Genomic DNA, 72,089 nt, shown 5'->3' with positions numbered 1-72,089 from the left:
TCAGTGAATAAATAATCGAAAACGGTCTGAGATGACTTACAATGAAATATTTACCTTAGGCTAGTAAGTGAATAGGGATTCAGGAAACAATTTTATGAATGACCGAGCTTCTGGGATGTTATGGGACTGGCGCTCAGCAAAGAACAGAGAATTTAAAATGAAGGCACAGATTATTCTGTGAGGCAAGGCAGGCAGAAAATGTAGCGATTTTAGTTTGAGGCAATGCAGAATGAAAAGATTGTTGAAGAAAGTGAAAAGGGCATAGTTACATGAATCCTTTTCAACAGAAGAAGAACACTGAAACATGAAATTTTCCCACAGGCAGAGCAATTAAAATTGAATTCTACCTAATCTCACTCAGAAAATTTCACTGGAAATGAGCATGAAATGAATTATGAAACATAACTAAATACATATGAACACATAAGAAATACATTTGCTACACTCACAACCACAAGAATCTCATGAAACAGAGCCGTTGCCTTTCATTAATTCTCTATCAAAAATACACAGTGAAGAAACAAAGTTTATTTCCCACAGTCTACCAGAAGTTACAAGCCAACCAACCCTTTGCAAATAACTTGCACACAATATATAGAATTTGTGAGGAAGAGATAGAACGCCCAGGGGTTGGGAAGTTACTCGAATCATTACAAAATGGAGATGGAGAGCCAACCATCAGCTACAGGTGCAGCACTGCAAACATGACATTTGGCATTGGGTGACCGTTTGCCTTCCTTCGCCACTTGGATAGAAGCCAATCTGGAGAAAAAACTCTTTAAATGTTGCCTTTGGTGCCAAAAAACCGAAGTGTAGATGACCGGGCCCACTTGGAGAAGTCACGAACCGAAATTTCGCGAAACGGAAGAAAATTGGCAATTTTTCCTCTGTGCGCCGCGCCATTTTCTCTGTGCATCGCGCTACTTTGGGGCCTGTTTTGGGGCACTTGCAGGTGTCCAAAATGTGCCCAAGTGGGCTTGTTGGAAATCATGTCCTGTCTACTTTCTAAACCCACCTGAATTTCCATATTTGGTGCTCATTTGCCCCTCCAAATTTTCATTCTCCAAAGACTTCTTTCTGTGTGTCAAAAAAGTGGCAGAGAGGCCATTTTTGGGTGTTTTTTGACCTTTAGGAGACCAAGATCATGTCAAAATTTCTTGCCCGGACACCAGTAGTCGTGATTTCCCATGCTGAATCCAAAAATTCAAACCATTCCTCGATTGGAGCCCTAGAATTTTAGCGTCGCACCAATGGCGCGGGGCACAGGTAGAAAATCCCTGTTTTTTGCCCAAAAAATTTCCCTGTGACCAAAAATTGCCCAAATTTTTTGAAATTTGGGGTGGAAGTTCTCTATGGGGTGCCATGCTAAGCCAAGGAAGCCTCAGCCAAGATTCTAAGCCTATCTTTCTCTTTTGCCCGTTTTGCCCTTCTTGTTGCTTTCCTTAATTTTGTTTTTAAACTCCTTATCTGGGCTTGTGCACTCATGTTTCACACCCTGTAATGGAAAGCCATATGTCTCAATAGAGAAAGGTCCTAGTCAGCTTTGTCCAGCAGCCTCTCCAACTGCATGTTCCTTATCTCGAGATAGGCCTCCCGATCTTCATTGATCGCCTGCTCCAGTGATGTGGGCTGAACTCTTCTCCTTTGAGCAGCTTGGCGATGCTCATGAATGTTTTGAAGCTCCATAATCATCTGCTGGTCCTCTAGCTGCTTGTTTCTCTGCTCCAGGTAGTTCATGTTCCATTTGGCCCTCTCCAAGTCAAGGGACAAGGAGTCAATCACTAACTGCTGCTCCTGGATGATCGCTGTGAGCTCCTCCTTTGTTTGTTCAGCATCTGTCTCATCATCCTGGAGGAGAACAAACTTGGTCTCTCGCTCACCTGATGGTCCTTCCTCCTGCACTGGCTCCCTACCCTTACCCTGCTCCTGTGGTGCTGATGTCGAAAGCGAGGCCCCTTCCACCCCGGGTGGAGATAACACTCGCTTTGCTGCTGCAAATAAGGGTATACTGCCTTTCTGATAGGTGATATATACTGGCATAGTGGTAGTCTCATGTCGCTCATACTGATGAGATGGGTCCCCTACCTTATGCTCTGCCTCTGAAACCACCTGTGGAGCGCTGAAGAAGTCACGGGAGATGAAGTCCTACCAAGCAATACCCTGCAATCCCAACTGATGGTCTACCAAAATCCGGATAAGGGCAAAGTGATACACACTGTTGAGCTGTTGTCGAGGGGTCTTGTGCTGCATGAAGTTCCTCATCCTCTCTATGTTCCCGCAAATGAAAAATGGGAGGTTCATCATTCGCACCCTGGTAAAGTGCATGAGCAACCTGATGTGATAGGCATAGAGGCAAGAAAACCTCCCTTCGCAACTGAAGTACTTCATGATCAATTTCATGAGCGGGGCATACTCATCTTTCAGAAATCTGAATGGAAAAACTCTCGTGAGTTGGCTCAAACAGCTATCTTTGATGTAAGGCTCATAATGATGCCTCTCTACCTTATTTTTCTTATGCCACTGCTCTCCAATGTTGGATATGCCTGTCGCCACTGACATGGTCTCGGGTGTCAATGTGAAAGTGACCCCAGCCAAGATGGATTGTCCTCCATGTAGGTGAAGTGAAAAAAGTCGGGCCAACCCATGATGAACTCTTACATTCGCCACCCTCTGACAAAATTCGAAACCTGCTAAGTGCTGGAAACATGACATAGCAAGAGGGCATGCCTGCAACTCGGTGAGTGTGTTTGGCTCGTCTCTAAGATGTCTGCCACTCCGGTGATGTCTCCTTTGGGCCCTCTCTCCTGAAGATGTGTCACTGTGGGTCCCCTCCTCATACTCTGATGAAACTTCTGATGCCATTACTGTTATTTGTACCCTGAGTTTTATGCTGCCCTCTGAATCCAATGGAACTGGTAGATGCTCTGAAAATCTGTCACCAAGGGGAAAATAAAACAGGGAGTATTAGGAGAGGAATGATGAAATGGGAATAGGGGCTAAAGGGAGAGATTTATCAGGGATTTGGGAGTGCTTTTGGGTATAGTATTGATGGGGTAGGGTTTGAATTTATTTTGGTAGGGTTTGGGTTTTTTGAGTCATAGGAGGAGGGGGAAAAAGGAATATGATTACAATGGTGTTAGGGTGATGATAAGGGGAAAATGATGCAGGGAAAATGGTGATAGGGGCAGGGTAGGAGAACACTTTGATAACACTGTTACTATAGCAAAAACCCTAGGAGCTTGATTTCTTTGTGTCTTCTTTTGTTTACTAAAAAAAATTTGGCATTAGATTTATACTCATCAAAATCATGGTATTCTTCTCAAGTTTAATGCCAAGAGTGAAGGTAGTTGGTCTACCTCTCAAGTTTGATAGGCATTCACAAAAATTTTAGGCAAATTGGTGGTTATCAGGGCTTATATCTCTTTGCGCCGCGCGCACTGCCCAGTGCGCCGCGTGCACTGCCCAGTGCGCCACGTGCTCTGAGTGCGCTGCGCGCTCTGAGTGCACCGCGCCAGTGGCATTTTTACACAGTGGACCAGCTCCTAGTGCGCCGCGCACAATGAGTGCGTCGCGCCTTCTCGTGTGTGTACCGTGCACTCAGAATTTCACCATGAATTTCTTGCAGGGATAGGGAAAGGGTTATGTAGTGGTTTTAGGGTGGGGTTCTTAGGAAAAATGGTCAAGGGGAGATGAGAAAGATGATGGGTGAGGGGACAAGGGGAGTGGAGTGAAACCTTGGTGCTATCATCACATTTTTGCAACCCCAGCCATCGTTTTCTTGGTGATTTTTTTTCATGGTTGACCTTATGCTTTTGGGTGACATTTAAACATCTCATAAACACCATATCAATGACAAAATTGATGGAGAAGAGGTGTCCACAGGGCCTACCTCTTGTTTTGCTAGCCTTCACCAAGACTTGAAGCGGTTTGGCAATTTTTTATGCCCCTGGCTGTGTGCGTCACGCGCCAAGCCCAGTGCGCTGCACGCTGGGTGTGCGTCGTGCCCTTGTAAATTTCCCACTGCGGGCTGGCTGCGTGTGCGCCGCACTCCTTGGTGTATGCGTCGTGCCCTCGAAATCCAACTCTCACTCACTCAAACGCTCACAATTTCGCTTTCTCACTTTTGCAATGTCTCTCCAAAGCTTGCAAGAGCACAATGCTTTTGGTTTGGGTCATACATGTATTTATATCCTTGGAGGAGATGGGTTTGATTTTTGTCTCTTTGAAAACCCCTTTTCTAATGTTAAGTTTTGCACTTTTTCATTGACCTTTAGACACACTGATTTTCACTTTCCCTTTGACATTTTGGCTCAAATGATGAAATTTTCGGCACCTCTTTGCAGGGACTATACGACAGAGCATTGGGCCATGTAAATCATAACTGCATCTGAAAAGTCAACTGGTGATTTTTTGAAAAAAATTTGTCATAATTGACCTTGTTTGAATTTTCTTCAAGACAGAGTTTTGAAGAAGAGTCGATGTCTCTTCAGGTGATGATGAAGCTTTTTGAACTATAGCTGTGTAAGGCCTCCCTCTGGCCTGCATGGCTTGTTCTGGACATGTTTTCAAAGATCAAATTGATGAATTCCTAGACCCAAACATAAAAAATGACTTTGTCCTGTAAAGAACCAGACCTAGACTATCATGAGCTGCGGTGATTATGGACAAAGACCTGAGCTAGCAGGGGCCAGACACGAGGAAAAATGACTTAGCCTGACTTTCTCCATCAGATCATGGCATGTCCCTAGCGAAATGCAGCTGAGTGAATGGAGCGGGACACCTAAAATTGAAATGCACAAAGAGTTTTGATCTCTAACGGAGAGCTGACCAAATCGACTCTAACATTGGCTCCAATGGGGGATGGTAGCTCCTTGGAGGTGCCAAGAACAGCAGATCTCTGGAGGAGCTAGATAGTGCCTTTTGTCCATTGGGCTATGGAGTCATCATTTCGATAAACAGCACAGGACTCTGACTTATTTATAAAACTGAAATGACCAAGAAATTGGTTCTACTTGACATTGAAATAACTCAAAAACTAACTTTACAAACTAAAACCAAACTGAAATAAAAATGGTATTTACAACGACAGTGGAAGCAGCGTTAATAGATCAGCAGTGATACCACTTGAGCAGCCGACCATTGATCTGCCCTCCAGGACAATCTTCCCCGTTCATTTCCTTCAGAAGGAAGGCATTCTAACCCCTATATGCTGCAATTTTGAAATGACCTTTCCACAGATTTTCGAACTTTCTGTGCTTGCCTTTCTCTTCATTCCTTGCATCCCACTTCAGCACCACATCATCCAACTAAAATTTCTCTGCTTTTGCTTTTCTATCATATATTTTCTTTATCTTCTCCTGCAACATGGATGTGTTCTTAAAAACTTCTTCTCTTGTTTGCTGCAAGTGGATCATTTGATTCAGCCTCCTCTGCATGGGATCTTCTTCACTGCCAGCCTCCTGAAGAAGTCTGACCACCGGGGCAGCAAGAGAGGCGGGGAATACTGTGTCAACTCCATAAACAAGCTCAAACAGTGACATACCAATAGACTTTTTCTTACTCATCCGATCTGCCCACAGCGCATGGACCAACCTCTTGTTCCAGCTCTTCTTATTTATTTCCAGCAGCTTCTTGATGATGTTGACCAAAGATTTATTCGAAGACTCTGCCAATCCATTGCCTTGCGGATGATAGGAAGTTGAATGACCCAAAATTATGTGATACTTATGACAAAATTCTACCATCCTTTTCGATTTGAAAGCTGCTACATTATTAGTGATTAATTTGTTTGGACAACCAAAGCGAGACAAGATGTTATTTTTGAGAAATGAAATGATTACCGCGTCTGTGGCTTGTCTAGTAGGGGCTGCCCAATCCATTTTCTGAAATAGTCTGTCGCTGTAAGGATCCATCTATGCTGTCCGGAAGAGGTGGGATGAATTTCCCTAATGAAATCCAACCCCACTACTGGAAGGGAGCACTCATTTCAATAGGCTTAAGTGGCAAAGGCTGTAATTTCTATTTTCCTTCGAAAATCTGACATTTATGACAACGCTTGACCATCTTATGCACATCAGCAAACAAAGTAGGCCAGTAGTACCCTGCTCTCAAAATTTTGTTTGCTGTTGACTTCCAAAAAAGATGACCACCACACTCTCCTCCGTGGAAATCCTCCATGACATTCTTTGCCTCCTCTTCCACCAGACAATTTAACAAAATGCCACCGGGATCTTTCCAATACAGTGCAGAATTCAAAATACAAAACTTGGCAGCCTTCAATTTGAGTGTCCTCGCTTTGTTTGTAGTCATGCCGGGTGGTGGTGATAGATTTTTCAGCACATAGATTATATGTGAATACCATGGGGACAAAGCAAACATTTCGGATACCTGAATTGACGTTCCTTCCTCATTCTCATCGGACATGGCAGTGATTAGATTTATGTCCAATGCATGCAAGTTTGATTCGGCCATTAGCTTCACCAACCCCTATCCTTTGACCAGCTTTGTAGGCTTTATCTCTACATCATATTCCAGTAAGGCTGCAATCCATTTGCCTCTTCTCCCTTCCGGATCAGTCTGCACTAAAACATCTTTTACAGCAGTATTAGGAACATAGGCCAGAATGTGAGAATGTATGATATATACCCGGAAATCCTTCAATGCCTTCACCAATGCCAGGGCTTGCTTCTCAATGATGTTGTACTTTAAAGCTGCATCCCTTATAGCCCTGCTGAATAATGCAATGGGTCTTTCATGATCATCTCTCTTCTGTAATAATACCGCTGCCATAGTGTGCTCAAAAGCAAATGAAAACAATATGAAATCCTGAGTGTAGTCCGGGCTTACTAGAACTGGAGCTGAAGAAAGGGCCAATTTGACCAAGTTGAAAGATTTTACAGCCTCCTCTATCCATTTCACCTGGCTGTCCTTCTTAAGCATGTTGGTCATTTCTCTTAAGTGTTCTAAAAGATTAGGCACAAAGCGACGCAGAAAATTCATCTTACCATTGAATGATTGTATCTCCTTTTTGTTCCTAGGCAGATCGACTTCCTAAATTGCTTGCACACGTGCTGGGTCTATATGAATGCCATCCTTTGAAATGATGTGCCCAAGTAATTTGCCTTCCTCCATGGCGAACAAGCTCTTCTTAGGATTCAGCGATAGACCATATTTCCTGCATTTTTGAAAGACAATTTTTAGGTGATGCATGTGCTCTTCATCAGATTTGGAAAATACCGTCAAATCATCCAAGTACAGCACCAAAAACACATCCTTCTCATTTGAAAATGCCAAGTCCATTGCCCGCTAAAATGTGGCACCTGCATTCTTTAAACCAAAGGGCATTTTGGCATAGTGAAAGGTTCCCCATGGAGTGGTGAATGCTGTCTTGTCTCTATCATCTTCATGGATAGAAATTTGGTTATACCCGGAATAACCATCAAGCAGTGACATACGAGATGCCCCCACTACTCGCTGAAGTATATGGTCCATCTTGGGCAGTGGATAGTTGTCCTTCAATGAGACCTTGTTTAGATTTCTGAAATCATTGCATAGGCGGATCTCACCAGTCTTCTTGCGTACAGGCACTAAGTTAGATATCCAATCTGAAAATCTGATAGGCACAATGATACCTGACTTGTACAACCTATTTACCTCCTTTTTGATAGATGGCAACAACTTTGGATTTATCCTTCGTAGCTTTTGTCTAAACGGTTTTTTATTGGGCTTGATAGGTATTGTGTGTTGAATAATATTTGTATCATAGGTCTTTAAATCAGAATAATCCCAAGCAAATACATCTGCAAATGAAGCCATCAAACTAATGTATTTGTCCTTGATCTTTGGCGGTAATGCTTTGGAAAATTTTACCAACTTTGGATTGGCAGCTATACCGATGTTGACTTCTTCTACACCCTTCTCTGTCGGCTGCAATGTTGTCTTGCGGGCTACATCATCCTGATCAAAAAGTTGCTCTAGAGGTATCAAGCCTTTAGGAATGATGTTATTCTTCAGCTGCAATACATCCATTTGATTGATCTACACTTCATTTGTACCATTCCCTTTTCCTTCATCGTTTTCTACATCAATTGAGGTTTCTTTGAATTTGCCTTTGTTGAGCAGAAAATCCTTAATCTCCTCATCATCTTGAAACGCTTGCCAATGTCGCTGATTGTCTGGAATGGTTGGACGATGCTTGACATGGATTTCAAATTTATTGCTGGAGTTCATGAGAATTTTCAAGCTGCTCATTGCCTTGGCAAGAGCATCAGCAATACTATTTTGTATATGAGGCACACATGTCAAGGTGTATTCTGAAAATAACTTCAAGATGTCTAAAACTGCATTACGATAGGCCCGCATCCTAGGATGTTTTGCTTGATACTCACCTCTGACATATTTTATTACCAACTCGGAGTCGCCATATACCGAAATCCTCTTTGCATTCAGCTTTCTAAGAATCTTCAGGCCAGCAATCAGAGCTTCATACTCAGCTTCATTATTTGAACATTCAAAGGCCAGCTTGTAAGAGCAAACTCTCACATTGCTAGGCACTTTGTTTGGGGTGGAGAAAGGACTGCGTACCCAAATTCCAATTCCAGCGCCATCATTCCCTACTGCTCCATCGAAATCCATGGTCCACAAGCCTTCTTCCTCCTCTTGTAAGTGCTGGAAATCTATTTGTCATGCCTTGTCTGCTTGCTGTCCAGTACTTTCAGCTGATTGCCCAACATTTTCCTGCTTTTCTTGTCTTTCTTTTTTCAAAATTTCTCTGAAATTTTCTGTTATTTCCGGTATGTCATCTGCTTCTACTATCTGACTATCTATCTCATTTAAACTATCTAAAAACAAAACAAAAGACTCTAAATCTGTATGTACATAATTAATGGGATGATTTATAGGTTTCTCCTTGCTTGTGATCATATATTTCATTTTTTGTTCCCGATATAACTTCCTCATTTGTCCAAACACCGGGATTGTTGCATAGGAGAAATCCAGCTGTAGTGTCCCTTTCAATTTCGCTACCCAAGACCTGGAAAGAAGCATGCAAAACCTTGGAGGAATATCTGCTACGACCACATCCATCAAAACATTTTTCATAGGAAGCTGATCCAAACTCACAACTAAGTCTTTGATGAGTCCTATACACCTTACTCTGCTGGAATCGAATGAATAGAGATCATGATATTGTCGGGTGTTGTCCAGACAAAGCTTATCCATGATAGCCTTGGGCATGAGATTGTGAGAAGCTCTGGAATCGAACATGGCATTGTGTAACACAAAATCATGCAACCGCAAACTGATATAGAAGGGTGGCACATCGCTATTAGGAGATTCACCATTCATTGCTGGTCCAAAAATCATTTCAGGCTGATCATCTTCTACATTTACCATGTCGGACATTGGGTCCAAATTCAACATTTTAGAAATCTGTCCTCTATAACTATTGTTCTTCATTATTTCAGTCAAGGGGATGGATACCTTTAACTTAGAAATCTCGTTCTCTAGGCTAAAAGCGGGGGTTTTTTCTACCTCTTTGACTGGGATCTCTTTCCTTTCCTTTTCTTTTGATGTGGCTGGTTGTTGTGATTGTTATGCTGATTTTGATTCGCTGTTCTTCGAACCAACTGCCTCCTTTCCTTTTCTTTGTGTAGCTGATGAATCATTTTTTGTTGTTTCACCCTCCTTCTTTTTCTGAATTGGTTTGGCCGGCACATCTCTATTTCTAAGAGAATATCATTGTTGTTGTGTGGACAGAGCATTCATATACCCCCTTTGATATTCTTCTGATTCTTCTTCCAACACGGTGTCGCTAGCTAGAATAAAATCAGTGTCTTGGTGTGCAGCTGAATTCACTGCACATTCTTCCTCTTCGGTAATGTAAGTAGGCAGCTCATCTGGAGTAAAGAGATGGTTTTCTTTGCCTATTACATTCCCATCCTCATCTGACTCCGGTCCATGTACAAAATTCTGCTGCAAAGGTGTTTGTACCGGCTGTTGTGCTGTCTGCTCTTGAGTTCGCTGATCTCTCTATCTTATTCTATATTGTGGCCGCTGCTGACCACGAAAGTTAGTATTCCTAACTTGTGGCTCTGTCTTGTCAATTTTTACCCTTTCAAGCATCTGCTCTACCTTTTTGAGAAGCTGATCCATTGAAGAAGATTCTTCTTTCACAGTGGTTTTCTTCTCTGCTTTCGCTCTAGCTCTTTTGGACAGCAGATTTGCCTCAACGCTAACTGCAATTTTCTGCATGTCTTCCATTGTAGTCGGTTCTCTCTCTCTTAATTGGTATGCCATGTCAGCATCAAAACCATCTGGAAATTTCATCATCGCTAGTCCCACAGGTGGCTTTAGATGGTCTGGTATTTCGTTGTAGACTGCATTAAATCTAACACAGTAATCTTGGACCGACTCACCGGCATTCCATTTGATTTGTTCATACTCGGCCAGAATTTGAAGGGGATTCTTTTTCACTTCCCACCGGTTCAAAAATTGTCTTTGTAGTTCAACCAAGGTAGTGATACTTGCAGCCGTCAAACCTCTGAACCACTTCCTCACATCACCTGCAAATGTTTGTACAAAGAGCCTCATTGCCACGTTCTCTGCATCAATCTCATGAAGTTCATAAAAGTCTGCCATTTTGTCTACATGTTGCTGAGCAGTAATGCTGTTAGGAGTGCCATCAAAAAACGGGATTTTTCTTTGATAATCCGTTGGCATGTCATCTAGAACTTGGGGCAGAACAAGGGGAGCAAAACGGGCAGCCATCATTCTTGGTGGATTTGGTCTTGGAGGTGTTGGAGGAGTGTGCACAGTTTGCAAGGGGCTTGCAATTGGAGTTTGGGGCTGTGTCGCAATGTAATTATCAATTAATCTATTAGCTCTTTATGTTTCAAGGTCTACAATGAATTGCGGATTGGGGATAGTATAATCAACAGCCCTTTTGGATTTAGACTCAAACAGTGATATTTCAAATCGTTCGTCAAACTCAAGCTCTTCAAGGTACTCAAAAATGTTGGGACATGAATGGGATTTGAAGACGGGAGTTATGGTGCTTTCTTGACGAAGGAGTCTTGGGATCAAATTGGGGTTTTCGTAGATATGAGGAGGATCCGGGTCTGGATTGGCTCTGGTGTATCGCCTCGAAGCCAGCGTGCTATTGAGAAAAATCACAGGACACGACCAACTTACTCAGCCTTTCCCATCCTAAGCTCATCATTCGGAAGCTCAGAATTACTATGAAATAAGGGGATTTGATTTCAACTTAGAATCCCCAGCGAAGTTGCCACTATGTTAGCACCTAAATCTGCCTCAGGCCGAAGGAAGGCAAAAATTAGGGTAACCACAAACCACGCTCAATCTGGTAGCTAGCCCTACCAGAGCAGGAGAGGGCTCTCTCCGAGTCACGCTCAGTGAATAAATAATCAAAAACGGTCTGAGATGACTTACAATGAAATATTTACCTTAGGCTAGTAAGTGAATAGGGATTCGGGAAACAATTTTATGAATGACCGAGCTTCTGGGATGTTATGGGACTGGCGCTCAGCAAAGAACAGAGAATTTAAAATGAAGGCACAGATTATTCTGTGAGGCAAGGCAGGCGGAAAATGTAGCGATTTTAGTTTGAGGTAACGCGGAATGAAAAGATTGCTGAAGAAAGTGAAAAGGGCATAGTTACATGAATCCTTTTCAACAGAAGAAGAACACTGAAACATGAAATTTTCCCACAGGCAGAGCAATTAAAATTGAATTCTACCTAATCTCACTCAGAAAATTTCACTGGAAATGAGCATGAAATGAATTATGAAACATAACTAAATACATATGAACACATAAGAAATACATTTGCTACACTCACAACCACAAGAATCTCATGAAACAGAGCCGTTGCCTTTCATTAATTCTCTATCAAAAATACACAGTGAAGAAACAAAGTTTATTTCCCACAGTCTCCCAGAAGTTACAAGCCAACCAACCCTCTGTAAATAACTTGCATACAATATATAGAATGTGTGAGGAAGAGATAGAACGCCCAGGGGTTGGGAAGTTACTCGAATCATTACAAAATGGAGATGGAGAACCAACCATCAGCTACAGGTGCAGCACTGCAAACATGACATTTGGCATTGGGTGACCGTTTGCCTTCCTTCGCCACTTGGATAGAAGCTAATCTGGAGAAAAAACTCTTTAAATGCCGCCTTTGGTGCCAAAAAACCGAAGTGTAGATGACCGGGCCCACTTGGAGAAGTCGTGAACCGAAATTTTGCGAAACGGAAGAAAATTGGCAATTTTTCCTCTGTGCGCCGCGTCATTTTCACTGTGCGTCGCGCTACTTTGGGGCCTATTTTGGGGAACTTGCATTTGTCCAAAATGTTCCTAAGTGGGCTTGTTGGAAAGCTTGTCCTGTCTACTTTCTAACCCCACTAGAATTTCCAAATTTGGTGCTAATTTTCACCTCCAAATCTTCATTCTCCCAAGACTGCTTTCTGTGTGTCAAAAAAGTGGCAGAGAGGCCATTTTGGGTGTTTTTTGACCTTTAGGAGACCCAGATCTTGTCAAAATTTCTTTCCCGGACACTAGTAGTCGTGATTTTCCATGCTGAATCCAAAAATGCAAACCATTCCTCGATTGGAGACCTAGAATTTTAGCTTCGCGCCAGTGGCGCGGCGCACAGGGAGAAAATCCTTGTTTTTTGCCCAAAAAAATTCCCTGTGACCAAAATTTGCCCAAATTTTTTGAAATTTGGGCTGGAAGTTCTCTATGGGGTGCCATGCTGAGCCAAGGAAGCCTCAGCCAAGATTCTAAGCCTATCTTGCTCTTTTTCTCGTTTTTCCCTTCTTGTTGCTTTCCTTAATTTTGCTTTTAAACTCCTTATCCAGGCCTGTGCACTCATGTTTCCCACCCTATAACGGAAAGTCATATGTCTCAATAGAGCAAGGTCCTAGTCAGCTTTGTCCAGCAGTCTTTCCAACTGCATGTTCCTGATCTCGAGATAGGCCTCCCGATCTTCATTGATCGCCTGCTCCAGTGATGTGGGCTGAACTCTTCTCCTTTGAGCAGCTTGGTGATGCTCATGAATGTTTTGAAGCTCCATAATCGTCTGCTGGTCCTCCAGCTACTTGTTTCTCTACTCCATGTAGTTCATGTTCCATTGGGCCCTCTCCAAGTCAAGGGACAAGGAGTCAATCACTGATTGTTGTTCTTGGATGATCGTTGTGAGCTCCTCCTTTGTTGGTTCAGCATCTGTCTCATCATCCTGGAGGAGAAAAAACTCGGTCTCTCACTCACCTGATGGTCCTTCCTCCTGCACTGGCTCCTTACCCTTACCCTGCTCCTGTGGTGTTGATGTCGGAAGCGAGGCCCCTTCCACCCCAGGTGGAGATAACACTCGCTTTGCTGCTGCAAATAAGGGTCTACTGTCTTTCTGATAGATGATATATACTGGCATAGTGGCAGTCTCATGTCGCTCATACTGATGAGATGGGCCCCCTACCTTATGCTCTACCTCTGAAACCACCTGTGGAGCGCTGAAGAAGTCACGGGAGATGAAGTCCTCCCAAGCAATACCCTACAATCCCAACTGATGGTCTACAAAAATCTGGATAAGGGCAAAGTGATACACACTGTTGAGATGTTGTCGAGGGGTCTTGTGCTGCATGAAGTTCCTCATCCTCTCTATGTTCCCGCAGATGAAAAATGGTAGGTTCATCATCCGCACCCTGCTAAAGTGCATGAGCAACCTGATGTGATAGGCATAGAGGCGAGAAAACCTCCCTTCGCAACTGAAGTACTTCATGATCAATTTCATGAGCGGGGCATACTCATCTTTCAGAAATCTGAATGGAAAAACTCTCGTGAGTTGGCTCAAACAACTGTCTTTCATGTAAGGCTCATAATGATGCCTCTCTACATTCTTTTTCTTATGCCACTGCTCTCCAATGTTGGGTATGCATGTCGCCACTCATATGGTCTCGAGTGTCAATGTGAAAGTGACCCCAGCCAAGATGGACTGTCCTCCATGTAGGTGAAGTGCAAAAAGTCGGGCCAACTCATGATGAACTCTGACATTCGCCACCCTCTGACAAAATTCGAAACCTGCTAAGTGCTGGAAACATGACATAGCAAGAGGGCATGCCTGCAACTCGGTGAGTGTGTTTGGCTCATCTCTAAGATGTCTTCCACTCCGGTGATGTCTCCTTTGGGCCCTCTCTCCTGAAGATGTGTCACTGTGGGTCCCCTCCTCATACTCTGATGAAACTTCTGATGCCATTACTGCTTTTTGTACCTTGAGTTTTATGTTGCCCTCTGAATCCAATGGAACTGGTAGATGCTCTGAAAATCTGTCACCAAGGGGACAATAAAACAGGGAGTATTAGGAGAGGAATGATGAAATGGGAATAGGGGCTAAAGGGAGAGATTTATCAGGGATTTGGGAGTGTTTTGGGTATAGTATTGATGGGGTAGGGTTTGAATTTATTTTGGTAGGGTTTAGGTTTTTTGAGTCATAGGAGGAGGGGGGAAAAGGAATATGATTACAGTGGTGTTAGGGTGATGATAAGGGGAAAATGATGTAGGGAAAATGGTGATAGGGGTAGGGTAGGAGAACACTTTGACAACACTGTTACTGTAGCAAAAACCCTAGGAGCTTGATTTCTTTGTGTCTTCTTTTGTTTACTAAAAAAAAAATTGGCATTAGATTTATACTCATCAAAATCATGGTATTCTTCTCAAGTTTAATGCCAAGAGTGAAGGTAGTTGGTCTACCTCTCAAGTTTGATAGGCATTCACAAAATTTTTAGGCAAATTGGTGGTTTTCTGGGCTTATATCTCTGTGCGCCACGTGCTCTGACCGCGCCGCGCCAGTGGCATTTTTACACTGTGAACCGACTCCCAGTGCGCCGCGCACAATGAGTGCGCAGCGGCTCCTCGTGTGTGCGTCGTGCGCTCAGAATTTCACCATGAATTGCTTGCAGGGATAGGGAAAGGGTTATGTAGTGGTTTTAGGGTGGGGTTCTTAGGAAAAATGGTCAAGGGGAGATGAGAAAGATGATGGGTGAGGGGACAAGGGGAGTGGAGTGAAACCTTGGTGCTATCATCACATTTTTGCAACCCCAGCCATTGTTTTCTTGGTGATTTTTTTTCATGGTTGACCTGATGCTTTTGGGTGACATTAAACATCTCATAAACACCATATCAATGACAAAATTGATGGAGAAGAGGTGTCCACAGGGCCTACCTCTTGTTTTTCTAGCCTTCACCAAGACTTGAAGCGGTTTGGCAATTTTTTATGCCCCTGGCTGTGTGCGTCGCGCGCCAAGCCCAGTGCGCTGTGCACTGGGTGTGCGTCGCGCCCTTGTAAATTTCCCACTGCAGGCTGGCTCTATGTGCGCCGCGCTCCTTGGTGTATGCGCCGCGCCCTCGAAATCCAACTCTCACTCACTCAAACGCTCACAATTTCGCTTTCTCACTTTTGCAATGTCTCTCCAAAGCTTGCAAGAGCACAATGCTTTTGGTTTGGGTCAAAACATGTATTTATAGCCTTGGAGGAGATGGGTTTGATTTTTGTCTCTTTGAAAACCCCTTTTCTAATGTTGAGTTTTGCACTTTTTCATTGACCTTTAGACACACTGATTTTCACTTTCCCTTTGACATTTTGGCTCAAATGATGAAATTTTCGGCACCTCTTTGCAGGGACTGTACGACAGAGCATTGGGCCATGTAAATCATAACTGCATCTGAAAAGTCAACTGGTGATTTTTTGAAAAAATTTTGTCATAATTGACCTTGTTTGAATTTTCTTCAAAACAGAGTTTTGAAGAAGAGTCGAAGTCTCTTTAGGTGATGATGAAGCTTTCTGAACCATAGCTGTGTAAGGCCTCCCTCTGGCCTGCATGGCTTGTTCTGGACATGTTTTCAAAGACCAAATTGATGAATTCCTAGACCCAAACATAAAAAATGACTTTGTCCTGTAAAGAACCAGACCTGGACTGTCATGAGCTTCGGTGATTATGGACAAAGACATGAGCCAGCAGGGGCCAGACATGAGGGAAAATGACTTAGCATGACTTTCTCCGTCATATCATGGCATGTCCCTAGCGAAATGCAGTTGAGTGAATGGAGCGGGACACCTAAAATTGAAATGCACAAAGAGTTTTGATCTCTGACGGAGGGCTGACTAGACCGACTCTAACATTGGCTCCAATGGGGGATGGTAGCTCCTTGGAGGTGCCAAGAACAGTAGATCTCTGGTGGAGCTGGACAGTGCCTTTTGTCCATTGGGCTATGGAGTCATCATTTCGATAAACAGTACAGGACTCTGACGTATTTATAAAACTGAAATGACCAAGAAATTGGCTCTACTTGACATTGAAATAACTCAAAAACTAACTTTACAGACTGAAACCAAACTGAAATAAAAATGGTAATTACAATGACAGTGGAAGCAGCGTTAATAGATCAGCAGTGATACTGCTTGAGCAGCTGACCATTGATCGGCCCTCCAGGAAAATCTTCCCCGTTCATTTCCTTCAGAAGGAAGGCATTCTGACCCCTATATGCTGCAATCTTGAAAGGACCTTTCCACAGATTTTCGAACTTTCTGTGCTTGCCTTTCTCTTCATTCCTTGCAACCCACTTCAGCACCACATCATCCAACTGAAATTTCTTTGCTTTTGCTTTTCTGTCATAGATTTTCTTTATCTTCTCCTGCAACTTGGATGTGTTCTTGAAAACTTCTTCTATTGTTTGCTGCAAGTGGATCATTTGATTCAGCCTCCTCTGCATGGGATCTTCTTCACTACCGGCCTCCTGAAGAAGTCTGACCACCAGGACAGCAAGAGAGGCGGGGAATACTGTGTCAACTCCATAAACAAGCTCAAACAGTGACATACCAATAGACTTTTTCTTACTCATCCGATCTGCCCACAGCGCATGGACAAACCTCTTGTTCTAGCTCTTCTTATTTATTTCCAGCAGCTTCTTGATGATGTTGACCAAATATTTATTCGAAGACTCCGCCAACCCATTGCCTTGTGGATGATAGGCAGTTGAATGACCCAAAATTATGTGATACTTATGACAAAATTCTACCATCCTTTTCGATTTGAAAGCTACTGCATTATAAGTGATTAATTTGTTTGGACAACCAAAGCGAGACAAGATGTTATTTTCGAGAAATGAAATGATTACTGCATCTGTGGCTTGTCTGGTAGGGGCTGCCTCAATCCATTTTGTGAAATAGTCTATCGCTGTAAGGATCCATCTATGCTGTCCAGAAGAGGTGGGATGAATTTTCCTAATGAAATCCAACCCCCACTGTTGGAAGGGAGCGCTCATTTCAATAGGCTTAAGTGGCAAAGGCTATAATTTCTGTTTTCCTTCGAAAATCTGACATTTATGACAGCGCTTGACCATCTTATGCACATCAACAAACAAAGTAGGCCAGTATTACCCTGCTCTCAAAATTTTGTTTGCTGTTGACTTCCAAAAAAGATGACCACCACACTCTCCTCTGTGGAAATCCTCCATGACTTTCTTTGCCTCCTCTTCCACCAGACAATTTAACAAAATGCCACCAGGATCTTTCCAATACAGTGCAGAATTCAAAATACAAAACTTGGCAGCCTTCAATTTGAGTGTCCTCGCTTTGTTTGTAGTCATGACGGGCGGTGGTGATAGATTTTTCAGCACATATATTATATCTGAATACCATGGGGACAAAGCAAACATTTCGAATACCTTAATTGACGTTCCTTCCTCATTCTCATCGGACATGGCAGCGATCAGATTTATGTCCAATGCATGCAAGTTTGATTCGGCCATTAGCTTCACCAACCCCTATCCTTTGACTAGCTTTGTAGGCTTTATCTCTACATCATATTCCAGCAAGGCTGCAATCCATTTACCTCTTCTCCCTTATGGATCGGTCTACACTAAAACATCTTTTACAGCAGTATTAGGAACATAGGCCAGAATGTGAGAATGTAGGATATATACCCGGAAATCCTTCAATGCCTTCACCAATGCCAGGGCTTGCTTCTCAATGATGTTGTACTTTAAAGCTGCATCCCTTATAGCCCTGCTGAATAATGCAATGGGTCTTTCATGATCATCTCTCTTCTGCAATAATACCGCTGCCATAGTGTGCTCAAAAGCAAATGAAAACAATATGAAATCCTGAGTGTAGTCCGGGCTGACTAGAACTGGAGCTGAAGAAAGGGCCAATTTGACCAAGTTGAAAGATTTTACAGCCTCCTCTATCCATTTCACCTGGCTGTCCTTCTTAAGCATGTTGGTCATTTCTCTTAAGTGTTCTACAAGATTAGGCACAAAGCGACGCAGAAAATTCATCTTACCATTGAATGATTGTATCTCCTTTTTGTTCCTAGGCAGATCGACTTCCTAAATTGCTTGCACACGTGCTGGGTCTATATGAATGCCATCCTTTGAAATGATGTGCCCAAGTAATTTGCCTTCCTCCATGGCGAACAAGCTCTTCTTAGGATTCAACGATAGACCATATTTCCTGCATTTTTGAAAGACAATTTTTAGGTGATGCATGTGCTCTTCATCAGATTTGGAAAATACCGTCAAATCATCCAAGTACACCACCAAAAACACATCCTTCTCATTTGCAAACGCCAAGTCCATTGCCCGCTGAAATGTGGCACCTGCATTCTTTAAACCAAAGGGCATTTTGGCATAGTGAAAGGTTCCCCATGGAGTGGTGAATGTTGTCTTGTCTCTATCATCTTCATGGACAGAAATTTGGTTATATCTGGAATAACCATCAAGCAGTGACATACGAGATGCCCCCACTACTCGCTGAAGTATATGGTCCATCTTGGGCAGTGGATAGTTGTCCTTCAATGAGACCTTGTTTAGATTTCTGAAATCAATGCATAGGCGGATCTCACCGGTCTTCTTGCGTACAGGCACTAAGTTAGATATCCAATCTGAAAATCTGATAGGCACAATGATACCTGACTTGTACAACCTATTTACCTCCTTTTCGATAGATGGCAGCAACTTTGGATTTATCCTTCTCAGCTTTTGTCTAAATGGTTTTTTATTGGGCTTGATAGGTATTGTGTGTTGAATAATATTTGTATCATAGGTCTTTAAATCAGAATAATCCCAAGCAAATACATCTGCAAATGAAGCCATCAAACTGATGTATTTGTCCTTGATCTTTGGCGGTAATGCTTTGGACAATTTTACCAACTTTGGATTGGCAGTTGTACCGATGTTGACTTCTTCTACACCCTTCTCTGTCGGTTGCAATGTTGGCTTGCAGGCTACATCATCCTGATCAAAAAGTTCCTCTAGAGGTATCAAGCCTTTAGGAATGATGTTATTCTTCAGCTGCAATACGTCCATTTGATTGATCTGCACTTCATCTGTACCATTCCCTTTGCCTTCATCGTTCTCTACATCAATTGAGGTTTCTTTGAATTTGCCTTTGTTGAGAAGAAAATCCTTAATCTCCTTATCATCTTGAAACACTTGCCAATGTCGCTGATTGTCTGGAATGGTTGGATGATGCTTGACATGGATTTCAAATTTATTGTTGGAGTTCATTGGAATTTTCAAGCTGCTCGCTGCCTTGGCAAGAGCATCAACAATACTATTTTGTACACGAGGCACACATGTCAAGGTATATTCTGAAAAAAACTTCAAGATGTCTAAAACTGCATTATGATAGGCCGCATCCTAGGATGTTTTGCTTGATACTCACCTCTGACCTATTTTATTACCAACTCGGAGTCGCCATATACCGAAATCCTCTTTGCATTCAACTTTCTAAGAATCTTCAGGCCAGCAATCAGAGCTTCATACTCAGCTTCATTATTTGAACATTCAAAGGCCAGCTTGTAAGAGCAAACTCTCATGCTGCTAGGCACTTTGTTTGGGGCGGAGAAAGGACTGCGTACCCAAATTCCAAATCCAGCGCCATCATTCCCTACGGCTCCATCGAAATCCATGGTCCACAAGCCTTCTTCTTCCTCTTGTAGGTGCTGGAAATCTATTTGTCGTGCCTTTTCTGCTTGTTGTCCAGTACTTTCAGCTGATTACCCAACATTTTCCTGCTTTTCTTTTCTTTCTTTTTTCAAAATTTCTCTGAAATTTTCTGTTATTTCCGGTATGTCATCTACTTCTACTATCTAACTATCTATCTCATTTAAACTATCTGAAAACAAAACAAAAGACTCTAAATCTGTATGTACATAATTAATGGGATGATTTATAGGTTTCTCCTTGCTTGTGATCATATATTTCATTTTTTGTTCCCGATATAACTTCCTCATTTGTCCAAACACCGGGATTGTTGCATAGGAGAAATCCAGCTGTAGTGTCCCTTTCAATTTCGCTACCCAAGACCTGGAAAGAAGCATGCCAAACCTTGGAGGAATATCTGCTACCACCACATCCATCAAAACATTTTTCATAGGAAGTTGATCCAAACTCACAACTAAGTCTTTGATGAGTCCTATACACCTTACTCTGCTGGAATCGAATGAATAGAGATCATGATATTGTCGGGTGATGTCCAGACCAAGCTTATCCATGATAGCCTTGGGCATGAGATTGTGAGAAGCTCCGGAATCGAACATGGCATTGTGTAACACAAAATCATGCAATCGCAAACTAATATAGAAGGGTGGCACATCGCTATCAGGAGACTCACCATTCGTTGCTGGTCCAAAAATCATTTCAGGCTGATCATCTTCTACATTTACCATGTCGGACATTGGGTCCAAATTAAACATTTTAGAAATATGTCCTCTATAACTGATGTTCTTCATTATTTCAGTCAAGGGGATGGATACCTTTAACTTAGAAATCTTGTTCTCTAGGCTAAAAGCGGGGGTTTTTTCTACCTCTTTGACTAGGATCTCTTTCCTTTCCTTTTCTTTTGATGTGGCTGGTTGCTGTGATTGTTCTGCTGATTTTGATTTGCTGCTCTCCGAACCAACCGCCTCCTTTCCTTTTCTTTGTGTAGCTGATGAATCATTTTTTGTTGTTTCACCCTCCTTCTTTTTCTGAATTGGTTTGGCCGGCACATCTCTGTTTCTAAGAGAATATCGCTGCTGTTGTGCGGATAGAGCATTCATATACCCCCTTTGATATTCTTCCGATTCTTCTTCCAACACGGTGTCGCTAGCTAGAATAAAATCAGTGTCTTGTTGTGCAGCTGAATTCACTGCACATTCTTCCTCTTCGGTAATGTAAGTAGGCAGCTCATCTAGAGTAAAGAGATGGTTTTCTTTGCCTGTTACATTCCCGTCCTCTTCTGACTCCGGCCCATGTACAAAATTCTGCTGCAAAGGTGTTTGTACCGGCTGTTGTGCTGTCTGCTCTTGAGTTCGATGATCTCTCTGTCTTATTCTATATTGTGGCTGCTGCTGACCACGAAAGTTAGGATTCCTAACTTGTGGCTCTGGCTTGTCAAGTTTTACCCTTTCAAGCATCTGCTCTACCTTTTTGAGAAGCTGATCCATTGAAGAAGATTCTTCTTTCACAGTGGTTTTCTTCTCTGCTTTCGCTCTAGCTCTTTTTGATAGCAGATTTTCCTCCACGCTGACCGCAATTTTCTGCATGTCTTCCATTGTAGCCGGATCTCTCTCTCTTAATTGGTACACCATGTCAGCATCAAAACCATCTGGAAATTTCATCATCACTAGTCCCACAGGTGGCTTTAGATGGTTTGGTATTTCGTTGTAGACTGCATTAAATCTAACACAGTAATCTTGGACTGACTCACCGCATTCCGTTTGATTTGTTCATACTCGACCAGAATTTGAAGGGGATTATTTTTCACTTCCCACTGGTTCAAAAATTGTCTTTGTAGTTCAGCAAAGGTAGTGATACTTGCAACCGTCAAACCTCTAAACCACTTCCTCACATCACCTGCAAATGTTTGTACAAAGAGCCTCATTGCCACGTTCTCTACATCAATCTCATGAAGTTCATAAAAGTCTGCCATTTTGTCTACACGTTGCTGAGCAGTAATGCTGTTAGGAGTGCCATCAAAAAACGGGATTTTGCTTTGATAATCCGTTGGCATGTCATCTAGAAATTGGGGCAGAACAAGGGGAGAAAAACGAGCAGCCATCATTCTTGGTGGATTTGGTCTTGGAGGTGTTGGAGGAGTGTGCACAGTTTGCAAGGGGCTTGCAATTAGAGTTTGGGGCTGTGTCGCAATGTAATTATCAATTAATCTGTTAGCTCTTTCTGTTTCAAGGTCTACAAGAAATTACAGATTAGGGACAGTATAATCAATAGCCCTTTCGAATTTAGACTCAAACAATGATATTTCAAATCATTCGTCAAACTCAAGCTCTTCAAGATACTCAAAAATGTCAGGACATGAATGGGATTTGAAGACGGGAGTTATGGTGCTTTCTTGATGAAGGAGTCTTGGGATCAAATTTGGGTTTTCGTAGATATGAGGAGGATCCGGGTCTGGATTGGCTCTGGTGTATCGCCTCGAAGCCAGCGTGCTATTGAGAAAAATCACGGGACACGACCAACTTACTCAGCCTTTCCCATCCTAAGTTGATCATCCGGAAGCTCAGAATTACTATGAAACAAGGGGATTTGATTTCAACTTAGAATCCCCAGCGGAGTCGCCACTATATTAGCACCTATATCTGCCTCAGGCTGAAGGAAGGCAAAAATTAGGGTAACCACAAACCACGCTCAATCTGGTAGCTAGCCCTACCAGAGCAGGAGAGGGCTCTCTCCGAGTCACGCTCAGTGAATAAATAATCGAAAACGGTCTGAGATGACTTACAATGAAATATTTACCTTACGCTAGTAAGTGAATAGGGATTCGAGAAACAATTTTATGAATGACCGAGCTTCTGGGATGTTATGGGACTGGCGCTCAGCAAAGAACAGAGAATTTAGGATGAAGGCACAGATTATTCCGTGAGGCAAGGCAGGTGGAAAATGTAGTGATTTTAGTTTGAGGTAACGCGGAATGAAAAGATTGCTGAAGAAAGTGAAAAGGGCATAGTTACATGAATCCTTTTCAACAGAATAAGAACACTGAAACATGAAATTTTCCCACAGGCAGAGCAATTAAAATTGAATTCTACCTAATCTCACTCAGAAAATTTCATTGGAAATGAGCATGAAATGAATTATGAAACATAACTAAATACATATGAACACATAAGAAATACATTTTCTACACTCACAACCAGAAGAATCTCATGAAACAGAGCCGCTGCCTTTCATTAATTCTCTGTCAAAAATACACAGTGAAGAAACAAAGTTTCCTTCCCACAGTCTCCCAGAAGTTACAAGCCGACCAACCCTTTGCAAATAACTTGCATACAATATATATAATGTGTGAGGAAGAGATAGAATGCCCAGGGGTTGGGAAGTTACTCGAATCATTACAAAATGGAGATGGAGAGCCAACCATCAGCGACAGGTGCAGTGCTGTAAACATGACATTTGGCATTGGGTGACCGTTTGCCTTCCTTCGCCACTTGGATAGAAGACAATCTGGAAAAAAAACTCTTTAAATGCCGCCTTTGGTGCCAAAAAACCGAAGTGTAGATGACTTGGCCCACTTGGAGAAGTCGCGAACCGAAATTTCGCGAAACGGAAGAAAATTGGCAATTTTTCCTTTGTGCGCCGCACCATTTTCTCTGTGCATCGCGCTACTTTGGGGCCTGCTTTGGGGCACTTGTAGGTGTCCAAAATTTTCCCAAGTGGGCTTGTTGGAAAGCCTGTCCTGTCTACTTTCTAACCCCACTGGAATTTCCAAATTTGGTGCTCATTTTCCCCTCCAAATCTTCATTCTCCCAGGACTGCTTTGTGTGTCAAAAAAGTGGCAGAGAGGCCATTTTTGGGTGTTTTTTGACCTTTAGGAGACCCAGATCTTGTCATAATTTCTTTCTCGGACACCAGTAGTCGTGATTTTCCATGATGAATCCAAAAATGCAAACCATTCCTCGATTGGAGCCCTAGAATTTTAGAATCGCGCCAGTGGCGCGGCGCATAGGGAGAAAATCCATGTTTTTTGCCCAAAAAAATTCCCTGTGACCAAAATTTGCCCAAATTTTTTGAAATTTGGGCTGGAAGTTCTCTATGGGGTGAAGCCTAAACCAAGATTCAAATCCTATCTTGCTCTTTTGCCCGTTTTTCCCTTCTTGGTGCTTTCCTTAATTTTGCTTCTAAACTCCTTATCCGGGCCTGTGCACTCACGTTTCGCACCCTGTAACGGAAAGCCATATGTCTCAATAGAGCAAGGTCCTAGTCGGCTTTGTCTAGTAGCCTCTCCAACTGCATGTTCCTGATCTCGAGATAGGCCTCCCAATCTTCATTGATCGCCTGCTCCAGTGATGTGGGTTGAACTCTTCTCCTTTGAGCAGCTTGGCGATGCTCACGAATGTTTTGAAGCTCCATAATTGTCTGCTGGTCCTCCAGCTGCTTGTTTCTCTGCTCCAGGTAGTTCATGTTCCATTTGGCCCTCTCCAAGTCAAGGGACAAGGAGTCAATCACTGATTGCTGCTCCTGGATGATCTTTGTGAGCTCCTCCTTTGTTGGTTCAGCATCTGTCTCATCATCCTGGAGGAGAACAAACTCGGTCTCTCGCTCACCTGATGGTCCTTCCTCCTGCACTGGCTCCTTACCCTTACCCTGCTCCTATGGTGCTGATGTCGGAAGCGAGGCCCCTTCCACCCCGGGTGGAGATAACACTCGCTTTGCTGCTGCAAATAAGGGTCTACTGCCTTTCTGATAGGTGATATATACTGGCATAGTGGCAATCTCATGTCGCTCATACTGATGAGATGGGCCCCCTACCTCATGCTCTGCCTCTGAAACCACCTGTGGAGCGCTGAAGAAGTCACGGGAGATGAAGTCCTCCCAAGCAATACCCTGCAATCCCAACTGATGGTCTACCAAAATCCGGATAAGGGCAAAGTGATACACACTGTTGAGCTGCTGTCGAGGGGTCTTGTGCTGCATGAAGTTCCTCATCCTCTCTATGTTCCCGCAGATGAAAAATGGGAGGTTCATCATCCGCACCCTGGTAAAGTGCATGAGCAACCTGATGTGATAGGCATAGAGGCAAGAAAACCTCCCTTCGCAACTAAAGTACTTCATGATCAATTTCATGAGCGGGGCATACTCATCTTTCAGAAATCTGAATGGAAAAACTCTCGTGAGTTGGCTCAAACAGCTGTCTTTGATGTAAGGCTCATAATGATGCCTCTCTACCTTCTTTTTCTTATGCCACTGCTCTCCAATGTTGGGTATGCCTGTCGCCACTGATATGGTCTCGAGTGTCAATGTGAAAGTGACCCCAGCCAAGATGGACTGTCCTCCATGTAGGTGAAGTGCAAAAAGTCGGGCCAACTCATGATGAACTCTGACATTCGCCACCCTATGACAAAATTTGAAACCTGCTAAGTGCTGGAAACATGACATAGCAAAAGGGCATGCCTGCAACTCGGTGAGTGCGTTTGGCTCGTCTCTAAGATGTCTTCCACTCTGGTGATGTCTCCTTTGGGTCCTCTCTCCTGAAGATGTGTCACTGTGGGTTCCCTCCTCATACTCTGATGAAACTTCTGATGCCATTACTGCTGTTTGTACCCTGAGTTTTATGCTGCCCTCTGAATCCAATGGAACTGGTAGATGCTCTGAAAATCTGTCACCAAGGGGACAATAAAACAGGGAGTATTAGGAGAGGAATGATGAAATGGGAATAGGGGCTAAAGGGAGAGATTTATCAGGGATTTGGGAGTGTTTTGGGTATAGTATTGATGGGGTAGGGTTTGAATTTATTTTGGTAGGGTTTGGGTTTTTTGAGTCATAGGAGGAGGGGGAAAAAGGAATATGATTACAGTGGTGTTAGGGTGATGATAAGGGGAAAATGATGCAGGGAAAATGGTGATAGGGGCAGGGTAGGAGAACACTTTGACAACACTGTTACTGTAGCAAAAACCCTAGGAGCTTGATTTCTTTGTGTCTTCTTTTGTTTACTAAAAAAAAATTTGGCATTAGATTTATACTCATCAAAATCATGGTATTCTTCTCAAGTTTAATGCCAAGAGTGAAGGTAGTTGGTCTACCTCTCAAGTTTGATAGGCATTCACAAAATTTTTAGGCAAATTGGTGGTTTTCTGGGCTTATATCTCTGTGCGCCGCGCGCACTGCCCAGTGCATCGCACGCTCTGAGTGCGCCGCGCACTACCCAGTGCGTCACACGCTTTGAGTGCGCCGCGCTAGTGGCATTTTTACACTGTGAACCGGCTCCTAGTGCGCTACGCATAATGAGTGCGCCGCGCCTCCTCATTTGTGCGCCGCGCGCTCAGAGTTTCACCATGAATTGCTTGCAGGGATAGGGAAAGGGTTATGTAGTGGTTTTAGGGTGGGGTTCTTAGGAAAAATGGTCAAGGGGAGATGAGAAAGATGATGGGTGAGGGGACAAGGGGAGTGGAGTGAAACCTTGGTGCTATCATCACATTTTTGCAACCCCAGCCATCATTTTCTTGGTGATTTTTTTTCATGGTTGACCTTATGCTTTTGGGTGACATTAAACATCTCATAAACACCATATCAATGACAAAATTGATGGAGAAGAGGTTTTCACAGGGCATACCTCTTGTTTTGCTAGCCTTCACCAAGACTTGAAGCGGTTTGGCATTTTTTTATGCCCCTGGCTGTGTGCGTCGCGCGCCAAGCTCAGTGCGCTGCACGCTAGGTGTGCGTCATGCCCTTGTAAATTTCCCACTACGGGCTGGCTACGTGTGCGCCGCGCTCCTTGGTGTATGCGCCGCGCCCTCGAAATCCAACTCTCACTCACTCAAATGCTCACAATTTCACTTTCTCACTTTTGCAATGTCTCTCCAAAGCTTGCAAGAGCACAATGCTTTTGGTTTGGGTCAAAACATGTATTTATAGCCTTGGAGGAGATGGGTTTGATTTTTGTCTCTTTGAAAACCCCTTTTCTAATGTTGAGTTTTACACTTTTTCATTAACCTTTAGACACACTGATTTTCACTTTCCCTTTGACATTTTGGCTCAAATGATGAAATTTTCGGCACCTCTTTGCAGGGACTGTACAACAGAGCATTGGGCCATGTAAATCATAACTGCATCTGAAAAGTCAACTAGTGATTTTTTGAAAAAAAATTGTCATAATTGACCTTGTTTGACTTTTCTTCAAAATAGAGTTTTGAAGAAGAGTCGAAGTCTCTTCAGGTAATGATGAGGCTTTCTGAACCATAGCTGTGGAAGGCCTCCCTCTGGCCTGCATGGCTTGTTCTGGACATGTTTTCAAAGACCAAATTGATGAATTCCTAGACGCAAACATAAAAAATGACTTTGTCGTGTAAAGAACCAGACCTGGACTGTCATGAGCTTCGGTGATTATGGACAAAGACCTAAGCCAGCAGGGGCCAGACATGAGGGAAAATGACTTAGCATGACTTTCTCCGTCAGATCATGGCATGTCCCTAGCGAAATGCAGCTGAGTGAATGGAGCGGGACACCTAAAATTGAAATGCACAAAGAGTTTTGATCTCTAACGGAGGGCTGACCGGACCGACTCTAACAAATACAATGAAGAATATACTTGTGTACAAGAGATTCCCTATGTAGGTTTCATACCTAGCGCTAGTGGTGTGATTCCTATATGATGGATTGTACAATCATGCCTTAAGTTCCACATGTCAAGTGCAAGATGTGACCACATTCTTCATAGGATTTTTTATTTTTTTTTGAAATCGTTTCGAGAAGCATGCCCCAAGGTCAATGTTGCAATGCATAACATAGACTTCCTTTAGCTTAGGTAATAGGTTGCAGAGTTATCTATCAAAAATTTTCCCAAACTTTCACCTGATCTGACCCCTTTTCCTCAACGTGCACAGCAAGGACCATTAGCATCCATATATAGCTTTACAATGGAGCCAGTAATTTATGCCCAAAATGTGTCCCAATCTAAAGAATGTAGTCAGTTCTATTTTACATATGAGGGTGGCTTTTAATTCTGTTGATAGTAGATTATCATTATTCTTATTAAAAATAAAGTAGATTTTCCATTTGAATAGTAGGATTATCTTTCAGATAGTATATTTGTCATTCTTCATAGAGGAAGTCATAATAACAAATCTCGAGTTTAAGAAGTAAACAACTATGAAGCATGGGAATTCATATTAGGATGTGTTGAAATACCCTATATGTCACGTTAATGATTATTCTATGGGTGGTGGAATCTTCTAGTGAAAACATAGATTGAATACCATGGACATGTGTAAGGCTTATTGTGATAATTATTTTTAATGATCTTAAATTAAATGAGAAGATCAATTCGTAGAGAATTTGGGATTTTAGAATGGGAGCTTATTTAGTCAATGAAAGACCAATGAAAATATTAGAATACACTTTTACCCTTATTCTAGTGTTGAATAAAAATGCCATGAAAAATAATGTGTCTCTAGTTTTGGATAAAAGGACCCTCAACTTTCTTCGCAACTTTTGTGGTCACTGGCCACTTGTGAAAGGAGTAGGCATCTTTAAAAATGCAGTGCCATTTAAAAGGGAATTACTAATAGTAGCAGGGCAAAGGCAATTATTCCATTCGTTTATTTATTTCTCATTTGTCTGGTCATATTGTGAGCTGCAATATATATCATGAAATTGTTTTAGTACTAGTAAACAATGATTAAATATATAATAAATTTGAACCTTTGACATTTAGAGGACATTTCTCTCAATAAGTATGAAAATCATGCTGGAAACAGTTTTTGAAGTTTGGAGTCTTTTATTTTTAAGTTAACTAATTGGTTTGGAAGATGAAAAACCAACAACTTGGAAGAGTGGGGTTTTTATATTCACTAAGGTATTAAAGAAATTATATGCTTGAAACTTATACTAGCGCCTTCTAGTGGAATTGATAGTGCACTAATCCATTGCTTGCCAATATTTCTGTTTTGGTACCACCTTATAGCATATCCGGGTTCAAATGCTATTTTCCATGGTGGACAGTCGAATTTGTTTCAACTCTAATTGCTATCAAGGGGTTTCACAAGGTTGTCACATGAGCATCTGTGATGCCCATTTTGGCTTAGATAGCTACCCATACTAAGGCTCTATTTTGCAATTCCATGTTATTATTTATGAACATTATGTAATATTGATGCATTTGGTTGGACACGTGAAACTACTTAGGTTTGATTTTGATGATGAAAATGTTTGATGTATGACCTAATGTATGACATACTTGGTGATGATTTATCTAGTGCATGACTTATCAGAGCTATAGTTGCTTCATGTATGGCTTAAGTGGATATGATTTATCTAATAAGTAACGTAATGAAATTATGATTTGTTTCCAATATGAACTACAAAATTGACACGTGGATACTAGACTTAATAATGTGATGATTATAAGTCTTTTTGTTATATAAATGCATGAACGAGAGCTAACCTGCAGGGTGGGAAAGAACTATATGATAGCTGAGATCTACTCTTCCACTGAGGGAAGGTCAAGACATCCCATGGGGAAGGTATAATGTACATTATTCTACTACATTTGGTATCTACTTGATATGCACTCTTATGACACGAGTAAAATGCAAATGACAGGTGGCAAGATGACCTGACTGGATTATTCAATGACAAGTCCAACCAGCTTTGTAGTGTGGTCCGTATTAGGATGTTGACCCTAGTTTTGAAGGAGGGGTGGAGGCGTTTCCCACCGTGTATCCTCCGAAACCTGGAATCATGGGAGGGCAATGGTGGACACATTCCCCTAGACGTGTGATGATGATTGCCAGTTGCCTGCTGGGGAAGTTAGGTCGATATAGTCAACGCTTCCACCATGTCGGTTTTATCAGTGGTTAGTATGGTCGTTGCCACTGATAAAGCAGCAGAGGACGAATAGGGTGGGAACGGAAGTAGGTCAAGATGGATAGGAGGATATAGATCAGTTGGAGACTCTTGATGGAAAGTAATGTCATTGTTTGACTTATCACATTTTATTGTTATAACTCTCTCTGGTTTGTTATGCTTTCGAACTGCTTGTATCTTTTCATTCTAACTTCAGGACGAAGTTTTCTGAAGGAGGGGTGTATGTAATGCCCCACTTAAATCTTATCCTGCAAATTTTATTAATGTTTACATTATTTGAAAATATTGAGAAATATTGGTCTAATATAAAATTCATGATTTCTATTATTCAAATTCCCAACTTGCCTTCTCAAATTGAATCTTAGGTAGGATATGGTCTTCTTCCATTATTTCAATTAATATATATATTCATCTCACATTCCCCAATGTACCCTCACATTTACTAGGGAAAAGACATGGTCCCCTCCATTTAATTACATCTCACATTCCCAAATGTACTCTCACATTTACTTGGGAGAAGACATGGTCCTCTCCATTTAATTACATCTCACATTCCCAAATGTACTCTCACATTTACTTGGGAGAAGACATGGTCCTCTCCATTTAATTACATCTCATTCTCAAATGTACTCTCAAATTTACTAGGGAAAAGACATGGTCCCCTCCATTTAATTACATCTTACATTCCCAAATGTACTTTCACATTTACTTGGGAGAAGACATGGTCCTCTCCATTTAATTACATCTCATTCCCAAATGTACTCTCACATTTACTTGGGAGAATACATAGTCCTCTCCATTTAATTATATATATATATATATATATATATATATATATATATATATATTCATCTCACATTCCCAAATGTACTTTCAGATTTACTTGGGAGAAGACATGGTCCTCTCCCATTAATTTCTCAATTTTATATTCATATCACATTTCCAAATGTACTCCCAGCTTTACTTGGGAGAAGAGAAGTCAACTATAAAGATGGATGAGAAGTTAATGACATTAATGAGAGGTGGTTGAGATAAAGAAGAGAGGGAGGGTATAAAAAGGGAAGGGGGGGGAGAAAAGGGCATGTGGGTTCTTGCTTGATTTTATGATTTGCTGTGATTTTTTGGAGACCTTAGGACCCTGTGGAGGTTTCTTGGGTTGTTGAGAGGAGGGAATTATTGTTCATCTTGGTCTAGATCAGTCATCTTGGACACACACACTACATCTGGTTGGACTTGGGCTCGGAGGGCTAGGGAACCTATGGCGGTTTCCTGGGCTAGGAATTATTTCCTAGTTGGCTGGGAGGTAAATCTGGTTGGGTTAGTCAAGAGGAGCGTTCAGCAGGAACAATAGCTCAAAGGCATCTCCACCAGCCACCAGTACATGTATTCCTCTATAGATTACTCATGTAAATTTATTAAAATGAAATGTTCACCATAAGTTATAAGGATTAGAATGTAAATGGTAAAATTTGATTTGTTTAAAAGTCTTGTAAGAAAGTAAACTATTGCCTCTTATTGCATTTAAATTCATTAGAAATAGATCTGTCAGAAGACCTTGGGATAGGGCTCTTACAGTTTTGTATAAGGATCAACTACAGGAAAAGAAACAGGAAAAAAAAAACAGAGAATACACAGTGCTTGATGAGATCATAGAAAAAGTGAATGTGCTTGAAAATCATAATGATCAACATCCAGAACAACAACAACAACCACAAAAGCAACAAGCACCTCAAATGACTAAAAGTGGTGTTAGAAGATCTAGCAGGATAAGTATACCACCTGAACGATACTCTCCTTCATTATATTATGTATTGTTGATTGATTCTGGTGAACCCAAATGTTGTGAAGAAGTAGTGCAGGTAGAAACCAAGAAGAAGTGGGAGCAAGCCATGAAAGAAGAGATTGACTCCTTAGCACATAACCAGACTTGGGACTTAATTAGGTTGCTTGCAAGTAAAACAACATTGCAAAATAAATGGGTTTACAAGTTGAAGGAAGAAGATGTAGGTAGAAAAAGGTATAAAGCTAGACTTGTGGTGAAGGGGTTTGCACAGAAAAAGGGTATAGACTTTGATGAGATATTTTATCCTATTGTTAAAATGACTTCAATTAGAACTATTTTAAGTCTAGTAGCAGCTGAAGATTTGCATCTTGAGCAGTTAGATGTAAAGACAACCTTTCTCCATGGGGATTTGGAGGAAGAGATATATATGCAGCAACCACAAGGATATGAGATAAAAGGGAAGGAGAAACTAGTGTGCAAGTTGAAGAAGAGCTTGTATGGCTTAAAATAGGCCCCAAGGCAATGGTATCTAAAATTTGACAAGTTTATGTCTAAATAAGGTTATACTAGATGTCACTCTGATCATTGTGTTTATTTCAAAAGGCAAAATGATGGCAGTTATATTATATTGTTATTGTATGTAGATGACATGCTTGTTGCAGGTTCTAACATGCGGGAAATAAATGTGATCAAAACAAAACTAGCGAACTCATTTGCAATGAAGGATTTAGGTGCTACAAAACAAATCCTTGGTATGAGAATAACTAGAGACAGGAAAAATCGAAAATTAACATTGTCTCAGAGTGAGTACATAGAAAAGGTGTTGAAAAGATTTAATATGCAGAATGAAAAACCAGTTAATATACCTTTGGCTAGCCATTTCAAACTAAGTAAAGAGGTGTGTCCCAAGACTCAGGAAGAAATGGCTTATATGTCTAAAGTTCCATATGCATTAGCAATTGGAAGCTTAATGTATGTAATGGTCTGCACAAGGCTTGATATTGCACATGCAGTGGGATTTGTAAGCAGGTACGTAAACAATCTAGGAAGAGAACATTGGATGGCGGTGAAGTGGATTCTCAGGTATTTGAGAGGTACCCCACAAATTAAGCATTATGCTTTGGTGGTTCAAACATTTCTCTACAGGGATATGTTGATGCAGATATGGTGGGTGATAGAGATAACAGGAGGAGCACAACAGGGTATGTGTTTACTATAGGCAGAAAAACTGTTAGTTGGGTTTCAAAACTGCAAAGTGTTGTTGCACTCTCAACAACGGAAGTAGAGTATGTTGCTACTACAGAGGCTTGTAAAGAAATGATTTGGTTACAAAGGTTTTTGGATGAATTAGTTAAGAAGCAGGAGTTGGGCAAGTTATACAGTGATAGCCAGAGTGCCATACATCTTGAAAAAAACTCTGCATTTCATTCCAAGACTAAACATATACAACTCAAGTACCATTTCATACGGTCAATGTTGGAAGATGGATAGTTGAAGCTGGAAAAGATACACACTAGACAAAATCCTACAAATATGTTAACAAAAGTTGTAACCAGGGAGAAACTGAGATTCCGCTCAGCTTCAATTGGTCTTCAAGTATGATGAAGAAGATGAGAAACAACCAGGTCCAAAGTGGAGTCATTGTCCAGCAAATGAAGCAGCGATGGAGTTTCTATAATCAGTCTCCAAGTGGGAGATTGTTCGGTGTGGAGGCTAATTATCTTCTTTATTCAGAGGTATCGCCACATTGGACCCCAGTTTGTAATGTGGCGGCAACGCCGCCCATAAAATGTGTACCGCCAGGGGGGGCCGATGGTGATTATTTTGAGCCCCCCCCAGCAGGGGATCGGGGACAATGCCCCCGAAGCTAAAAATAGATGTAAAATTGCCTTGTAAAACGTTGTAATTTTTAATCAATCTAGGTCGTTCATTAGGCGGAGATCTGACGGTAGAAGTTATGTTTAATTTAGGGTTTTTTGCCCTAGAAGGCAACCCCTCACTATATATGAGAAAATTGTATTGCGTCTATGTAGATTTGTATTCTGAGTGAGAAAGAGAGAGGAGATTGTGTGAGAGTGAAAGCGGAATTACAACAGATCTATTTTAGGTTGTATCTCTTCAGTTTGTTGGATAATATAAAAGGAAGGACTGGTTGTTTCTCTATGGACATATCCCAAATTGGGTGAACCACGTATATCTGTGTCTCTCTTGTTTTCTGTGTTTATATTTCTGCAATATATTTTATGTGTTTCATTGCTCTGTAATATATAATTTTATGACTATTACAACATCAAAGGGACACAATGGTTGAAATCCCAAGCCCACTTGAAAGGGGTTGTGACTAGTTGAGCTATGGAGATCTCTGTTGTAGTTATGTTGCACATAAGGGAAACTCTCACACCATGTTCATGGATGCCTAGAGTTGTACATGCGTAGTAAGTGCACTATCAACCTGTTGACAAGCTCTGTCTAGACATCAATCTGGGGGTGGAAGGAAGTTGACTTGGTGAGCTTGGTATCCAATAATGACCAGAGTCTCAAGCAAAATGAAATTAGGAACTTGTTAAAAAATTATGATACAATGGTCTGCGGGATCCCAAAATGTAGCCATACATGTTCGAAAAGGAGCTTGGCAATGACTTCTACTATGATACTCTTCTTGTAGGTAACTAATATGGCCATCTTAGAAAATATATCAATGACCCAAAACACACAGTCATTACCATGCTTGGTAGAAGGAAGGTCAGACATATATTCCATTGAGATGGATTCCCAATTCATCTAGGAGTGGGTAGAGGGGTGTACATGCCTTGCTTATTAATGGTTGGCTTTGCAATGACACAGGAAGTGTAGGATGTGATATATTTTTCAACATCCTGTCAGATTTTTGTCCAATAAAAATACTTCTATAGTACCATCAATATCTTCTCCATACCAAAGTGTTCTACAACCTAGCTGTAATGCACCTCCCAAATCATCTTAGCACACTCATTTGAAGGAAAACAAAGATGTCCTAGATAGTACAACAGTCCATCCCAGAGTTGGGTTTCCAACCATCAACATCTTGTAGATGGCAATGAATTTCGAGTCATTTTCATATAGTTACAACCATCTAGAGGTTTAATTCCTACAATAGTTGAGAATTATGCTCAGTGCCACAATCAGGATCCAGCTGAGGCAATCTATGACCTGATTCGTGCTACCCTTCTTGTATTTAATGTTCAAATGGAATTATTGCATATATATGGATCATTTCTGATGGTGAATGTTATGCAAATTCTCCTGTGTCTGCAGAAATTGAAAATACTGGTGATCTGTGTGGATGATCATCTCCTTCCCTAGAATATAGTGTTTCCATTACCAACAACCCTGCACGATGGAATACGTTTCCTTATCATAGGCGGCATACCTTCAAATCATATCAGAGAGTGTTTCATTATGATAGGCCAATGGATGCCCTTACTAGGTGAGGATTGACCAATAGAAAAATCAGAGGTATTTCTCTCAATCTCAAATGGTTGTTGTAGGTCCATCAAGGTGAGGAATGGTGCAAAGTGAAGGAAATGTTTAAGTTCAATAAATGCCTTCTATTGTGACTTGGAAAAAAAATGCTTTTGTTCTACCCTTGGTAAGTTTACTTAAGGGTTAAGTGATATGAGATAACCCCAACACGAATCTCAAGTAGATATTAACAAGGCCCAAGGAGCCGTGAAGCTCTGTTAGAGTCATTGGGTCCGGCCAATCCCAAATGACTTTGATCTTAGCTGGATCCACATTCACGTCATACTCATAATTTATGTAGCCCAAATATTGGACCGGGTCCATGCCAAAAGATCATTTCTCTAGGTTGTCATATAGCTTTGATGTTGCAAGGTTTGAAGGACCTATTGAATATGTTGCAAGTTCTCTTCCCAAATCTTGTTGAAGATGAGGATATCATACAGATATACAACCATGAATGAGTTGGGGAAAGGCCGCAAGATGTCATCCATTAGCCTCATAAAAGTTTTTGGGAAAATTTTCAACCTGAAGGGCATGACCAACCACTCAAAGAGACCCTCTATTGATAGTGTTGGACCTGGCAAAATTAAAGGGGGTCTCCCCGATATGCGATCCCAAATAGACCTCACACCGATTGGGAAAGGAGCTCCATTTAGAATATGGCCCAACTGTCATTTACTTATAAATTTTCCTTGGCTTTAATTTTCAGCAGAAGAGAGAGAATCACATGTGTGCCTTTGAAAAGCAAGCTAGTGTTCCTGGTGAATGTTTAGTTGCAAGTGCATCAAGGTTATTCTACCACAAAGAGGAGAGAAAGTGAGTCTCAAAGAGAGAGGTAATAGTACCACCGTAATAAAGACACTCATGAACAAGGATGTCTCATCTAAAAACCAACGAAATATTCCACAAATACACGGAGATCGTTATAAGAATCACAACACGTTTTGATAAGCACTAAAATAACCAAAATAATTCAACTATCTTAGTACTGGTAAAAGAAAAAATGAATCACAAACATTCACAAAATATTCTTACAAACATTCGTAATCCATGTACGAAAAAGTGTTGGCCGTCAAGCTTCAATTATTAAGTAAAGGTCCCAAGGTGCATGAATACAAAGAACAACACTTGCTCCAATAGTGGAGCATTGGAGCCACTACTTCCTCCCTAAAAGTACTAACTTATCTCTCTTATGCCTTATGGGAGAATCCAAGGTTAAAAGTCCTTTTACATGAGAAATGAGGATCTATTTATAACTTGAGGAGTGACCTTTCATATCCTCATGACTCTTGACTTTCTAACTTCTAGTGACCTTTGGACTTTTGCAACCTTTGAAGTTCCAAATGACTTTTGGAATTACATATGACTTTTAGTATTACATGTACTTTGGACTTCCATGACTCTTAAGTTCACACATGACTCTAGGACTTCCACTTGTTTGTATTTTACAATTATTACAAGAATATATGATGAAGCAAGACACGTCACTATCTTGGATGACTGGGACATGGAAGTGATTGATGACATGGATCTGCTTCAATGGTGACATGGATACCACTGTGTCTATTTTTTATCATCTACTCATGGTGCTTCCACTCTCCAAAGGGTCTTCAAAATTTGGAGTCTTCGCAGTGATTTGATCATCAAGTTCTAGGTGTGTTCTTAGTTCTTTTTGTGCTTCCTTTATTTATCCTCTACCAAATATTCCTTGTGTGTGCTTGCCATAAGGTTCATGGAATATGTTTTACTACAATCACTCATGGCGAGCACCTATCAGTTTGAAAATATACTAATTTACCATGTTTTATTCATATTTTCTTGTTTATGTCCCTTTTGTGTACTTAAAATGGTCAATGGAGCTTTAGGGAACAAGGGTGCACTCCGAAAGGTTGAAGGATGAAGGAGGAGGAGCTTCAGGGCTTTGGCATGTGTGCATGCACCCTAAGGAAGGATGAAATCAAGGCATGGCACATGTCACAAGTCCGAAGGATGAAGGGGAAGGATTCGGGATTCCCAAGTGAACTATACACCCAAGGGAGAGAGATAGGGCGCACTCTCGAAGGCTAAAGGTTGAGGCTTTGTGCCTTCAGGGTGTGCTCATGCGACTAAGAGGCCTTAGGAAGGGCGCAAAGCACACCCATGAAGGCTAAAGGTTGAGGCTTTGTGTCTTCAAGGTGTGAAAATGCGCTCAAGTTAGTTTAGGAGGGTGCATGGTGCATCAGGGAAGATTGAAGGGTTGAGCTTCGAGTCTTCAAGATGCGCCAATGCGCTCAAGGAGGGTGCACTTCTTCGAGTCGAAGGAGTGCGCTCAAGGAAGACTTAGTCACTTTTTGAGGCTGCAGTTTAGAACAAGAGATTCATGCTTTTGGAGTGCGCCCAACTCTGTGAGTGGGTGTAGGGTGCACTTCTAAACAATGAAGGGTCACCCATCAAGGCTTCAAAGTGCGCTCGTTCGCTCTTGGCCTTAATAGTGTCGTTTTGCAACCAAAATTTGTTGAAGTCTGGACAATTGGTCCAAGGATGAGAAAGATGAGTTCTAGACATAAAACCATGTGTGAAACTTACTCACTCATCAAGAAAACTTAGATAGGATTAATCAACAATGAATATACATCAAAACACCACTTTATGCACATTCCCTAAGTGCAAACGGTGAAGTGTGGGAAATTGCGACCCAAAAGTGTAGTTTTACAACAGGAAAGGTGTTGTGACCATGAAAAGCACATAAAGATGTTATAATTAGTGCAAAAACACTTGATAAGGTTCAAGAAAACTTAATACATATGAAACAACATAAAATGGCACATGATGACCAAGGAAAAACTTGACATGACAATGAGGTAGGCTCCAAAATTAAAATGTAGTGAATTTTTTGAGGGTGTTGTAGTAGCAACAATACTTGGCAAAACATTGGGCGAACTTCAGCTTCTCTGTCCGGGAATAAGTTTTCAATTAGGGATCAGACCTTTAGGAAGTATTGATTTCCCAAACTTCCCCCTTTTGACCCAATTTACTACATAACATCTGCTCTTTTCTCTACTTGGTTGAACTCATACAAAGATACATCATATAACAATCCATTCTATTCAAGAAAGGGTAATGTGCACAATGAGTTTATAATATTCATAATATGAATTTTCATCTTTGGTTTTAATCCACTACCATCAGGCCTAGACAGTGCCCCAATGGAGTCACTTATGGAGCACAAGTGTTTCTTCACTACCAGCGAGCCTGAACAGTACCCAGGTGAAGTCGCTTGCTTCATCTCCATGCATAGGAATCATTTCTCTTATTTCACCCTTTATTTATTTATTTAATAGAACTATGTATTGACACTTATTATTTATGTTTGCTTAGGGGGTCCCGACCCAAGTTCAATGCCAACCAACAAAAACCTACACTGATGGCCCTTTCGGCAACAACCCGCGTGGCGTAGGCTGCAGTCTCACCCGAAGCAGTATTGGGGGATGCAAGAGCAAAGTTTTTGCATCCAGAGACTAGTGTGATGTCTCTCAGCGCCTTGGATCTACTTCCGCGCAGATCAATAGACTTATAGGGCTCTTTACTATAACTAAGTTAAAGCTACCTCCAGACCTTCACGCAGATCTACGATCAGTCCTTGCGGACCATAAACAACCGACTTACTCGCTTTCGCACATCAGCAAGCAACCCTAGATCACATTTCACATAGATCTACTTAATTCATCAGAAAACATAAGAGAAATAGCTTCTAACTTTGCGGAAGTGGATAACCATTCATTTCATATATTATTAAGACAGATTCAATGAATTCGCATGACACTCATGCAATAATTCATAAAACATATCATTAATCAACAACATATAACATAAACATATTCAATGGAAATACTCAGTAATTCTTTAAACAACTGCCTTTATTGATCTTCAATTCACCTATTATAGACTCTTCTATCTTTCGCACACAACTGTAGGGGTCCATGATCCAAATGGATCCTAGAAAACCCTCAAAGTCTTCAAAGTCTTCTAAACATTCAAGACTATCGCAAAATAAGAGCCTTCTAAAAAGTCGGATTACACTACCGGGAGGCAAAAACATAGAGAAAACATTGAAAAACAAAGTATCGGTTGCTTAAAACTACGTTGCATGGGAGTCGTCGGATCTGGCCGATCAACGGTCCAAATTTGATCGGAAAATCGCAGTCGGCAGTGGCAGGCAGAGGCTATTAGCAGAGACCACATGGTATATGCGACAACGACCAACGAGGTCAACGAGGACCGTCGATCAAGCGTGCAAATTGACGACCCAAGTTGAATCATGATATTGCAATCGGCGATTACAGAGGAGCGCTTACAAACGGCCCGGGGGTATGTGCGATATGCGATTGCGATCAATCGCATCACAACATCGCATCAGAACATTACAATGGAGCGGGGCCGATATAAATATAACTCACGATAGCCGGACCCGATAAAATTATAAGCGATATTTGATATATTTTCAAGTCCGGGAAAAGGGCTTTTTCAATGTAAATTGCATTTTCATTAAATAAACGAAATACAAAGGAAAAAGCGCCGATGTGATGAAACTGGACCCGAAAGGGTTTGTTAATGCAAATATATAATATTTCAAGTCCGTCTAAAGCCATTTTACGGGGTTTTTCAGTGTTTAATGTATTTTTTTAATACAAAGGAAACAAGCAGGATTTCGGGAGGACCGAAGGTGGAAAGAGGTTTTGGCCAGGCTTCGCCCAAGCCCATACATTGGCTGCCACGTGTCCAGGCCCTGGAGAGAGAAAACCACTCTTTTCGGGTAGTTAACTCCCGTACACATGGGTCGCCCGAAATGAACCACAGCCGTTGGATCTAGATCTTCTAGATCAACGGTGGAGATGCGATAAGCGACATAAAGGTGGACCCGATAGGAGTTATAAGGGGAATTTATAGTATTTCAAATCCGATAAATGGCAGTTTGGTGAATTTCCTATGTTTTTAGTGTATTTCTCTGTGAACACAGAGAATGTTGTTTCTGGGGATTTCAAAAGCCCGATGACCCATTCTATTACAGAACAGGTGGCCACCATCCCTGAAAGCATTTAGCAATGATTGCTAATGCTCAGAGGGGGATCTAAGTGGATAGAGGCCGGGAAGCCAGAGAGCCCAAGAAGGAGAAACGAACAGACAACGCCGATTGGCTTTAAAGCCACAGACTGACAAAAACATAGATAAGAAGTGTTGAGACAGAGAGCAAACAAAGACAGAGAGTCAGTGAGGAGAGTCTGTGTACTCAGAAAGACTTGGGGGATCCAAGTAAAGCCTTGTGTTTTGTTTCTGTTGTATGAGACTCAAATTGAGCTCACTTTTGTAAAAACTCTACTTTTGAAGACATAATAGAGAGGTCACCACTGAAGGCTGGACCAGGAGACGTAGCCCAGGAGTGTTGGGTGAACTCCTTATTAAAATTCTTGTTTTTATGTGTGTTTGTCTATTATGTTCTTTAACTGCTTCATTGTCTATGTATTTCGCAATCTTATCAACCCATTGCACAAAGTAACATAGGCAAATCCATGCACATGAGTCTGTAATACCTTAATAATAGTCTAAGATCTTATCATCAGATCAGTCCATGCACTCAGCTACGAACTCTACCCAGGCATCCTGCACACTCAGCTACAGGAGCCTTCCCTTCACTACCTAAGTGCAGGAAGCAGAGCCTTCCCACCTTAGCACTTTCCCCAGACAACAAAACTCTTTAATGTACCCAATTTAGCTATCAAAATTCATCTCTAAGACTTGCTAAGACTCAACTATTTATAGCTTCTCTAATACAATACCATGGCCTCCGACTTATAGGTGAGTCTTCAAAACCAACCAAAACAAGGGGCTAAGACCCCTTTGACTCCTATCTATCTGTGCACTCTGCATCCACATTTCATGGAGACTCTACATATTTTACAAAATTCTTTACAAAAAATGACTAAGTTAATTCAATTCTACCCCTGGGGACCCCATCCCAAGAGGCCCCGAACACGAATATCGTGACTCACCCTCGAGTCACTCGATTAGTTGTTCCACTTTCTGGCGAAGATCGCAGAATGCCTTGGTCAATGTATGAAACTCCACAGTACTATGTGCTTCTACTTTTTGTACCTCCTAGACCAGTTTCTCTATGGTTGACCCCTCTATTGCAAGTTGAGTAGTCTTCAAGGTCTGTTGCATGGCCTTCAACTTCTCATGAATGTTCTGTGAAAGTTGGCTAACTTCCTCTGTCCAAGGTTGAAGCCAGTATCTTAGCAAGGACTGCTTTTCTGCAGCTCCTAGATTTGTATCAACTTTTCCTTCCCTTCCTCCAAGTGCGTGAAGTGTTGGACTGGCGCTAACGTCCAGGTTGTGGTACTGATCTCATCATATTGTTACTGCGCTTCCATGATCTTTGCGTTCAACTGTTGTAGTGTAGGATCCTCCTACAGTGTATCCCATAGGCCCATTGTCTGAGTGAAGAGTTAGTCACAACCCTGAACTGCAACATCTAGTTGACCCATGGACTCTTTTATAACTGCGCCTCTTTGTTCCCAAACTTTTGGCAGTGTGGTCGGCTGCAAATTCAAATGTAGCTCAACTATTTACATCCGAAAATCGAAAGTCACCTTATCGACTTTCTCCTTTGAAGCACGTACTGTAGCAGACAATTTCCTCACTTTGGTCGAGGCCTCTGTATCCTCTGGTAGATTCAGCTTTGGCACGGAATTGCAGGCCTGCTCAATTGTTGTGACCAGGTTCTGACACTATGTCCGCAATTCCTCATGTTCCTTCAGAGCCTGATTTTTTTCTGTGAAAAGCTGCTCATTGTTGACTTTAAACTCACTAACGACAGTGAGTACGCACTATTCTTTGATCTTCAACTCATTTGAGACCCCTTGATGCAGCTCATGAAGGGTCTAGAGTGGCAGCGCAGCAAGGTTCAGTCCCATATCCTTCACTGTGTTGATCACAACGCAATCCTCACCCGATTCAACGCGGACTGACCCCTCTAAAAAAGTAATCACTCTAAGATCTAGAGTCCATTCAATCTCTGTTACTGCACCACTTCCCTGTGTTGAGCTCGCTTGTGCTTCGCTCGCCTACCCAACACCCACCTGAATCCTGTTTTCCTGGATCTGCAGTTCACGCATATCCTTCTAGATGCTCACCAGCATTTACATGTATTTCTTATCAAATTGCTATAGCACCTCCATCATTGTGTCCCATATATTGTCCCTGATCTCATCGAGATCACCTTCTGTTAGTACCATGGGATCAATATGTGTCTTCTTATCATACTTATGCTTCTTTTGTTGTCCACCTGTCTGTTCCTACTCGCACTCCTTCAGGATGAAAGGAGTGCTCTACTCCTCACCGTCGCCTCTTCCCTATGCGGACAGTTCCTATTCGTCAATGTGGTGGGAAGCACACTTCCCACTCTCCTTGGCATCCTTTCATTCTTGCTCTTCCTGCTCATTGGAAGCACGCTCTTTTTCCATATGTGCCTTCTCTGCAACTACCTTAGTAGCCTCCTTCTTCTTTTGTTCAGTCAAGGTGCGCGCAACTTTCTTAGCGGCTTCCTTCTACTTCTATGCAACAGAACTATCTGCGCCTTTGTTGGTTCTTACATCAAGCGTTGTAGGTCCGCGCCACTCTGGTGGCCAATACCCAACAAATTCCTGTACAGCGGTCTCGGTCACTAAGTAAGGCAATAGATTTCAAGTTCCCTTTGGGTCCTTCCACACGTGGATTGAGACGTTGTGTTACGAAACCAGCTCAAGGAAAGATAGAAAAGATAGATCAACGCCTTAGAATTCAACATCTTTGAGGGGGCAACCTCCTTTACATTACATAAATGAACAATTCTTGGATGATACAAATGAAAAGACCTCCTTTCTATATATAGGACTCTAAGGGGTCATAACATAATCAGAGCCGACATAACAATAATAATGTAAGGGCACAATAATAACAATAGTGAGCTTCTATGGGGCACAATAGTAACAATATGGGCACTACATGGGTACATCAATATAATAAGTGGGTTGTACTAATAATAATAAGGGGTTACACTAGTAGTATAAGGGCCTAACATGCCCCTCTCCTTCAAAAAGCATTGTCCTCAACGCTTGAGTAGTTCTTGATGCTTCTGTATAAAATTCTTGTCCTCCCATGTGGAATCTTCAGCGGGTAAGTTCTTCCACTTGATGAGATACTCTGAAATTGATCGATTTCGTAGCTGTCGGGTTCTTGTTTCTATGACTGCTCTAGGTTCCAATATGATTTTTCCTTCCTCTTCAATTTCTGGCAATATTGTTAGAATTGGGATCTTTTGCAACTTTTGAATGAGTGGCCATACTTCTTCGTCCTTCTTCCATTCATCCCTTGCTTCGTTTATCCAATCTAGTTGGATAATAAAAATAGCACAAAATGATGCTTCCACGTCCTCATCCTTGAAGAGTCTTCCCATTCGGTAAGGTCGCCATTTGTTAAGTGCATGCAGTATTGCCAACATTTCCTTCTCATAAATAGCTTGCTTGAGATGTAGCAGTAAAAATACCCAATCACCTACATCAAAACATTTTTCACTACAATGTTGATCTACCTGTTGTTTCGTTTGATTTTGTACCGAAGTGGCATTATCCTTTAAAAGTTGGAGAACTTGTTGTTGATTCTCGATGTGATCTTTCACTACTTGAACCTTTTTCTTCTTGATATGTCCTTCTATCTATAGAGTTTGAGGAGTGGTAATTTCTTCCAATCCTTTACAAGATATGGTCGGATTCATTTCTTGATGCTCGATGTGAACTTTCACTTCTTGAACATTTTCCTTCTTGATATGTCCTTCTATCTTGATAGTTTGAGGAGTGGTAATTTCGACCAATGAATTACAAGATATGGTTGGATTCATTTCTTCTTTCTCGATGTGGTCTTTCACTTCTTGCACCTTTTTATTCTTGATATGTCCTTCTAATATCTTGAGAGTTTGAGGAGTGGTAATTCTTGCCAATGCTTTACAAGATATTGTCTGATTCATTTCTTCTTTCTCTGGGGTGGGGTCCTGGCATATATCTTCTTCTTTTGATGTTTCTTGATCCTTTTCTTCCTCCTCTTCATATTCTATGTAAAATAATTTCTTCTCAGCACACTTATTACCTTTAGTGCATTTGCTATCACAATTGTAACAAAGCCCTTTTTCTCTTTTTTCTTCCAATTGTTGTGGTGTAACCCTTGTAGGTTGTGGAAGGCTAGGAGAAACAACACTTCCATCTTTATAGTTGTGAGGGGTATGCTTCCTTGTTTCCATAATTTTGCTTTCCACTATGTCACAAAGCCCTTTTACTCTTTCCAAATGTTGTGGTGTTGCTCTAAAGAAGGTGTTGTTCTTTGTATCCTCATAATGTGCTATCATTTCCTCCGTGAAAATTGACCACGTAGCAAGTTGTTTAGGAGAACAAAGCCCTTCATACTATATAAATTGATCCGGTTCTAAATATGAAGATGTAATACATACCTTTTGTAACAGTGGTACACCATGTAGATCAAAATATTGCTCCATCTGAAGCATCCAATTTACCGGATCCTTGCCATCAAACTTCCTCATCTTGCTTTTTCTTGATTTTAGGAGCTCGATCTTAAAACGACTGTAACTCTGTACTTTTGGATCTTTAAGTTCTAAAATTGCGACCTGTAGTAGCCCTCTGTGTCCTCTTTCCAATGCCACCAGTCTGATCCAAATTGGATTCTCCAAGAAAGAGTTATGCACAATCTCCCAAGATGACCTGATTATAGACTTTTCCAGAAGAGCAAACTTGTATGAAGTGCCACGTGTCACTGTTTTGACTTTTGGCTCTAAAAATATATATACAAGAAACTACAGTCCGTCCTCTTTCTTTACCTTCTTACAAAATTTCAATCTGATTCTCAGAGAGAAATTTATGACGATTTTCCCTAGGTCACCTGTTTGGAATGTAATTCAGGAGTCTGCAAAAAGACCAAGTTCCTCAGATCATATTTCCGCAAATATAGCGCAAAAAGCTCTGAAATTCGGACCCGAGATTCAGCACGAATTCTTCTCAAATGGGTTTTTTTTTTAGCTTCTGAAATGTCGCAAAAAAAAGTTATAGCGAAAATTCCACAATGACCTGTTGGGAGCAGCGAAACCCTAGAATCCAAAGCTCTGATACCAAATGTTACAAAACCAGCTCAAGAAAAGATAAAAAAGATAGATCAACGCCGTAGAATTCAGCCTCTTCGAGGGGGCAACCTCCTTTACATTACATAAATGAACAATTCTTGGATGATACAAATGAAAAGACCTCCTTTCTATATATAGGACTCTAAGGGGTCATAACATAATTAGAGCCGACATAACAATAATAATGTAAGGGCACAATAATAACAATAGTGGGCTTCTATGGGGCACAATAGTAACAATATGGGCACTACATGGGTACATCAATATAATAAGTGGGTTGTACTAATAACAATAAGGGGTTACACTAGTAGTATAGGGGCCTAACACGTTGTGAAAGTCAACCTTGAACTTCGCGTAGGATGTCAACTATTTGAACAAGTTTTGGGACAATCTTGGCCTCTGGTTAACCATCATCCAAAGGTCCATCTCCATGAGGACCCAAAAAATCTTCATTTCTTTGATTCGTGCCACATCCTTTGTAGACCAGAGCGAGGCGAACCTCGTGGCCTTGGGAAAATGTTCCGTGTGCGAAGAAAATTAGTTGTCCTCCAGTGACCTCCACGCAACTAATACGATAGACAACAATAGCCAAGCATAATGAAAAGGCTTGCTTTCATCTTGGGCTTCTCGACAATTCGCGAGGAACTCCTGGCAGAGATAATTCGACTAATTATACTGCACGCCCTTTCACGCACTCTGCAGCAAGCGACACAACCGATTCCAGAACTTCATCTGCGTGACGCTTCCTCATGATCTTTCCTGCAAGGATCTGGGCAGCGAACTAGACTACCTTCTCTTGAATTGATAGAATTGAGTATTTGAGTGACTTTGTCACAAGACCATACTCCTTCTTCATCTTATCAATGAGCTCCTTTTCCCCAGTTTTCCCTCCAAACTCCTTGTCCGCTCCTTTGTGGGGCAACTTCGTTATCCTGTGGATCAACATATCGGTTATTGGAATAGGCTGCCCCAGCCACAAAATCCCATCGTGCACCAGTGCGAGGAGCTAGCGCACACAGACTGTATTGATAGGTGAGCGATGATAATGCGGTACTAAAAGCATGTTCAACAGCCCCGACTGCTCAATGCTGCAGACCCACTTCATGGGCTCCAACTGCGTAACCCCTGTCTCAGCATAATATATCTTTGTCATGTACTTATGGGTTGCCAGATGCGGAAATTTATCATGATCTGCGAGGTCCTAGTCCTCCATTTTCAATATTGGGATGCGCGCGAGCTTAGGTCCTTCAAATGTGACCTGTTCAAGCAGCAGGGGAGTGGATACCCCAAATTTTCCAGAATCAAGATCCTTGGTCACTTTGGTCTTTCCCTTCTGCGGAGGGATGTACTCTAGGAGCCTAGAAATAGGCTCGATTCCCTCGACATCAACTTCTTTGACACCTTGGTACTCCTCTTCTTCTAAATCCACCACTCTTTCTGGTTGTTTGTCTTTCTGCTCCTTTGGCCGCACCTCTAGATTTTTCCTTGGCAACATTCTTACAGGCACTGGTTTCTTATGTTTTTCCTTCTCGGTGGAGTGCTTTTCCCTTGCGACCAGTTGTTTTTCTTTTGCAAGGGTTTGTTTCAGCCTAGGCGACCTTGGCGTCGTAGGCATAATGGGCGTGGCTTCCATACTAGTTACTTCGAGGCTTGGCACGTCAGACACAACCGCTTCTGAACTTAGGGCTTTGGCAAGGTTAGTACCAGTCATCTTTTCAATGAAACGCTCTCGAGCTGCTGTAGAATAGTTCACAAACGAGGGGCTCGTCACAAATTCTTCCTAGAACGTGCGATTCATATGCTTCAGACATCAAAATGTGCAAGAAACTCTTAGAATGTAAAGTGTTCTCTATTGGACCAACATGAGTAATTTATAGAGGGATTTGAATTCAAATACGACCGTTCCCCCCAAATTCTGATAATAAATGCTGCTTTGGTGGTAGATTTGCAAATATTTTTTCCATAAATAACGCCTATCCAGTCCCCTTAACCGTCATTTGGCCATCAAATCATGAATAGTAACCTCAACGGATACCTCTGGACCCCCCTATGCAGTACCATCCTCCACGACGTAGCTCATGCAGCGCAGTTTCACCTATCGCACTCCTGTCATCCTGCGCGCAGCCTCCAAATTAAACTTTTCTCCTAATCGGGCAATGTAGTTTATAGTCCCACAATCCCTTACAGCTACCTGGATTACTGAGACTGTCCTGCTGCCATATAGTCATCACGTAGGGGCAGGATCCCCTGTGTATAGCTTCAACCTACTTCTGTTTACTTTTCTAGGGAAGGGTTCCCCATTCAACTTCGCGAGTTGAACTGCACCACCATCCGTAATCTCTTTGATGACATACAGCCCCAACCAGTGCATTTGAAACTTTCCCAGAAACTTCGTGAACTTTCTATCATATAACAACACCAAATCATTTACCTTGAATGTGCGAAGCTTGATATGGTGATCATGCCATGCTTTTTCACGTTCCTTCTGCACTTGTTGGTGGAATCCCGCCAAAAATCGGTCCTCCTCTAACTCTATTAGCTACGTGAGTCGTTCCTCCAAGGCCTCGCGATCGGCCATATTCATCAAGGTTGCGATGCATAGAATAGATATAATGTACTCCATAGGCATCACTACTTCGATCCCATAGACTAATCTGAATGACGTTTGACCTGTCAACTTCTTACAAGTTGTCCTATAGGCCCATAGTATTACAGGTACGTGCACATCCCAATCATTCTGTTGTGCGTTACAGATCTTTGTCAATGCGTTCTCCAAAATTTTGTTAAAAGCTTCGACTGTCCCATTTGCCTGCTGGTGATATGGTGTACTCTAATGGTAGACCTGGAATTCATTTGTCAATGCGATAATCATTTCATTCAGAAAGTGTGTTCCCCTATCACTCATTAATACTTTTGGGCATCCGAACCGTGTTAAGACATGTTCAAACAAGAATTTTTCTGCCATAGCCCCTATACAATCCTTTATTGGTTGTGCTTCCACCCATCTGGTTAAATATTCCATCGCAGTGATAATGTAGCACGCACCCGTTTTCTTTCCAGGTGGCTGAATTGGTCCAATAAAATCGATTGCCCACTTCTCAAATGCCTGTAAAGATACCTAAGGATGTAGTGGTAATTCGCTCCTTTGCGACGGTCTGCCAGTCCTTTGACATGCATCGCACACCTTACAATATGCTTGGGAAACCTTGTGCAATGTTGGCCACCATAATCCTGAGTGCAAAATATTCTACGCGGTTGATTTTCCTACATAATGGCCTCCCGCAGCTCCCCCATGAGCTTTAGCGAGAATACTATCATGCTCAAAGTCTATCACATATCTCTGTCATATTTCATCTACCCCCATTTTGTACAAATGTCCCGCAATGACTAAAAAATTGGCTGCACAAAATTACTAATTCTTTCTTTTGTTGATTTGTATATCTTTCAGGTGCCATTCCAGTAGTTAAGAAGTGAATAATGTCAGAAAAATGATCATCAACTACACGTATTGCAAAGAGCTACGCATCTGGAAACCCATCCTCCAAATTACTGGGTTCTTCATCTGTTTCACTTCTCGACAAATGGTCAGGTCTAGCATTCAACTTCCCCGACTTCACAATTGCTTCAAAATCGTACTCCTGAATTAATAACAACCACCTGAAAATATTCCCCCCAACACAAGCTTATTAATCAGGTATTTTAAGGCAGAATGATCTGTATGCATCTTGAAATGCCCCCCTAACAGATAATGCCTGATTTTTTGTAGCGCATATACCATGGCCAACCCCTCACGCTCTATCGTAGAATAATTTTTCTTAGATGATTTCAAAGTCATAACCCAACATCTTTGTGACCCATTTTTGTTGTTCTTCTGAAGATAATCTTTGTTCTAAAAAGTATTTAAGACTATCATGATCCATTTTTACCTTGAAGTGTCTTCCCATTAGGTAGGGTCGCCATTTCTTAAGTGCATGTAGTATTGCCAACATTTCCTTCTCATAAATAGCTTTGTGTAAATACTTTCCTTTGATTGGATGACTTTCGAAAGCAATGGGTCTTTCTTCTTGCATTAAAACAACACCAATTCCATTTCTTGAGGCATCACATTCCACAATAAAGGTTTTTGTGAAGTCCGGCATAGCTAAGACCGATGCTTGGCACATTGCCTCTTTAAGATGTTCAAAGGCCTTCGTTGCTTCTGGAGTCCATGAAAATGCATCTTTCTTCAATAATGTTGCTAGAGGTGCTGCCATTCACCCATAATTCTTAACAAACTTGTGATAATACCCCGTCAACCCGAGAAATCCTCACAAATGCTTTATGGATGTGGGGATTTTCCATTCCTTAATGGCTTTAATTTTGCTAGGGTCTACCTTCACACCTTCATGAGATACAATATGACCCAGATATTCCACCTCTTGCACTCCAAAGAAACATTTGGAGCTTTTTGCATATAATTGCTTCTCCTCCAATAGTTTGAGCACCTCGTCAACATGTTGAACATGATCCTTCCAAGACTTGATGTAGATTAGTATATCATCAAAAAATATTAACACAAATTTTCTAAGGAAGGGTTTGAAAATGGAATTCATCAAACCTTGAAATGTAGAAGGTGCATTGGTAAGGCCAAAAGGCATGACAAAAAATTCATAATGATCGTCATGAGTTCTAAATGTTGTTTTTGGAATGTCTTCAGTATTCATTCTGGTTTGATGATATCCTGAATGAAGATCCAACTTGGTGAAGTAAACTGATCCATGCAATTCATCCAATAATTCATCAATGACAGGAATGGGAAATTTATCTTTAATAGTGAGCTTGTTGAGCTCCCTATAATTCGGACACATGCGCCATGACCCATCCTTCTTGTGCACCAATACTATTGGAGTAGATAAAGAACTTTTACTAGGTTGAATTATACCAGCCTCTAGCATTTCTGCAACCATACGTTCAATTTCACTCTTTTTGGAATAGGGATATCTATAAGGCCTGATGTTTGGAGGAACACTCCCTAGAATTAAACGAATAACATGATCATGATCATGAATAGGTGGAGGTCTTTGGGAGTCTCAAATACCTTGGAATGATTGTCCAAGACTTTTTGGAGATCTGGAGAAATAGATGATTTTGATGTGGGAACCTCTAGCGAACATAATTGTGCAATTATGCCTCGTTGTTCTTTCTTTAGAATATTTGTCATTCCATTAGAGTTGATTATCTTTCTTGGTTTCCCTGTGATACCCCTTAATTCAACTCCCTTTCCTTCTAAAGAAAATTTCATGAAAAGTTCTTCAAAATTAAAAGCTATTGTACCCAAGGATTGTAGCCATTGGACTCCTAATACAACATCAACACCACCCATTGGAATGGAAAGAATTGGGCTATTCAATACATATTCTCCCATGGATAGCTTGATATTATGGCACTTTTCATAGCAATTTATGGTTCCTCCACTTGCAACCAACACTTGACACTCTGGTGCTGGATATAGGAAGCAATTCAATTCCTTAGCTATCTTACAATGAATAAAATTATGGGTATTGCCTGAATCAATCAACACTAATACCTTTTTCTTCTTGATATGTCTTTCTATATTGATAGTTTGAGGAGTGGTAATTCCGGCCAATGCATTACAAGATATGGTTGGATTCATTTCTTCTTTCTCTAGGGTTTTTTCCTGGTGTATATCCACTTCTTTTGATGTTTATTGTTCCTTTTCTTCGTCCTCTTCACAATCTATGTAAAATAATTTCTTCTCAGCACACTTTTGACCTTTAGCATATTTGCTATCACAACTATAACAAAACCCTTTTGCTCTTTTTTCTACCAATTTTTGTGGTGTCAACCTTGTAAGTTGTGGAAGGTTAGGGGCAACAACACTTCCATCTTTATAGTTGTGAGTGGTAGGTTTCCTTGTTGCCATAATTTTGCTTTCCATTTTTCTTGCCAACCTGAATGCCTTCTCCATTGAATCAGGTTCCCAAAGGCGAACCTCATGTTGGATGTTATCCTTTAAAGTCCCTATGGACACATCAATCCTATGCTCCTTTGGAATATCTTTTGACCTTATATTCAATTTTTGGAAGTCCTCAATGTGCTCCATCATTGAACCCTTTTGTTTGAGATTTACCAATTGGCTAAAAAAAAGTGTTGCTTTTTGTATCCTCATAATGTGTTGTCATTTCTTCCGTAAAAATTGCCCAAGTGACAGTTTTTTACGAGAGCAAAGCCATTGATACCATACAAACTGATTTGGTTCCAAATATAAAGTTGCAATGTGTACCTTTTGTGTGTTTTGCACATTATGGAGATCGAAATATTGCTCCATCTGTAGTATCCATGTTATGGGATCCTTGCCATCAAACTTCCTCATATCGAACTTTGGAATATGGTGGGTCATCAATCCACCAGTAGAGTCTATGAAATCATGATTAACATTTCTTTTATTCTCCTCATGAGTTTCCTTTACTACCCTTTCGCCATTAGTAAGCATTTCTTGTAGCAAATTTGTCAAATCTGTCTTCAAATCTTCCATGTTGCCTTTAAGTTTTTCTTCTATACCATCCATCTTAGCTTCCATGCCTTTCTTTAAACCATCCATCTTAGCTTCCATGCCATCCATCTTAGCTTCCATGCCTTTCTTTAAACTATCCATCTTAGCTTCTGTTACTTTTTGTGAGAGTGAATTTTGTTGCACTTGGTCTCGTAATTTTGATATATCATGTTGCATTTCTTCCTCTTCTTCATGATTCATGCTAGAGATTTCAGGTTGCTTACTAGGTGTTTCCATTTTCTTTCTTTGGGGCATCAATTAATGATAATAATGCTTCACTATGCCCTTTGAATTCCTTCAAACTAAATTTTCAAACCAAACTTATGCAACAAAAAAAAACTACACCAGTTTTTTTCACTTTGTAGGAGCTTGATATTGAATTTGTTGTATCTCTGTAATTTCAGATCTCCAAGGTCTAAAATTGCATCCTACGGTAGCCCTCTAAGTCCTCTTTCCAACCCCACAAGTCTTATCAAGATTGGATTCTCCAAGAAAGATTTATGCCAAATCTCCCACGATGACCCGATTATAGACTAGTTTAGTAGAGCGAACTGGTACGAAGTGCCACGTGTCACTATTCCGACCTTAGGACCTGAAACCAATAAATAGAAAACTACAGGTCGTCGTCTTTCTGTAACTTTTTATGAAATTTCAATCTAATGCTCAAAGAGAAAGTTATGACAATTTTCCCCAGGTCACCTGTTTGGAATGTAATTTGGGAGCCTGCAAAAACCCTAACTTCCTCAAATCATATCTCTGAAAATATAGCGAGACAAGATCTAAAATTCAGTCTCGAGATTCAGAACAATTTCGGCTCAAATAGGTTATTTTTTAGCTTCTAAAACTTCGTAGCGAAAAATTTATAGTGAAAATTCCACGATGACCTGTTTGGAGCAGCAAAACCCTAGAATCCAAAGCTCTGATACCAAATGTTATGTAACTAGCTCACAAAATAGAAGAAAAGATAGATCAATAATTTCAAAATCAGCCTCTTTGAGGGGGAAACCTCCTTTACATTAAACAAATGAATAATTCTTGGATGATACAAATGACAAAACCTCCTTTTTATATATAGGAGTCTAAGTGGTCACAATATAATCAAAGCTGATATAACAATAATAATATAAGGGCACAATAATAACGATAATGGGCTTCTATGGGGCACAACAATAACAATAAGGGCTACAATGACAATAGTAATGGGGGAATCACTAGTATTATAGGGACCTAACATAGTACCTTGAGAGTCATTATCAGTATTGATGGTTTCTCTCACATCTGTTAACGACTTACATCGTTGGCCTGTAATCAAATGGTGTCTACCATGTTCGACTCCAACTCATTTATTCACATGGATAGACTCATACAATTTAGTGATGAGGTAGAAGACCAGGGATCTAGTTCCATCATTTAGGCTGTGATTTTAGGATTCATACAATATTACAAAGTATGATGGCTATGATCATTTAGACAGTCATCCACGCATGGGTCCACACTCTGCCATCAATGGATGAGACTTTTTTATCATTGTACATGTAATATTAGCTTATATGTTGAGTATAGGTATGCCTCCCTCAACAATGATATCATGACGATAATATTTATTGTAACAGATGATGATCTCGACCAATTTGTTTTTGATTCATACTTGTCACGAGGTAAATCACTTCAGTCCTCAACCATTGCTTTTGAATTTGTACTTTAGGGGGCAATCTATTACATGTCATTTTGTCCCATCTAATCAAATGGCCCAAAAAACATAGATCAATCAATATCCTTAACACTTTGTAATTATCCCTTTGCAAAGCTCTAAGCATCACCTCTCCAAAAAGTCTGAGTTTATGGGTCAATTAGCTCAAAAACCTTGTTTTTTGCCCCAATGCACCTTGCCTTTTAGTCCACCTAAAATGGTTCCAAGTTGCATAATTGAGCATTTGCACTGACCAATGCAAGTTGCTCTACTTTGTAGGTGTGATGGCTCTAGAATTTCGGAAAAAATAAGCATATTTATGAAGCTTCTCTTTACAAAGGCTTCTAAGATGGTTTTAACCATTTACCATTGATACAGATCTCAAATTCCTAATATGTAGGTCTTATCTCTTATCCTTTGAGATTATCCTCCTTCGTATGTGGATCTCAAGCCCAGATTGGTAAATCCTAAACTACCACTTTTACCCTATAAATTCACTGCCTCCCATAGAGTCTAGGTTGGCTTTTGGAGATTACTAGTGCCCTCATGTTGCTACTTTGAGCTTAAGGAATCATCCTCCATTAATGCATTAGGGTTGAGTTTGAAGGTTTTCTTTGTGGCAAGGAAGGACAAGACAATTGGGGAGACATCTACAAAGTCAAGCATCTATAAATGGTTGTAACTCTCTCCTTCATTTATTAATACAAAAGAACTATGTTTTCCTATACTTGTGTCATGTTGATGCTTATGTATTTCAATGCCATTTGACTCATTGATTAAAGACATTAGTTTATGTTATGTGGATATTGCAGTTCTCTTGCTTGTTTTAGTCATTTTGCAGGTTCCATTTATAGCACTTGGAGCTTACAAGCAAGAAGAAGAGGAAGTATTACTACAATTTCCAGGTGGGCCTCTTCTCCGTATTCTAATCTCTCTGAGGAAAACATAAAACTTTTTGCTCCTTTTGTTTTTAGATCAGGGCACTAGATCTAGGGAATTCATTTTTGTTTGCATAAGTGAATTTTCCACATAACAATGGCACCCACAAGGGTGTGTGCGAGTTTGATATTCTAACCATAAATGAGGATGCGATTAGGTTTGCGACATAGGCGATGGTGTGCAAGTTACTATGCAATTTTTGTAAGGATCAGGTCATGACAGGAGTAACAGTGACAGTAGTGAAGTGCACAACAAGGGTCCAAATAAACTAGGCTACATTTTTACTTAAAGAGTTTTTAATTGATTGTCAGGAAGAATAAAATAAAAATGCAGAGTTCCACTACACACAAATCCTAATGAAAATCACGCTTGTCGCAAGGAGAGAACCAGAGGAGACATAATTCCCAAAAACGAGGGAAAAACCTTTCTTGATGCCTCAATATGCATCCTTATGTCATACTATGAACAAAAATAGGCAGCATGATAATAATGCCCTCTTTTATGTTTATAAGGAAGGGGTTCGATAAGTAATAAAAAGAGTCCCACACATACCACCCTAGATCATTGAAGCATATAGGGGCATCACGTGCTTTAAAGCGACTACACACTTCATGTATATACAACCATGAAGAGATCCAAAAAAGTAATGGTTACAGAGTCATTATATGCTAATGGAGGCTGAAGTCAACAATATAATTAATGATTGGGATGCATAATGGAAGGTCCTAGTGACAGAGATAAAAGAGCCAAAAAACATAGAAAGAAGTAGGGAACAGTTAGTTCATGAGTCTTTGCAGCAAACCGAGTAGGAGAATGACACAAGAGACAGTCAAGAGGAAGATATTGTGTAGGTATGGGAGAAGAGGAAGCAAACATAGACAACAGAAGAAGGGACCCCCCATGCACAACCAAATCAGAAAGCCACCAAGCAAGTGGTTAAATTGTTGTCTAATGACGACTTGGACAAAATTGGGGATTAGATGAAGGACAATTTCAAATAATCATTAGAGAGAGTCACACATCAAATACAAGTCAATACACAAGAATAAATCAAGTAGTTATGATAGCTATTAGAATCTAGTAGATTGTCCATGACACAACCCGAAGGGACAGAGCAGACCGAGGCACAAAGCTCCCCTAGAATAATAGAACCAAGGTTGGTGTAGTCACAACTGTCAACATTAGGAGAGTGCCATGCACTTCAGATTTCACCAAGGGCGATGGTATTTCCCACTCAGGAAATGCAACAACAAGCAGAAGGCTTCAGCCATGTATAATTGATATTGTCATAGTTATCACATGACATTTTACATCAAGTATAATTTATTATTACCTAAGAGATACAACTTCGTACAACAACAACAATAGTGGAGTTGGCACAATTGTCAATGACACATGACGCACTAAAGGCAGATAAATTGTAGTTATTGGCATAGAAGGAGTAGGCATAACAAAGAGAAGATAAGCTAAGGAAAGCAATAGAGAAAGTCTATAGAAACCTTCCAGAGGCACAACTGAAGGTAGACACATTGGCAAAGGGGAAAGTATCAAATATTGGCAGACATATAGGGTCTCAAGGAAAAGGTTGTGGAGTTAGAATCACAAATAAAACCAACTACTCCACCTGAAGAGAAAGAACATAGACAACCACCTTGATTGTTGAACATATCAAAGAATTGGATGCATAATGCAACAAGTAGTATGATAAAGAGCTACATATATGGGAAACATTGATGGAAAGTCAATAACTTAAGTAAGTGACAAAGAATATTTGGACCATGCAGGAGAAGGGTCAAAAGATCCAAGACAACATGTGCACACTACAACTTGCCAACCATAGGTATGCCATGTTGAAATGAGTGCAGTTGGAAAAACAAATGAATAACATGAGAATTGAGCATCAACAGTTTTCACAGAGGTTGGATACCTTGCGGGAAGAAGCATTTTAAGTAACAAATGAGAATGGAACCACACACCAATCTGTTAAGCGAGAAGTTCAAGACACCACAAAAAAAGTTGAAGACTATCATGACAGTTGAGGTAGTAGATCAGATTCAGGGGCAAGTGGAGGAAATAAATACATAGGTCATCGCATAAAACAGATGTTGGATACATTCATTGCGATGACAAAGGAAACAATGCCCTCAATAGCTTAATAGAAAGACTGAGTGGCTTGAGGGCAAGCCACGGGTGAGTGTTGGGGACCTATTGGAGAAGTGTTTTGAGTATAAGTTTTGGAGCATCATGTAGAAGGGTAGCATGCAGGATACAAGTTTTGGAGCACCGTGTAGAAGGGTACCACACAGGAAGGTTGACCAAGGGTCGACACATGGGAAGGTAGAAAATAAGAAAATCCATTAGGGTTATTTTGTAGGGTTTTTCCCATCATGGTAATATTTTACCACCCATAGTAAAATGGGGTTTTGGTCATTTTGAACCAAAGATGTAAAACTGTAAATAGGCTAAGTAGTATGGGAGAACTAAAGAGTGTATTCTTTTGATATGTGATATTGCATTATAAAGTTGATTTGTTAGGCTGGTGAGCCATGAAAATTGAGAATGTAATGAAGTCTTGACAATTATAATAAAAGGATTTGATTTGTGTTATATTATGTGGTTGCACATTATGTGATGAATTGTCTACTTTCTATGTTCTGATTTTATTGAGTGTTTGTTAATGATGGGTTTATTATGCGGAATAAGGGTATACCTTAATTTCTTTTCATGAATAACAAAAGTAATAATATGTTGAATGTAATAGCGATAACATAGGATCTATGTCTCCTTCATCACTGTAGAACTATCTAGGTTCTTGCAATCCCTCACAGATGCCTCAGATGAGACCTCACCTGTTCGTAGGTGTTGTTAAAAGGGCTGGTATCTAAGGGCTTGTTGGCTAATTAATTATGAACCTGGGTCTGCTTTTTGCGTGCCAACAATCACCTCCTCAAACAGCTTGATAAGGTTATTATTTCCACTACAACAACATATTACATAAAACCCTATCCACAATAGCATTGAAACCCAAAGATGGAAACTTCAAGGATATGGACCTTGAATTTTTTAAGGTTCCCATGCCCATTGGATTAACAAACAAAAAAAAACTTATATTAATATCTCTTTGGAGACTTTGATGATATGGACCTCGAATTTTGTAAGGTTCCCATGCCCATTGAATGAACCAAAACAAAAACCTTATATTAATTTCTCTCTCTCTCTCTCTCTCAACTATGATAAATTCCTAGGAAACATAGGTAGCTTATGAATGGTGGCAACAAATAATCACTACGTAGTGAAATACACAAAACTATCTAACACAATACAAAAGGGAGAACAACATAGAGAAAGCTCTACTTTCTTTATTACATCGTTCATCCCTTCCTATTTGGATTTCATGTTGTTGTTTCTCTTACCTCTTATTTGTGTTATTTTATGTTGTTTTTTGGGAAAACCAATTGCCTTTTTAATGAAAAATAATGGCTTTTTTTCATTTTTCATGCTAGGTTTTATGCTTATGTATTTAATGCCTAGCGAAGGTAGTTATTTATTTATTTATTTATAGTTTTTTTGGGCAAGTAAAATGCCCTTAATACGAAATAATGGGTTTTCTCCATTTGTCCTACTAGGTTTTCTGTGTGTATATATATATATATTCCATGTTTAGTGAAGATATTATTTGTTCATTATTTTATGTTTTTTTGGGCAAATCAAATGCCTTTTTGATGAAAAATAATGGGTGATTTTTCATTTGTCATGGTGGGTTTTTGCTTATATGTATTCAATGTTAAATGAAGATAGTTATTTGTTTATTAGGTTTCTCTATATTTGCAATGAGCGAGGTTTAAAGTAATTCAAGCTTCTTTGTTTGTTCACATAATTTATAAGAGGGTTTGAAAATGTTATATGTGTTGATCAATAAATTGCTAGCCTTTTGAGTTAAGCTACAACCTTTTACAAGGGTCGGTTAGACCTCTTCAAGCTAGGGTCTACTCTGTTGATGAAAACACCTTCTCTTATGTGTTGCATTTTGTGTTTCTCTTCTAAATATAATATAGCTTGCAATTCCTTGTACGAGTATATCTTGTTCTTGAGTGGATGAGGAACCATTTGTGTTTTAGTTTAGTAGTTAAAATGTTATTTCATCTTGTCAACTCCTTCACCAACATAGAAAGTGATGCAGGAGCATTCAACTCAACAATATCATTGTATTTTAGTAGACATAGGGGGTCTTGTATTTTAAGGCATTTGGTTTCCTAAGTGTTGAATTAATGTAATTACTTAGTTTTTGAGTGATTTTAATGAAAATAGGAATTAATTAAGTATTGTGAAGCATATTGTAAATGTTTTCGAATTTAGAAGAACGTGAGAGAATTAGGATAGTTGAGAGATTGAGAGATTTGAGAATTAATTGCAAATCTTAGATTAGGATTTAGTTCATGATTCAGTGGATTAGAGAGGATCCTTAGAGATAAGGAATAGATTTAGGGTTTTGTTGAGAAGTTTATGGATCTAAACCAGGAATTGGTTGTAGAATCCTTTTGTATAAATGTAAGCCTAAAAGGCATAGTCAAGGGTTAGCTAGTTAGTTAGGAGTTAGAGTGTGAAGAGTTTGATTGTAAGCCTACAAGCACATTGTGCAACAGAGGCCACTGATATTGGAAATCAGGCCGTAGAGAAGAAACTGTGTAAATACCTGTTAATTAATACAAACAACTCGATTCTGAGTTTATGTGTGTGTGTGGAGTAATTTAGCTACAATATGTGTGTGAACTAGAGTAGTTCTATGTAATAGAAGTTACAAGTGCAGAATCATAAGCGAAATAGAGAGAAGAGTGACAGAGATGTCTTACGGCTTTATACACACCAACAGTACAGGAAGAAACCTTTAATGTTACAGTGGAGATGGAGGAAGCATAAAGGCGTGAGCAAAGTTAAGGAGGAAGTTGTGATGCAAAACAGCTCAAGGCCAGAACCTCGGAAGAAACCTGAAATCATAGGAACACTAAGAAACGACCTAAACGTGGAGTAGACAGAAAGGAACGAGAATCGTCAGATCTTTTAGATTGATGGATATGAATGGCAGCAGAAGAATGGCGGAGGACTAGATCGCGGGGATAGGAGAGCGTGGAAGTTCTTGATCGCGGTTGAAGGCCCGCAATCGACCTTAGTCGTCGATCGCAAATTCAAACACTTATGTAAAGTCAACTACAAGGGTTGAGCATTTGGAAATCCACAGAATAGTTGAAGGGCCGCAGACGTTGGATCACGGCTGATGTTAACCGTTGGATTAATATCGCATTACATCATTCAAGAGTGAATGAACCTTGGCTGGAAGAAATTGCGATATGTGATGATCGGGTGAACCATCAACCGTCAGATTAATGATGAGATCAACGATGGAGGATGTCGATTGGGTTTGTTGATTGGGTGGATCAACAACTGTCGGATTGAATGGTAAGATCAACGGCATAGAGTGAAGCGTCCGTGCAAAAAGGGAAAGTCAACGTGGGACCAGTTGTTGTTCAAATACCAATTGCTGTTCAATTGTTGTTCAGTTGTTGTTCAATTGTTGTTCAGTTGCTGTTCAAATGTTGTTCAAATGTTGTTCAGTTGCTGTTCAATTGTTGTACAGTTGATGTTCAATTGCTGTTCAATTGTTGTTCAATTGTTGTTCAGTTGTTGTTCAATTGTTGTTCAATTGTTGTTTAGTTGTTGTTCAATTGTTGTTCAGTTGTTGTTCAATTGTTGTTCAGTTGTTGTTCAATTGTTGTTCAATTGCGGAGCGGACCCGAGAAGTTTATAGATGCAAGTTAAAGTTATTTGAGTTCCAGAGGACGAGTGGAGATCACGCGACAACCATTGATCTGATGGAATGAAATCGATGGTGGAGATTGAACCGATAAAGGTGGGCCTCGAAAAATGTGTCAAGGCTGTGGAAAAAGTGGAAAGGTAAGGTTAATGCAGTTTATGTATATTTCTATTATATGAGGTTATTATAGAAATAAAGCGGGTTAAGGGCAATTAACCATGGTATGATTAGTGTTGAGTAAATCCGAGACCAGAGTAAGAGGGTATGGTTAATATGCGTGGGTTTAAGAATTAACGAAAGTTTACGAGGTTTAACAAGATTCTGCTGGAGAGGTTAATTAAGGATTAGACTGTTGAATAGTCTTCGAAACATTTCTGCATGAGACATTATTAAGGGGCCTTAAACTGTAATTCATGGAGGGTTGACCAGGCAGGTCATTGAAATTCCTGGGATAAATGAGATTATGCATTTTATATGCATATTGTGGGTATTGTCGGCTTAGCCAACATCATTTTGGTATCAGAGCAGAATTGTGGTTGAGACATTTGGTAAAGCAGCACAAAGAAATCTTGTGTGAAAATTTAGAACAGAGTTATGTGTTAAGATGTGTATGCAGGCAAGAGGAGATCAGATTCTAATCTGACAAACAGTAGGCACGCAGAGATAAAGTATAGCAGAATATTGGGAGAACTTGCAGATGCAAGGAAACAGAGAACAATCCATTCAAAGTGCAGGTGAATGGTAGAACAAGATCGTGCAGAGGTATTGTTGCAGCTCACAAAGGCAATTCCACAGAGGATGTGGGTAGAATTGCTAAGGGATAAAAGAAGCGGGTAAAAGTTTTTGAATGAAAGAAGAATGTGGCAGAACCTTGAGGAATTTCAACAGAGGTTGGATAAAGAGGACAATTGTGTTCTTAGAAGATGCAAATGAGTTGAAGCCTAGAAGGAGCAGAGAGAAGTGCTCAAAGGAGGTTCCAGAGATAGCGAACCAAGAGCTTGCCAAAAGACCAAGTACAGAGGAAAGCTTGGTGAGGTAAGTGGCAACAGGTAGGACTTGTTGTTGCAGAGGCTTTAATGCAGCTCATAGTGAATGAGTGAGGAACTCATAGAGATGGAGAAGAAGATGACTACTGATAGTCATAGTGGAGGTTCTGAGGGAAACCACAGTAGAAGAAAAGTGAAGAAGGAGAATGCCAAGGCAAATGGCAAGAGGATGAGTCAAGCGGAGTTTGACAAGGAGATGGTTGAGATAAGAGAAGAACTCGATGTGTTAACAATGCTGCTAGAGGAAAGCCAAAGACTAGGTTGGGTGTTAAGGAAGAAGCCAGTGAAGTGGCATAAGTTACAGAGAAGGCTACGACAGAAGCAAGTAAAGTGGCTGACAGAAAAACTCAGAGAAGCTGAGTTGGAAATGGAAGTGTCCATTTGTGAACCAGAGTAGGGTGAAGTTCTGGGTGAAGAAGAAGACTTGAAGATTGAAACTTCAAGTGAGACCAAAGGGTCACATGATTTTAAATCTGATAATTTGTGTATGTTTGCAAATGAAACATGTGAAGAAGGACAATTTGCTGATATTGTCGTAAAGGAGGAAGAAGACAGGCAGAATCTAAATTATGTTCTGAAAGAAGAAGTAGAGAAGGATATCAAGCAATCAAGTGAAGGACTTGATGAGATTGAAGAGAAGACCATTGAAATATTTTTACGTCATGTAGAGGACTTGGAATAGCAGGAGGACTTGGTGATTGAATCATCAAATGAGATCATGAGGTCTTGTGGTTTTACAACTGACAAGTTGTGGGTGAATGCAGATATTGCAGAAGACAAACCATCTTATGGAACTGTCTTGAATGAAGCTGAAATTTTCCAAGTAAAGTATGATGATGATTATCTTTCAAATGAAGATCAAGTTGAGTTATTACAGCAGAAGGAGTTCATAAATTCCTTGCTTAGTGGAAAAAATATCTTCAGTGGAGATGAGACAGTTATGTCTTATGATAAGGAATTTGCTATTGATGAGGACAAAGAGGAATTGATTTTCTTAAATGGCCAAAGGGAGAGTGATGGACAGACATCTAAAACTATCATAGAGATGGAGGATCAGAATTTTATTCTAATCAAGAATGAAGAAGTAGTGTCAACAAGAAATTATACTTGTGACAAAGAAGAAGATAGTGAGGATTGTACAAAGATTTTAGGAGAAATTCCAAGTGAGATGGCAAATTTATGGCATGAGTTAAGTCTTTTGGAGAAAAGGCTAGAAAACCAAAAAGTAAGTGTTCAGGTTGTAAAATCAGAACTGAATGAGAATGAAGAAGTTCACTACAGTGGACAAGGATAGGAATACATTATTAAAACAGATGGTGTGGAGGAGAGACTAGCTGACAGTCTCGTGAATTCTGTTGAGAATTCAAATCAGCATACTGATGTGCTGACAGAGGAGGAAGAATCAGAGCAGCATACTGAAGTGTTGCCAAAGGAAGAAGAGGCACTGAGGCCTTATGTTTTTTATTTTAATATTTGTTTGGTGAGTGCAGGTTTAGTTGCAGATGATGGAGGAAATTTGGCATAGATGAGCAACCAAATAAAAATGAAAGAGGAAGATTCTGTGGAAGTATTTAATCCATGGAACAAAGATGTTAATTGCTGGAGAGAATGCTGGAAAGTTAGGATTCAATACAGAAATAGATGATCATGAAAGAGGGTAAGGATTAAAAGGAGGCAAAACAAGTAAGAATGACAAAACAAGTAAAAATAAGCGAAGAAAAATTAAGCGTAGGAGAAAGAGTAAGTGATAGAATTCGACAACTTCAAAGTGAAGAACAGAAGTTTGAAGAGTTAGTAGACAACAACAACAACCTGAAACAAAGAGAAAGAGGTAACAATAAGTGGCAAAGTATGGACCAGCCCAAGGATGTGCTGGAAATGGAAATTGAAAAATTATGGCAGTTGATGATGAAACAATCCATATGGAGAAGATTGATAGCAACAAGAAGGATGATCAATTAGAACTTGAAACTGATTGACAAGGAGAGGAAAATAAAACAGAAGACAATAGACATACAGCAGCAACAAAGGCGCAGAGCATTCAAACAACTACAAACTAAAGTTTGGGACCCTGGAGGTTTTCTATCAACATATGAAGACACATGATCAGGAGATCATGAACATTTTCTACTTTGGGAGTCTGATGCAGGAGCATTCAGCTCAACAATATCATTGTATTTTAGTAGACATAGGGGGTCTTGTATTTTAAGGCATTTGGTTTCCTAAGTGTTGAATTAATGTAATTACTTAGGTTTTGAGTGATTTTAATGAAAATAGGAATTAATTAAGTATTGTGAAGCATATTGTAAATGTTCTCGAATGTAGGAGAACATGAGAGAATCAGGATAGTTGAGAGATTGAGAGATTTGAGAATTAATTGCAAATCTTAGATTAGGAGTTAGTTCATGATTTTGTGGATTAGAGAGGATCCTTAGAGATAAGGAAGAGATTTTAGGGTTTTGTTGAGAAGTTTATGGATCTAAACCAGGAATTGGTTGTAGAATCCTTTTGTATAAATGTAAGCCTAAAAGGCATAGTCAAGGGTTAGCTAGTTAGTTAGGAGTTAGAGTGTGAAGAGTTTGATTGTAAGCCTACGGGAAGATTGTGAAACAAAGGCCACTGATATTGGAAATCAGGCCGCAGAGAAGAAACTGTGTAAATACCTGTTTATTAATACAAACAACTCGATTCTGAGTTTATGTGTGTGTGTGGAGTAATTTAGCTATAATCTGTGTGTGAACTAGAGTAGTTCTATGTAACAGAAGTTGCATGTGCAGAATCAGAGGCAAAATACAGAGAAGAGTGACAGAGAGGTGTTACAGCTTTGTACACACCAACAGTACAGGAGGAAGCCTTTAATGTTACAGTGGAGGTGAAGGAAGCATAAAGGCGCAAGCGGAGTTAAGGAGGAAGTTGTGATGTAGAACAACTAAAGACCAGAACCCTGGAAGAAACCTAAAATCACAGGAACACTAAGAAACGGCCTAAACATGGAGTAGGCAGAAAGGAACGAGAACCATCAGATCTTTTAGATTGACGGATATGAATGGCAGAAGAAGAATGGCGGAGGACTAGATCACGGGGATAGGAGAGCGTGGAAGTTTTTGATCGCGGTTGAAGGCCCGCAATCGACCTTAGCCGTCGATCACAAATTCAAACACTTATGTGAAGTCAACTATGGGGGTTGAGCATTTGGAAATCTGTGGAATAGTTGAAGGGTCGCAGACTATTGGATCACAGCTTATGCTAATCGTTGAATTAATATCGCATCGCATCATTCAGGAGTGAATGAACCTTGGCCAGAAGAAATTGCGATATGCAATGTGCGATGACTGGGTGAACCATCAACCGTCAAATTAATGAGGAGATCAACGGTGGAGGATGTCAATTGGGTTTGTTGATCGGGTGGATCAATGACCATCGGATTGAATGGTAAGATCAACGGCGTAGAGTGAAGCGTCCATGCAAAAAGGGAAAGTCAATGTGGGAGCGTTGCTATTCAAATACTAATTGATGTTCAATTGATGTTCAATTGTTGTTCAGTTGCTGTTCAATTGTTGTTCAATCGTTGTTCAATTTTTTCCACTAGAAAAATCGTAATCTTTCATTAACTTGAAAAATTACATATTGTAGATGCGATATGCATATGCTGTTTCTGTCTAGCCCCAGAGGGCTCAGTCAATAATTGAAAGTTCTGCATAAAAAACTGAATACTGTCCAGAACATCACGCAGGATGTTCATATAGAAGAGTTGTTGTTTTTTGTCTGTACATTTGCCATGCAGGGCCATACATATATCCTGTATAATATATTCAAAAATTTACATTTTCAAAAATTTCAAAAGTTCCAAAAAGATAACCAGATCATGGGCTCTCGGCCCTGTGATAATGTAGATCTATGTAAGGGCGGTGATAGTAATGGTATTCATTTGGCCCCCGCTGTTCCTGGATTAACCACTCTCCTCTGGGTGGTATCATGGCCACCTTGGATAACTCATCAGCACAACTGTTATGTTCCCTGTAAATATGATTGCATGTGATATAATTAAATTGAGCCTTGAAAATGTTTATTTCATCCAAAATATTACTGAGTGTGTGTATGTGACAAGCAGTAATATTATTGAACCAATTTATAATGATCTTCAAATCTCTAAATATATTAATGCTCATGCAGTTATGCCCCAAAGAGAAATGCAAGAGGTGACGAAGGGTGATGAGTTCAGCGAAATTGTTCATTCCTGCCCCTAATCCCATCTTAACTTTGAAGTAATGATGATCACTAATGTGAAGGATGAATCCACCACCACATCCCTGCTATTGTGCTGCGCCATCAAAATACGCCCAAGGGGTATTTTTATCAATAAATGGAGGAGCATGTGGCCTGCGGGCTCGGGGTTGTGGAGGCTTAGGCATCTCATTAAATGTCGTTATTATACAAGCTGCAATGTGCGGCCAACACACAGGTTTATTGTCAAAATGAAGCGATTCTGGGCCAGCCAAAGATGCCATCTGATATCAATCGTTGTTCAATTGCTATTCAATTGTTGTTCAGTTGCTGTTCAATTGTTGTTCAGTTGATGTTCAAATGTTGTTTAGTTGTTGTTCAGTTGTTCAATTGCGGAGCAGACTCGAGAAGTTTATAGATGCGAGTTAAAGTTATTTAAGTTCCAGAGGACGAGTGGAGATCTCCTCTCGTCCTCAAAAGATGGATATCGGCAGGGGTCCACCAGTTTTCATATGTGGGCGCATCTTTTGATTATTGGCAAATCATAATCGGCGGTGGCAATCGGTGGATATCGGCATAGACCCTGTGGAACTTGCAATGGCGATCGGCGGAGTCAACGAGGATCGTCGATCAAGCGTGCAAATCGACAGCCCACGTTGCATCACCAAATCGCGATTGACAAACACGATGGCGCGGGGCTTATACATATCTATACATATATGCGATGTCATGGACCCGAAAGGGTTTCTTAATGCTGTTGTATGTTATTTCAAGTCCGATATAAGCGTGATTTCCATATTTTAATATAAAGGGAAATCACAAAACTAGCGGGATTTCGGGAGGACCAAAGGCGGTAAGTGGTTTGGGTTGGGCTTTGCCCGATCCCACACACCGACTGCCACGTGTCCAGGCTAAGGAGAGAGAAAACCACCCTCATCAGGCGGTTAACTCCCAAACGAAAGAGCCACCCAAAATGGATCTCAACCGTTAGATCTAGATCTCCCAGATCAACGATGGAGATGTGGTATCACTGCAAAGGCAGATTCGATAGGAGTATAAGGCAGATTGATGGACATTTGAAGTCTGATAGGCAATGTTTGGCGGACTTTTCCTGTGTTTGACTGTGTTTCTCTGTGTTAACAGAAAGCGGTCGTTTCAGGGATTTCAAAAGCCCGATGCACTCATCCATTGTAGGATAGGTGGCCACCTCCCCTTAATACGTTACGCAATGATTGTTTAACGTTAGAAGAGGGATTCAAACGGACAGAGGCCGAGGAGACAGAAAGCCGAGAAGCGGAACTGAACAGGTAAAGCAAATTGGCTTTAAAGCCACAGACAGAGAGCAAACAAAAAAAAGGCAGTATTGAAGGCAATGCCAAGACAGAGAGCAAAGACAAAGACAGAGAGTGATTGAGAGAGTCTGTGTACTCAGAGAAGCTTGAGAGGTTCAAGCAAACTTTCGTTGTTGTATCTGTTGTGTGAGGCTCAAGTTGAGCTCATTGTTATAAAACTTTGTTTTGAAGACATAATAGAGAGGTCACCACTAAAGGTTGGACCAGGAAATGTGGCCCAGGAGTATTGGGTGAACTCCTTATTAAATTCGTTGTGTTATGTGTTGTCTATTATGTTTTTTTGTTTTATTGCCTCATTGTCTGTGTATTTCGCAGTCTTATCGGTCCATTGCATAAAATAACATAGACAAATCCATGCACATGAGTCTGTAATACCTTATTAATTGTCTTAGATCTCAGTATCAGATCGGTACTATAGTACAATCCATATGGTGTGAATAAATGAGATGATGTCGAACACCACACACAGTCTTTCAGTTGAAGGCCATTGATGTAAACCTATCGTAGAGAGCGAGGAAATTTGCCATTGACGTATGCAAGCACCAAGGTACCAAAGGGTATTTCTAAGTCAACTTCCTGGATAATGTGCTGATGTCGACAGAAAACGACCCGTCGCAGGAGGGCCTTGATGTATTCCCCATAAATGTCACGAAATGGGTATCATGATTAGGACAAAATGATGCTGATACAAAACTGGATCAGGAAAGGCAAACATGGAATGAAGGCTTAAGAGTATTGTAACAGATATCAACTGAATTGACTTCTCTTAAACACAATGTCGACACTTAATGGAGTTGGAAACATTGACCCAAAACCGAAATGGAGAATCTGAAAATGGTATGATAACCAAAAGACAAGTAGATTACCCAACCCAACAGCTATGGAGATGAAGTGGAAGAGTGTCGTGTTCAAGAGCGACTCGCTGCCATTAAAAAATGGAATACCCTATTTTCCCAATTTCCCCAACCATATTGGTCAGTGCCTCTTTATTTTTTAACAAGCTTGAGGAGGATAACATATGCTTGATCTGTAAGTTCACCCTTCAAATGAATCCCTCAGAGTATATTTAATGAACCCTAAGAAGGAGAGGTTCGACCTTGTCATGTTCGACAAGTCCACCATTTTTTTTTTTAATTATTATTATTATTATTATTTTTAACGAGTCCAACGAAGGTAAAACTTGACATGCTTTTCATGTTTAGAGAGTTTGAAAAAGAGGCGAAAAAGAAAACTCCAGATGTCCCTTTTCGTAGATACTCTCTCAAGTCCGAAAAAGGTAGAAACGAATACTCGAGACAACCTCTTAGCCATGTTCAATAAGGTATTCATTTTTCGTAGATAATCTATCTCAGCCCGGAAAAGGGTTAAACTTATACTGAGTAGACATCTTTTCATTTACCCTTACAAGTTTGAAAAGACAACTGCTCGGTAATCTTTTCATATTTTGGGAGTCTGAAAAGAGCTGAAAGGGGAATCCTCCAAGAGGAACGAGTGGTATAAAGGGTAGCAATTGGTTCTGATCATGATGGAATTTCTCAAAACACGTAGAGGTCAAGGCTGGCTAATAAGACCACTCATCGCAGCGGTTCCTCGGGAAAGGGTAAAAAAACCAAGTGAAAGCATATGATTAGCCAAGCAGATGGTGACAATGGAATGAGAAAACCAAGCCTCATCTGGCAAAACCAGACTGATAGTGATCTGAATTGGATCATTATATGTTTGTCGTCCATCTCGATGCATTTGGAGTGGAAAAAGTGGAGGAATCATCTCACAAGACCGTTTTTACCAGCAGGACCCAGTTTGGTGAAACGATGTCTGAAACCTTCCAGGAGCATTTTGAGTCATCAAGAAACGTTTTTTGGTTGTAAAACTTACCGCCTTAGTGCAACACCTTTTCATGTTATTCTACACACATAAAGATGTCCAATGGCGCAAGAATCGTGTCAATCGGAGTCCGTATGCAAAAGTTATGCCACTCAGAAGTTGACCTTCATGTTTTCACACTTATTGTTCAGGAGGGTGTTGCGTCAGCCCCCATTATTCATGGAAAAGGGGCTAGCCTCGTGTTTGTGATGTAAACTACTCTAGAAGAGTATATTTTGTAACTCTAGATAAGAGTTGATGTAGTCAAACTTAACTACTAGTAGGTTATTGGGTTGTGCTATAACTGAGCCAATTGGAGGAAGATGCATTCCATTCTTTGGAGAGCATTTTGTTCCATAACTTAACAAATATAGCTAGGAGAGATAGGAGGTAGAGAAAACATAGAGGATCTGTGCACTGTAGCAGCCCACAGGCCACATACATTACTTATTTGTACTTGCACCCATATTTCCAAACAGAGAAAGAGAGTGAAGCGACCTCACCTTCCAACTGGGTTTTCTCCCAAAAGGGTTTCCTAGAGATCATATCTTGTGTATTATGTGTGTGTGAGCTTATTTTTTCGTTCTCTAATTTTCTACTTGATTTAATTTTACATGCATGCACTAATTATAATTAATTTTACAGACCTAGAAATTAAATGAAACTGTAATAGTGTAGGACCTCATATTTTTAATATAATATTATCAGATCTGTTGTGACGAACTGTCCAGTGGAATATCCATGGTAATTTATGGATTAGATAAAAAATGGCAATCACGAGAGATAGGATGAGAATGGTTTCATTTTTACACAAGCTTGAAACATGGGAAACTATGCTTGAAAATATTTGAAAATGGTTTCATTTTTTCACAAGCTTGAAACATGAGAAAAAATATGATTGAGAGTGGTTTCATTTTTACACAAGCTTGAAACATGGGAAACTATGCTTGAAATAAGTTTGCATGCCCCCATCATAATGACTCAATTTGAGGTACATGCCCCCCAAGCTTCATTTCATGCACCTAAGTAGACTACTGGGTACTAGCAGGTGGATGGAATGAAGGTTCATTTACGAGATCAAGTGAAAGATTCGACTGGGAATTTACGAGATCTAATTGAAGACTATAATTGAAAGGGGATTTGAATTTACGAGATCTAATTGAAGACTATAATTGAAAGGGGATTTGTTTCATTTTTTAATGAGCTTGACACAGGAAAATAACTATGCTCATAGGAACCTATTTCATTTTTTAACGAGGTTGACATAGTAAAAGAACTATCCTCATAAGAGATTGTTTAATTTTTTAATGAGCTTGACACAAGAAAATGAACTCTGCTCCAATCCTGATCATGACCTCCAAGAGACCATGGATTCCAATAGGTTCTCATCAGAGGAGAGAGCAACGTTATGGAAGGGATATATATAAAGGGATCCAATGGCAATATCATGCCCCAATGCCCCCAGTAAATGTTTCACCATATCACCTACCAGATCTAGGTTGAAAAAAGTTGAGCAGACAATGAAAGGCTCATTTTCAACAACAAGTATATGAATGGGATAGGTTTGCACATAATTACCTGTGACGGGGAAGATACCACTTGCACATTCAAAATTCTTAGGGAAGTAGGATGATTGGTAGTCAAATCAGGACCAACAAACAAAAGTTGGTCTATAGTCACGATTCTTCCTTCATGTGGGAAACACATCACACGAAAGAGTGAAGAGACAAGAGCTCCCATGACATAAAATTAGTCATGCACAAGGATTAAATTAAAATCTAAAGGGCCTTAGACTACCATCACATCGATATAGACAATCTTTCCTCCCAAAGTAATAGGAAACTTAGGAAGGATCCCTAACGGTTGACTGGTTCCTTTGTTAAAAGCCAACAGATTATGGGTAACAGGCACAAGCTGTGAAGAACCTAAAGCTTTCCAAGTAGTTGAGGACATAATACTAACATATGCGCCTTCATCTATGATTGTGCTAGGTACAACCACATTATAAGCCTATATTATGATATAGAAGAGCATGTATGGAGGAAGACGATATCCTGCCAATCGACTCCAATCAAAGGAAGTGACCATACTACTTGGAGGGGGTGTCGTGGGAATGGGAGAACAACCCCCTTGTGCTGTGGGAACGGGAGGATTGTCCCACTATTCTGTGGGAATGAGAGGATTTTCCCTGGGTTCATTGAAATCTGAAGAAACAAGAAGAATCTAAGTGGTATGAGACTCTCTCTTTACAGGAAAGGTACAATCAACTAAAGGTGGAATCGAGTCAAGAATTTTCTCAACCAATGGTTGGTCAAGAACAAACTCATTGGTTTCACGTTGAGAGACAGCAGGATGGATTGGATTAGATTCTGATAAATCACTTCATCAATTAGTGGAGGATTAGGAGAAAGCTTTCGGTAACTAGTTGGAAGTCGTGGCTGAGAAGCTGTAAGGTCTTCCAACACTTTTTAGGCTTCTTCCATATGAGTACAAAGGTGAATAGGATGATTCCCTTCACATAACTGACATGGAAATTTGACTTTACCCTTTTTCCCATGGACCTTACTATCGCTATTTGAGGGTTTGTCACCAACATGATCTCCAGAAGTTGACGACAAAGGCCGATGTGAGCCTGTGGACCACACTTCTAATACCTTAGGAATACCATGACAATCTCTAAGAAGGTGGTCACCCTTACATAACATGCAATGGAATTTAACTTTGCGTGGTTGATTGGAAGATTTGTCCATACTAGTTGCGTCCGTAGCAATGGTTGCTTGGTTCCCCCCTACTTATTTTGCTTCTTCTTCCTTTTCTTCTTCTTCTTAGCTTCCTGGTTACTAGAATCAAGACTTTCACCAGGCGAAGAGGAAGAAAGGGATGAAGAAACAATAGGTGAAGAAGGAAAAGGGTCAACTTTAGGATCAACATGAGGTTGATGTTGTTTAGGTGGAGGAGAACTCAGTTAAGAAGCAGTTTGGACATTCAGAACCATGGGGGTCGAAAATAACCAAATTGGAAAACCAATGGTAAATCTGGGAAGAGACAATGCTGCTATATAAGGAGCACCAATATTTCTAAAAGAAGGAAAAGGATCAAGATTCTCGTCAAAGGGGTTCCTTTGATTGGTAGACTCTGGAACTATTTCCATTAGTCTCAACCTAAGATCCACGAAGGAGTTGTTCCACGGTCAATTAATTTATATTAGATATTAAAGACACAAACAAAACAAAGGGGTAACTAGGCATAAAGGTTTA

Source organism: Pinus tabuliformis, chromosome 5_2, assembly GCF_031772625.1.
Source record: "Pinus tabuliformis cultivar Carrire ecotype Pingquan chromosome 5_2, CPIR1, whole genome shotgun sequence".
NCBI lineage: Eukaryota > Viridiplantae > Streptophyta > Pinopsida > Pinales > Pinaceae > Pinus > Pinus tabuliformis.
Note: the sequence above shows the minus strand (reverse complement) of the source record.